This window comes from Gossypium hirsutum, chromosome A10 (assembly GCF_007990345.1).
Source record: "Gossypium hirsutum isolate 1008001.06 chromosome A10, Gossypium_hirsutum_v2.1, whole genome shotgun sequence".
Taxonomy (NCBI): Eukaryota; Viridiplantae; Streptophyta; class Magnoliopsida; order Malvales; family Malvaceae; genus Gossypium; species Gossypium hirsutum.
Genome location: NC_053433.1, coordinates 99,842,002 through 99,914,090, shown reverse-complemented (window position 1 = coordinate 99,914,090; position 72,089 = coordinate 99,842,002). Strand labels below are relative to the sequence as shown.

Sequence of the window (72,089 nt, the reverse complement as noted above, 5' to 3'; positions counted from 1 at the left end):
ACGATAGTAGAAATCTTACTAAGATCAACCCGGATACCATCACCTAAAACAATGTGGCCCAAGAATCCAACCTCTCGAAGCCAAAACTCATTTTTACTGAACTTAGCAGACAACTGTTTGTCTCTTAAAGTCTACAAAGCAGTCCTCAAGTGTTCGGCATGCTCTGTCTCATCTCTCAAATATATCAGAATATCATCAATAAACACAACAACAAACTTGTCCAAATATGGCTGAAATATTCGATTTCATTAAATCCATAAACACAGCAGGAGCATTCGTTAACCCAAAGGGCATAACAAGAAATTCAAAATGGCCATACCTCGTCCTAAAAATAGTTTTAGGCACATCCGACTCTTTAACACGCAACTGATAGTAACCAGACCTCAAGTCTATCTTAGAAAACCAAGTCTCTCCTTTCAATTGATCAAACAAGTCATCAATCCTTGGTAAAGGATACTTGTTCTTGATTGTTACCTTATTGAGCTGTCGATAATCTATACACAACCTCATAGATCTATCTTTCTTTTTCACAAATAATACCGGAGCACCTTACAGTGAAAAGCTCGATCTCACAAAACCCTTATCGGTCAATTCTTGCAACCGTGACTTTAGTTCTTTCAACTCAGTCGGGGCCATCCTATATGGACCAATCGAGATAAGTGCTACCCCTGGCGTTATATCAATACCAAACTCCACTTCTCTAATTGGAGGTAAACCTGACAATTCTTCTGGGAATACATTCGAATACTCACATACAACAAGCATTGATTCAATCTTCAATTCAGACTCTTTTGTATTCAACACATAAGCCAAATAAGCTTCACATCCTCTTCTCATACATTTCTGGGCAGACATCAAATAAATTACGATTGGCAACCTATCTGACTCATTTGATTCAACCTGAAGAGTTTCACCATTTTCACATTTCAATTCAATGACTTTCTGTCTACAATTTACTATAGCATCATGAAATTTCAACCAATCCATACCCAATATAACATCAAATTCATCAAACGGCAACAATATCAAGTCAGCCGGAAAAAAATAACCTCTAATCATCAAAGGACATTTCTTACATACTTTATCAACTAAAACATGCTTGCCTAATGGGTTTGACACCTTAATCGTAAATTTCTTAGACTCAAAAAGCATATTCATGCTATATACCAATTTCATGCACACATATGAATGAGTAGAACCAGGGTCAATCAAGGCAATAACAGTAGTATTATAAAGAGAAAAAGTACCTGTGATCACATCGAGAGAAGATGCGTCCTCACGCGCACGTATGGCATAGGCTCTAGCGAGAGCTCTAGCTTCAGATTTCACCACTATATCCCTCGTTACATTTTTACTACTAGCCTAATTACAGACATTTCTCGAGGGTCTCCCTTTTGTAGCTGTACTACCCAGCCTTATACTCTGAAATTTTTCTTTCTTGACCATATCAGGATATTCTTTGATATAGTGGTCTTGAGAACCACATCGAAAACAAGATCCATCGTTTATCCTACACTTACCAAAATAACTTCTACCACACTATTGACCCTCAGGTTTGGAAGGTCTATCATTACCCACACTAGCCACAGATGTAGCTTGAGATTTAAAACTCAAATTTTGCTTCTTACAGTTTCAGTACAAATGCCCAACTAAAACATGAAAATGAGAATACATATCTCTGGAGTTCTTAGACTGAGATGGAAGTGAATTGCTCATTAGCCTCTTCCTTACATCTCTAGCCTAAGGCTTGACTTTTCTCTTTTCCTTGGTCAGTTCCTCAGTTTTACAAGCCCGATCAATAAACACTGCAAATTCCTTCAGCTCAAAAATACCCATTAACACTCTTATAACCTTATTAAGTTCGTCTTCAAATCTTCTACACATTTTAGCCTCAGAAGATACACACTCCTAAGCATATTTGCTGAGCCGAACAAACTCTCTTTCGTACTCAGTAACTGACATGTGGCCTTGTTTCAAATCAAGAAATTCCTTACGCTTTTGATCAATGAATCGCTCACTGATGTATTTCTTTCAGAACTCCTCTTAAAAGAATTCCCATGTGACCCTTTCTTTTAGAACCATCGAAACTAGTGTCTTCCATCAATGATATGTTGCGTCTCTCAATAAGGAAATAGTACACTTCAAACACTCTTTGGGTGTGCATGATAGCTTATCAAATACCCGAATAGAATTCTCAAGCCAAAATTTCGCTTTCTCTGGGTCATCATCAGCATTAGCCCTAAATTCCTCAACTCTTTGCTTTCGAATTTTATCAATCGGGGCTCTATGAAATCTCATAAATTCCATACCTTGAGGCACTTGGGGTGCTGGTTGAGGATTTGGAGGGGGTTGAGCATTCAGGTTCACTCGAACGAACTCCGTGTACCAGATATCCATCATATGGAGAAAGGTTTCCCTGCCTCCTTCTCCTCTACTAGCAGTTGTGGGTCTACTATCAGACGGCACTGCTCCTTCAGTGGGAACAGGAGTATTACTTTCAACATCATCCACCTCTGCTCTATAGGGGTCCATTTACGATATGAAAACGCATTTTTAAATCGTCAAGAGTCGTCACACTATCATAATATATGTATGGCATGTATAGCTAGACTCATACACATCCTACGTTAGTCTGAGAACCAACTAAATCGTAGCTCTAATACCACTAAATTTAACACCCCTTACCCATATTCGATGTTGGGACAGGGTTTGAGGAATTATCGGACATAAACGTAAACAAACATACAAAATCGAGCCATAAAATTTCATCCAAATTTATATATTTTCAATCACATGCAAATTGTCCCTTAAAAGGGCCTACGAAGCCCAAAACATACACCGGGAGCGATTTAGGACTAAACCGAGAACTTTCAGAACCTTCTTTGACACTTAGAAAATTTTCTTTTTTTCGAGAGTCACATGCCCGTGTGGGTACGCCGTGTGGTTACACATGCCCGTGTGGGTAGGCCGTGTGGTCACACACGCCTGAGTGGCTTGGGACATGCCTGTGCCCTCAACCCGTATACCTCTCTGACTATGATGTCATCAGCAAAAAGAGGTCACACAGCCATAGCACACGCTCGTGTGCTTAGGGCGTGTACTGAATTAAATTATTGAATTTAAGTGTAGACCTCACACGACCTAGGTACAAGCCCATGCCCTAAGGCTGTGTCCTCCACACGGTTGTGTCTCTGCTCATGTGTTTACTACTGGGCATTCTGTTTGCATTAACTAGGGTATAGGGGACACACCGCCGGATTACACGCCCATAGGGCAAGCCATGTGTCACAAACGGCCTAGACACATCCCCTTGTGTCTAACCGCGTGGACAATTTCTAGGCTATTTTCCAAGCCATTTGCCACCCTCAAACACTCACCTACCTACACTATCTTTATGGCATGCAACTTAGCACCTTTAGTTACTCAATCATTCACAAACATGGTTAATTTATAACTTGGTAGTGTCAACATATCACATACTTAAACCATTAGGCTTTCATATGGTATTCCACACCAATTTCATATCTATTCATCATTATACCACATTTATTGTCATACTCATTAACCATATTCCATACATTAAATATACATGCCATCTATCACACTCATTAACATAATCAACCACAAGCAACCACATCAAGCATAACATATTTGCATGCATGTAAAAATGATTAGGGTTACAACCCAAATAATAAATATGAGCCACCTCTCATGGCCATATAAAAAATGAATCACAATACCATCATGAGCCAACACATTTGGCTAATCAATATGACACATAACAAAAAGACAAAGTCTCTATACATGCCATATTCAAAATATTAAATCTAACTATACCAAATTTTCCAATTGATAGTGTGATCGTAAACTCTGATGTCCTCTAATCCTCGAGCTAGCTTGGCGATACTATAAAAAGAAAGGAAAGGGGGTAAGCTTTAAAGCTTAGTAAGTTCACATACAAATAATAAGCAACATAATCTTACAATTAACATAAGGAAAAGTTTCATAAATGTCATCAAGTCTCATAAGCATAACTTTCTCATATGCATTCTTGCCACATGTTTATAGCATCCGAGATCTTTAATCATGAGTTTATGTACATACCGATACCAACTTGCGCATAATACCCACTTTTTCATCTTTGACGTGTTTATTAAGATTACCCATGGAACTTCTCTTTGAACTACCTATTGAACACTTGGAATACTATTAGATACATTGGAATCTCGCACTTAAGTGCCCCATATGTAGCCAACGCTACCTTATATCACATATCACATGTTGCTCGCTTTCGAGCTACTCACAGGTCTGCTCTCACAAGCTAACGGTCATGATGTAGCTACACGGGCTACTCATACAAGTTTTCAGGTATCCGCAACACATGTCGGACTACCCAGCTGCCGGTAGAACATACAAGACCAGTACCAGGAACGCCAAAACATGTGTAACATGTATCATGAACTCAGACAACAACTCATAAGCTCAAATCACATAGTTCTTAGTGACATATCACTTGTATCCTAAACTATTCCTAAGGTTCAAACGGGATTCTTCAATACCATATTTCTGTTGAGCTTACTCGTAATGTCGATTTAAATATCCATAGCACCAATCACATACTCATGGAATAATCAAAGCATAATTCGCAGTAGAATTTAAGCATTAACACATGGTACAACATCACATTAATTATAAATATACTTACCATACATGTAATATTAAAGCATTTAAAGTATGGTACATGTTGCATAATTTGCAAATGAACTTACCTCGGTACAAAATGATAAAAACGAGCCTAATCCTCGTAAACTTTGTTTTTCTCCCGATCAAGACCCTAATCACGTTTTTCTTGATCTATAATGCCAAATTTAACTTATTCAATACATACATTGTTTGAATTAACCCATAATTCATACTTTGGTAAAATTACCTTTTCACCATTAACTTTTCACTTATTTACACTTTAGTTCCTAGGCTCGTAAAATGAAATGCATGCATTTTCTTGGTTACCCAAGCATAGCCGAACCTATCTCATGCTCCCATCAGCCCACATTTTCCTTTATTTCAAATTTTTACTTCTCATTTTTACACCTTTTACAAACAAGTTCTTTTTAGGTGTTTTCACTAAAAATCACTTAGTAAATGATGATCATCACACATCAAACTTTCATAATCTTCCATTAATCATCAAATTACAAACATGTCACACATGGTTCAAATCTCATACATGAACCCTAGCTCAAAATATGGATAGAAATGGATATATCATGCTTCAAGAACTTCAAAAATGCAAAGAATATAAAAAACGGGGCTTGAAAGCACTTACAATCAAGCTTGAAAAGTTGAAAACCCTAGCTATGGAACCCTTGCAAATTTCGGCACACTAGGAGGAAGATGGACTCAATTTTTTATTCGGTACACTAGGAGGAAGATGGACACAATTTTTTACTTGATTTTTCCCTTTTTATTCTTTTATTTACCAAATAACAAAAATGCCCTTAAGGCCTTTCTTTATAATATTTCCTATTCATGCCCATTTTTGTCCAAAATTTTAGAACTTGGTCAAATTGCTATTTAAGGACCTCTAATTAATGATCCAATGCAATTTCATGCTTGAAGCCTTTGTAACACAAGTTTTACAACTTATTTAATTTACTCCATAAATTTAAATTGGACACCCTAAGCATTGAATTCCTTCATGAAAATTTCACACAAACATGCAATCATATCATAGACCATCAGATAATCATAAAATAATTATTTCTATTTTGGATTTTTGGTTCTGACTAGACCCTCATTCGGGATGTTACACCTTGTATGGTAAATAGACCATTAATTAGATAGTGGATTATAATGGCTTGACATAATTGAAATTTTGAATTACTAATAAGGTTATTTTAGTAATTTGGTTAATTAAAGTAAAAATAATAAAACAAAAAGATATCTATTTCATTCTTCATCATCTTGGCTGAATTTAGGGTTGGAAAAAGCCATTTTTATGCTTTTAATTTCAAAAACTTCAAACTTGGCAATTTGGCATGTATTTTGTCCCGTTTTTAATGATTTCTATGTTTTTGAGATCGTTGTAACTAGGTCTAGCTAGCCTAGGGACTATTTTGCAAAACTGTTAAAGATTGTGAATGTTGCCATTGATGAATAAGTATGAGTTTTGAAGTTTCTTGATAGATTATGAATTCTTATTGATAGATATACAAGTTTTGTTAAGTATTTTTTAGTGAAAATGCAAATTAGGGATTAAATTGTGAAATATGAAAACTTTATGGTTAAAATATGAAATAAATGAAAAATATGGCCTTCTAGTGACGTATTTGTAATTTGGCTAGCATGGGTTATTATCAAATTTCATGAGTTTTTGATTCTATGAAATAAGGACTAAATTGTAAAAGTTGTGAAACATCAGGGGCAAATGTGTAAAAATGGCTTAAAGTGAATTTTGGACTAAATTGAATAGAGTGATGATTAAATAAGTTAATTTTGATTATATTTAAATTAAGAAAGGCAAAATGCAGACTTAGATCGGGGAAAGAGCAAAGTTACGAAATAGTTGACTCGTTTCGCTGTTTTAGCATCCGAGGTAAGTTCGTATATAATAAGAATTGGTATAATTATGCTTTAAATGCTTGAATATTGCATAAATTGTGTATACAATGCTATAGTCATGTTCAACGACGATTCGGCTAATTATGGGCACTTAGCATGCGAAATCGAGATAGTTTCAGTTATATATTTGCACTTAGTATACGAGATCGAGATAGCTTCAGCTATAGATATATACATTGGCACCTAGTGAGTGAGATTGATACAGCTTCAACTATTTATTTGGCACTAAGTGTGCAAGTTTTCCTGAGTATCCAAAAATATTCTGAATGGTTTAACGGATATGTCAAAGATGTGAATGAGTATGAGGTAAATACGTGAAGGTACAAGTATGTACATGAATTGAGTAATACGCTGAAATGATGAAAATTATGGAAATTATATCTAATTTGGTGGATGCAAATGTGGTAGGTTGGTGATTCATTATGAGATATGCTATGTTATGTTATGTTTTTGGGTTTAATCTGAGTTTATATGATGAGTTGATTTAAATGCTATACGAACTTACTAAGCTATAAAGCTTACTTTGTGTATATCTCTGTGTTTGATAGTGAATTCAAAGCTAGCTCGGATTTGGGGATCGTCGGAGACCCCATCACGTTATTCAACTATCACTTTGGTACTTTTGACTTATGTTTTGGTTATATGGCATGTATAAGGACTTTTGGTTATTTTGGTATATTTGGTAATGTGTTGATATCCTGAATTAGGGCTTAATCGAAATAGTGGTTTTGTGACCACAAATCCGAGATAGAAATAATTATTTTATAATTATTTTGATGAATATGATATGATTGCATGATTGTGTGAAAATTTCGTGATGAAATTCTATGCCTAAAGTACTTAAATTGAAAGTAGGGACTAAATCGAACAAGTTGCAAAATTTGCATTCTAGAAATTTTTAGTATGAAATTGTTTTGGAATATTAATGAGGAGGTCTTAAATAGCAATTTGACAAATTTTAAGTTCATGGATAAATTTAGGACATGGAAGGAATTTTTGGAAAGTTTAGTAGTAAGGGTATTTTGGTCATTTAGTTATTAAAATGAATTAAAAACAAAATTAAAAGCCAATTTTTGTCCATCTTCTTCATTAGGCCAAAATTTCAAGGGTTCTCCATAGCTAGGGTTTGTTTCAAGCTTCCAAGCTCCATAGTAAGTGATTCTAAGCCCCGTTTTTAATGATTTTTACGTTTTTGAGATCCCGGTAACTCGATAAAGCTTATGTTAGCAATAATTTAACCTAGGGTTTATATTTGGAAAAATACCCATAGGTGAAATTTGTGTATTTTGATGTTTTATGATAGAATGTGAAGTTTTAAATTATGTTAGACAACTTGTACTACTCGATTTTAAGCAAAAACGAGAAAAAGGGCTTAATCGATAAAAATACCTAATAGTCACAAGTACATGTTAGAGTGAGAATTTGATGTTGCCATAGAAGAAAAAAGTGATCAGCATGTTGTAAAACATAAGAATAAGGAATAAAATTTAATCCCGAGCCTAGGGGCAAAAATGTAAATATGCAAAAGTTTAGGGGTAAAATTGTAATTTTGCCAAAATTTAAGTTAAGGATTAATTTGATAATGTGAGTATTAAATAAGCTAAATGTGTTATTTTAGATCAGGAAAGACGTGGAATCGACCTCAATCGAGGAAAAGAAAAGATTGTGGACTAAATTGCAAAATCTTTGTATTTTGGTACCAAGGTAAGTTCATGTGAAAATAAAGTAGCATAATTGTTATTTTTAAGTTATTGATGTTAATTATATGTTATGCTGAATTTTATTATGAAATGTATACTTTGTGGTTAACTTCAAATAATATGTAAATTATGTGAGCTACTTGTTAAATATAATTGTTATCGAGTATTGATTTCGGCATTCTACGGAAGACGGCAAGGATAAGTGTTCGAGGAAAAAGCCCGTTTGAACCTTAGGAATAGATTAGGATACAAGTGACATGTCACTAGGATGGTTGAGCATCCGAACTCGTTGAGTTGAGTCCGAGTTCACTTATGGATGCGAATGTCCGAACTCGTTGAGTTGAGTCCGAGTTCGTGAGATGTAACTAGGCATCCGAACTCGTTGAGTTGAGTCCGAGTTCACTTATGGATGCGAACGCCCGAGCTCATTGAGTTGAGTCCGAGTTTGCTTATGGGCGGGTTACATGATTGCTTGATTGCATATATGGCACTTATGTGCAAGTTATCCATGTATCCGAATTATCCGATGTGTTCAACGGGTAAAGTTCTACTCAAATGGAGGAATACTCGAGATGTAAAGAGACGTATTAGTAAGTGATATGAAATGGATATTTTGGACAGGTATGTATTTAACCCTCGGGTTGAGTATTGATACAACCACGATAAGGTAATAAGATGATGAAAAATGATTAAAAATGTGATATGTGTTTTAGTGATGCATGCTAATGTTGATTGGTATGACTGTTTGTTATGTTACTTATTGTTTGCATATGAACTTACTAAGCATTTATGCTTACTCCCTCCTTCTTACTCATTGTAGTTTTGGACAAGCCAGCTCAGGAGTCGGGATAGGTCGAAGGCTCAGTCACACTATCCGGAAGACTTTTGGTAATGGCTTGAAAATTTAAGTATGGCATGTATAGCAATATACCTTTTTTGTGTAAATGATCTTATGGTATGGTGATGGAATGGTTGAGGAAATGCTTGATAATGATAAATTATGAAAATGGTTAGTTTAGATTATGTTTGATGTAAGGAAAATTAATAAGATACTTAGTGCATAAAAACTCATAAAAGGGATGAAATTTGCCATAAACAGGATACTGCAGCAACACTGACGCGAGTTTGAAAATTTACTAAACATCATAGAAATTGAATCTTATTATGTCTAGTTTCACATGAAACAAATGAAACAAGTAAAGGAATTATATGTTAGAAGATATTTGAATTTTAGTGAAACAGATTCATAGCAGTTTCTGAATCCCCTGTTCCAACTTTAGAAATTCACCATAAATTGTAAAGATATAATTAGGTGGTGTATTTTATATTCTCAGAATCCTTATTGAGTCTAGTTTGAGGAGAAATAAACCTCATAGTCATATGAATGTTTTACAGAGAGAAATATGGTTCGTAGTAAACAGAGGTCAGACCAGTCAAGTCCTGAAACTGGGGTAATTTTAACTAATAAACTGTACTAATTGGACCAACCAAAAATTCTAGAAAAAAATTAGTAGATAGGTATATGAGTCTAGATCCAGGAAAAATTTACGGATCTTGATTTCGAGTTTCGTAACTCGAGATTTGATTTTTCTTGTGACTGTGATGCAAGTAGCTTAAAAGCTGTGATGTAGAAATAAATAATCCAAAGTTCTAAATATGTTAAATTAAGCTTAGTAACACCTCATACTCGACTCCGGCGGCGGTCTCGGGCGTGGGGGCGTTACATTTGGTGGTATCAGAGTAGGTTTAGTCGGTTCTCAGACTACATGTTGTATGTACGGATTTTGCTATACATGCCATATGTATGAATTGTGATAGTGTGACGACTTCTGACCTTTTTAAATGATTTTTATATAGTAAATGGATCCCGATCCAGCTGTGGCAGATGAAGTAGAGAGTAATACGCCAGCTCCGGCTGAAGGGGCAGCGCCGACTGAAAACCCACCCCCTACTGTTGGTCAGGGAGGAGGAGAAAGGGATCGGGAAGCCTTTCTCCAAATGATGAGTGCATGGTACACTGAGTTCGTTCGTACGAACCCAAATGTACGACCTCCCCCACCTCCCCCAATTCCTCAACCTATGCCTCCGGTGCCTCAGGGAGTGGATGTGATAAAATTTCACAGAACCCCCGTTGACAGAATTCGTAAACAAGGGGCTGAAGAATTTAGAGCAAATATTGATGATGATGCAGAGAAAGCAGAGTTCTGGCTTGAAAATTCTATCCGGGTATTTGATGAATTATCTTGTACACCTGAAGAATGTTTGAAATGTGCTACATCTTTGTTGAGAGATTCAGCCTATAATTGGTGGAAGACTTTGATTTCGGTAGTACCGAAAGAGAGGGTAACCTGAGAATTCTTTCAAGAAGAGTTTCGGAAGAAATATATTAGTGAAAGATTTATTGATCAGAAATGTAAAGAGTTTCTTGAGCTGAAGCAAGGTAATATGACAGTCTCAGAATATGAAAGAGAGTTTCTACGATTGAGTAAGTATGCCAGGGAATATGTTCCTACAGAAACCAAGATGTGCCGACGATTTGAAGACGGGCTTAACGAAGACATTAAGGTATTTGTTGGATCCTTGAACTAAAAGAAATGGTGGTACTTGTCGATCAAGCTTGCAAGGCTGAAGAATTACTGAAGAAAAAGAAAAAGGTAGAATCTGAAACACGAAATTAGAAGAAAAGACCAATGAGTAATGCACCCTCACAGCAAACCGGAAAGTCAAGAAATATGAATCCTCGTTCCCAAGTTTCAGCTGGGCAACCATATGGAAATTTTAAGAAGCGAAATGTGGGTCCTAAATCTCAGACTACTTCTGCGGCTAGTGTGGGAAATACGAGATTTGTTAAACCCGAGTGCCAGCGGTGTGGTAGAAATCATTTTGGTCCGTGCAGAGCAAATGAATGTTTTCGATGTGGTTCTCCAGATCATTTTATTAGAGACTGCCCAGAGAGAGCTGAGAAAGAAAAATTTCAGAATGTAAAAGCTAGTGGTGCAGATTCGAGGGGAAGGTATCCGAGAAAAGCTGGAAGTGAAACAAGCAGTAAGAATGTAGCCAGAGATGCAACAGTTAGATCTGAAGGAAGAGCTCCGGTTAGAACTTATGCTATTAAAGCGCGTGAAGATGATTCCTCACCTGATGTGATTACCGATACATTTTCTCTCTATAATGTTAATGTTATTGCTTTGATTGATCCCGGTTTTACTCATTCATATGTATGCATGAAATTGGTGTCTAGTATGAATATACCTGTTGAGAACACAGAATTTATGATTAGAGTGTCGAACCCGTTAGGCAAATGCGTGATAGTTGATAAAGTAAGCAAGAAATGCCCTTTAATGATTCGGGGTCATTACTTTCCGGCCGACTTGATGTTGTTGCCGTTTGATGAATTTGATGTTATTTTGGGTATGGATTGGTTGACATTGCATGATGCTATAGTAAATGGCAAAGAAAAGGTTATAGAATTAAAATGTGAAAGTGGTGAAATCTTGCGAGTTGAACCAGACAAATCAAAGGCAATATTTAGTATGATTTCTTCGATGTCGGCTCAGAGATATTTGAGAAAGGGTTATGAAGCTTATTTGGCGTATGTAATTAATACAAAAGAAGTTGAAAAGAAAGTTGAATCAGTGCCGGTTGTGTGTGAATTTGCGAACGTATTTCCAGAAGAATTGCCGGGTTTGCCTCCAGTCAGGGAAGTAGAATTTGGTATTGATTTGATACCGGGAATAGCTCCGATCTCGATTGCTCCGTATAGAATGGCACCAACAGAGTTGAAAGAATTAAAGTCGCAGTTGCAAGAGTTGACTGATAAAGGCTTTGTGAGACCAAGTTTTTCACCTTGGGGTGCTCCCGTGTTATTTGTGAAAAGAAGGATGGTTCTATGAGATTGTGTGTTGATTATCACCAGTTAAACAAGGTGACAATTAAAAACAAGTATTCGTTGCCAAGAATTGATGATTTGTTTGATCAGCTAAAAGGAGCGACATGGTTTTCAAAGATTGACTTGAGATCTGGGTATTACCAACTGCGGGTAAAGGAGTCGAATGTGCCTAAAACTGATTTTAGAACAAGGTATGGTCATTATGAATTTTTAGTTATGCCATTTGGGTTGACAAATGCTCCTGCTGTGTTTATGGACTTAATGAATCGCATATTTCGGCCATACCTGGACAGATTTTTTGTGGTGTTTATAGATGATATTTTAATTTATTCAAAGGATGAGACAGAGCATGTTGAACATTTGAGGATAGTTTTGCAAACTTTGAGAGATAAGCAGCTGTATGCTAAGTTTAGTAAAAGTGAATTTTGGCTCCAGGAAGTTGGATTTTTGGGTCATATTGTTTCAGGTGATGGTATACAGGTTGATCCTAGTAAAATTTCAGCCATTGTTGTTTGGAAACCACCGAAAAATGTAACTGAAGTTAGGAGTTTCTTGGGGCTAGCTGGGTATTATCGGCGGTTTGTAAATGGATTTTCTATAATTGCGGCTCCTATGACTAGACTACTCTGAAAGGATGTTAAATTTGAATGGACGGAAGAATGTCAACAGAGTTTCGAAGAATTGAAAAAGTTATTAACTGAAGCACTAGTGTTGATACAACCCGAATCAGGTAAAGAATTTGTGGTGTATAGTGATGCTTCTCTAAATGGTTTGGGGTGTGTACTCATGCAAGAAGGAAAAGTGGTGGCTTATGCTTCGAGGCAGTTAAAACCTCATGAGAGGAATTATCCTACTCACGATTTGGAATTGGCTGCAGTGGTGTTTGCTTTGAAGATTTGGCGACATTATTTGTATGGTGAAAAGTGCCGAGTATATACCGATCACAAAAGTCTTAAATACTTGATGTCACAAAAAGACTTGAATTTGAGACAGCGAAGATGGTTAGAGTTATTGAAAGATTACGAGCTTGTTATTGATTATCATCCGGGAAAAGTGAATGTGGTTGCCGATGCTTTAAGCAGAAAGTTGTTGTTTTCTTTGAGAGTTATGAACACTCAGTTGAAAATGTCAGATGACGGTTCGATTCTAGCAGAGTTAAGAGTAAGACCGATGTTTTTACAAGAGATTTTTGAAGCTCAGAAAGATGATCAAGATTTGCAAGCCAAGAGAAAGAAGTGTGAAGTTGATACAGAGTCAGATTTCAAAATTGGTTCTGATGGGTGCTTAATGTTTAAAGATCGAATTTGTGTACCGAAGAATGAGGAATTGATTCAAAAGATCCTACAAGAAGCACATAGTGGTTATTTCTCGATTCATCCGGGCAGTACGAAGATGTATAATGACTTGAAGAAAATGTACTGGTGGAGTAGAATAAAAAGAGATATTTCCAAGTTTGTATCAAAGTGCTTAGTTTGTCAACAAGTGAAAGCTGAACACCAAGTACCTTCAGGATTACTCCAGCCTATTATGGTTCTTGAATGGAAATGGGATCGGATTACTATGGATTTTGTTTCAGGATTGCCATTGACTCCGGGAAAGAAAGATGCCATCTGGGCAATAGTTGACAGACTGACTAAATCGGCTCATTTTATTCCGGTACGTACAGATTATTCTCTTAATAAGTTGGCTGAATTGTATATCCAAGAGATTGTTAGACTTCATGGGATACCATTGTCAATCATTTTGGATAGAGATCCAAGGTTTACCTCACGGTTTTGGCTAAAGTTGCAAGAGGCATTGGGTACAAAGTTAAATTTCAGCACTGCCTTTCATCCACAAACTGATGGACAATCAGAGAGAGTAATTCAGATTCTTGAAGACATGCTCAGATGTTGCGTATTGGAATTTCAAGATAATTGGGAAAGGTACTTACCATTGGTAGAATTTGCTTATAATAATAGTTATCAGACAAGTTTGAAGATGGCACCTTATGAAGCATTATATGGTCGTAAATGTCGGACGCCATTGTATTGGACTGAACTCAAGGAAAATCAGATTTATGGAGTTGATTTAATAAAAGAAACCGAAGAAAAGGTGAAAGTGATTAGAGATTGTTTGAAAGCTGCTTCAGATAGACAGAAATCTTATGCGGATTTGAAACGAAAAGAAATGGAGTTTCAAGTTGGTGATAAGGTATTTTTGAAAGTGTCTCCATGGAAGAAAGTCCTTAGATTTGGACGAAAGGGCAAGTTAAGTCCGCGTTTTATTGGACCGTATGAAATAATTGAAAAAGTTGGACCAGTAGCATATCGGCTAGCGCTACCACCTGAATTACAGAAGATTCATGATGTGTTTCACGTATCTATGTTACGTCGGTATCGTTCGAATCCTTCACATATAATTTCACCGACAGAAGTTGAACTACGACCGGATATGACTTATGCAGAAGAACCGATTAAGATTTTAGCTCGAGAAGTCAAACAATTAAGAAATAAAAGTGTTGCACTTGTGAAAGTGTTGTGGCAAAAGCATGGGGTAGAAGAGACTACATGGGAACCTGAAGAAACTATGAGAAACCAATACCCACACCTATTTACCGGTAAGATTTTCGAGGACGAAAATCTTTAAAAGGGGGGGAGAGTTGTAATATCCTGAATTAGGGCTTAATCGGAATGGTGGTTTTGTGACCACAAATCCGAGATAGAAATAATTATTTTATAATTATTTTGATGAATATGATATGATTGCATGATTGTGTGAAAATTTCGTGATGAAATTCTATGCCTAAAGTACTTAAATTGAAAGTAGGGACTAAATCGAAAAAGCTGCAAAATTTGCATTCTAGAAATTTTTAGTATGAAATTGTTTTGGAATATTAATGAGGAGGTCTTAAATAGAAATTTGACAAATTTTAAGTTCATGGACAAATTTAGGACATGGAAGGAATTTTTGGAAAGTTTAGTAGTAAGGGTATTTTGGTCATTTAGTTATTAAAATGAATTAAAAACAAAATTAAAAGCCAATTTTTGTCCATCTTCTTCATTAGGCCGAAATTTCAAGGGTTCTCCATAGCTAGGGTTTGTTTCAAGCTTCCAAGCTCCATAATAAGTGATTCTAAGCCCCGTTTTTAATGATTTTTACGTTTTTGAGATCCCGGTAACTCGATAAAGCTTATGTTAGCAATAATTTAACCTAGGGTTTATATTTGGAAAAATACCCATAGGTGAAATTTGTGTATTTTGATGTTTTATGATAGAATATGAAGTTTTAAATTATGTTAGACAACTTGCACTACTCGATTTTAAGCAAAAACGAGAAAAAGGGCTTAATCGGTAAAAATACCTAATAGTCACAAGTACATGTTAGAGTGAGAATTTGATGTTGCCATAGAAGAGAAAAGTGATCAGCATGTTGTAAAACATAAGAATAAGGAATAAAATTTAATCCCGAGCCTAGGGGCAAAAATGTAAATATGCAAAAGTTTAGGGGTAAAATTGTAATTTTGCCAAAATTTGAGTTAAGGATTAATTTGATAATGTGAGTATTAAATAAGCTAAATGTGTTATTTTAGATCAAGAAAGACGTGGAATCGACCTCAATCGAGGAAAAGAAAAGATTGTGGACTAAATTGCAAAATCTTTGTATTTTGGTACCAAGGTAAGTTCATGTGAAAATAAAGTAGCATAATTGTTATTTTTAAGTTTTTGATGTTAATTATATGTTATGCTGAATTTTATTATGAAATGTATACTTTGTGGTTAACTTCAAATAATATGTAAATTATGTGAGCTACTTGTTAAATATAATTGTTATCGAGTATTGATTTCGGCATTCTACGGAAGACGGCAAGGATAAGTGTTCGAGGAAAAAGCCCGTTTGAACCTTAGGAATAGATTAGGATACAAGTGACATGTCACTAGGATGGTTGAGCATCCGAACTCGTTGAGTTGAGTCCGAGTTCACTTATAGATGCGAATGTCCGAACTCGTTGAGTTGAGTCCGAGTTCGTGAGATGTAACTAGGCATCCGAACTCGTTGAGTTGAGTCCGAGTTCACTTATGGATGCGAACGCCCGAGCTCGTTCAGTTGAGTCCGAGTTCGCTTATGGGCGAGTTACATGATTGCTTGATTGCATATATGGCACTTACGTACAAGTTATCCATGTATCCGAATTATATTCCGATGTGTTCAACGGGTAAAGTTCTACTCAAATGGAGGAATATTCGAGATGTAAAGAGACGTATTAGTAAGTGATATGAAATGGATATTTTGGACAGGTATGTATTTAACCCTCGGGTTGAGTATTGATACAACCACGATAAGGAAATAAGATGATGAAAAATGATTAAAAATGTGATATGTGTTTTAGTGATGCATGCTAATGTTGATTGGTATGACTGTTTGTTATGTTACTTATTATTTGCATATGAACTTACTAAGCATTTATGCTTACTCCCTCCTTCTTACTCATTTTAGTTTTGGACAAGCCAGCTCAGGAGTCGGGATAGGTCGAAGGCTCAGTCACACTATCCGGAAGACTTTTGGTAATGGCTTGAAAATTTAAGTATGGCATGTATAGCAATGTACCTTTTTTGTGTAAATGATCTTATGGTATGGTGATGGAATGGTTAAGGAAATGCTTGATAATGATAAATTATGAAAATGGTTAGTTTAGATTATGTTTGATGTAAGGAAAATTAATAAGATACTTAGTGCATAAAAACTCATAAAAGGGATGAAATTTGCCATAAACAGGATACTGCAGCAACACTTATGCGAGTTTGAAAATTTACTAAAAATCATAGAAATTGAATTTGGTGATGGACTACATATCAAATTGAAGCTTATTATGTCTAGTTTCACATACATATCAAATTGAAGCTTATTATGTCTAGTTTCACATGAAACAAATGAAACAAGTAAAGGAATTATATGTTAGAAGATATTTGAATTTTAGTGAAACAGATTCATAGCAGTTTCTGAATCCCTTGTTCCAACTTTAGAAATTCACCATAAATTGTAAAGATATAATTAGGTGGTGTATTTTATATTCTCAGAATCCTTATTGAGTCTAGTTTTAGGAGAAATAAACCTCATAGTCATATGAATTTTTTACAGAGATAAATATGGTTCGTAGTAAAAAGATGTCAGACCAGTCAAGTCCTGAAACAGGGGTAATTTTAACTAATAAACTGTACTAATTGGCCCAACCAAAAATTCTAGAAAAAAAATTAGTAGATAGGTATATGAGTCTAGATCCAGGAAAAATTTACGGATCTTGATTTCGAGTTTCGTAACTCGAGATATAATTTTTCTTGTGACTGTGAGCAAGTAGCTTAAAAGCTGTGAATGTAGAAATAAATAATCCAAAGTTCTAAATATGTTAAATTAAGCTTAGTAACACCTCATACTCGACTCCGGCGACAGTCTCGGGCGTGGGGGCGTTACATGTTGTGCCATTTTAAATGGCTTGTAAATACTTATGCTTTGGTTTGTATATATATAGCCATGTGAATTGGCTTATTTTGGTTGGGTTGAATATGTATATAAATGTATATATGTAGCTTATGTTATGAACTTGAGGTTGGTTTTGAAATGTTTATGGATAGTAGGTATTGTGGTAGTCATATGATAGAAATTTGAGATGATATATGCTTGTGAAATTGAGCATAAAGATGCATGTGTAGAAATGTTTACATAGTTGAATTGTATAAGTGAAGTTTAGTATGAATTGAATGTTATATTGTGGTATTAATATGTTTTTGTATTGGTTGGTGTTTTGAAATGGTTTAAATGATGTTTGATTGAGAGTAATTGAATGCCTATTTGTGCCAAGTTTTGTGCCAATTGGGTTATTGTAGGTATAAGATGATTTGGGTGGAAAATGGCTTGGTAAATAGTCTATTTTTGTCTACACGGCTAGAGACACGGGCGTGTGTCTCAGCCGTGTGTGACACACGGTTACTTTACACGGCCATGTGTCCCTTCGTGTTGAAATTAAAAACAAGTCAGTATGCTCCACACGGCCTCACACACGCGCGTGTGGCTTGGCTGTGTGGCATAAGTCAGTATACCCTACAGGTTTGGCACGGCCCAACACACGGCCTGGTATACGGGCGTGTATGGAAAAGTTTAGGGCATACGGGCTAGCCATAGGGGCATGTTTGTTGGCCGTGTGACCTAAGTCAGAGAGTTACACGAAGTCAGACATGGGCTGTGTAACACCCCTCGCCCGTATCCCTCGCCGGAACAGGGTTCGAGGTGTTGCCCGACTTAAACTCAGTCAATCACACAAAAACAGTGCCGAAAAATTTCAATCAATTTAAAACTTTTCTTTTCACTTGCAATCTGTCCCATATATGGGCTTACGAGGCCCAAAACATCACTAGCCAACACCTTTGGCTAAATTATAATATCACATACTCAACATTAAAACCCTATACATGCCATAGACTCGAAATACTAGGATTTACTTACACCAATAGCGTGAGCTGACAGTGTGATAATATCTCCGGCGAACTCCAACCCGGGCAGGTAACCGAAGTCAACAATCTATAAAACAGAGGAATGTAACAACGGAGTAATCTTTCATAAGCTTAGTAAGTCTTAAGCAATACAAAAAATTAAACGCAATTATACTTCGATTATTCAATTTATTAAGTGGCCATATTCTAGGTATATTGCCATCTGGCCGAATACATACAAACACATAATGCACGTTCAGCATTCTTATCACACTTAATCTGAATTCGTATAACATAATTAAATTGAATACTTTCACATACTTTCACACCCTGACTCGGTGTATCATGATCATAGATATAGTTATAACATTTATTCACGCATGTATCACAATGCACGCTTATGATTCATTGCAGATCAAACTCACATATGAGTACATAATGCGCACCTGGCCCACTTAACGTACTGAATGTATTCATTTGTCAACCTAACACAAGGTACCTTAGTCATGGACTTTTCTCAAATCACCGGCATTTCGCCTATTAGGCTCGAGGCCCAATATCAGTTCACCGGTATTATAGCCTGCTAGGCTCGAAGGCCCGAATAGTATCTCACTGGCATTATAGTTTGCTAAGGTCAAAGGCCCAAATAATCAAGTCAACAAGTTCCATATAACATATTCATATCAATTAAGTACTAACATCATTCTAACGTATATAATTATACATCTCAAACACTTTTCTTTCATCTCATTTTCACACTTAGCATTTGATAACTTATGCATAACATTTCACTCATGTTCATTTCAAACTTATCATTTGATAACTTAGGCACGAAGGCCCGAATACACATCACCGACACGAAGCCTGCTAGGCACGAAGGCCCAAATACACATCACCGGCACTAAGCCTGCTAGGCACGAAGGCCCAAATACACATCACCGGCACTAAGCCTATTAGGCACGAAGGCCCGAATATAATACCAGCACTAGGCCTGCAGGATTTATCCTGGATATAATATCAGCACGAAGCCTGCGGGATTTAACCCGAATACACATCAAATATCATGCATATTTAATCATATATTAATACATCTCATTCAACATATCACATTCGTAGTCATTTGCAACATTCGGGTATAAGCTCCATATAAACACCATCGTTTACATTTTGGTTCAAAAGTCATTCATAAATATCACATATCCATTTCACCATTCAAACTTAACCCATAGTGACCATTCGACCATAAGTCATATACATAAATTATTTATCGCAAAACTTAATTCAAGTAGAACCAAAAGGTCACGATTCATCTAATATATACATATTGCTCACTGATTCACACACAACCTTTCAAATTAGCAATTATAAGATGGTTCCGCACATAGCCCATCCTTATCGATAATTTACGATGGTTTTACCCTTACTCACATATATGTCATAGGCATTTTTACCTATGCTTCGCAATTCACATTCATGATTCAATTCCAATCGATTTAACATGCATAAGTACATATCACATACCTTAATAATTTACTTTACGGAACGAATCCACATATCGTATTAGCCCATAGTCTTATAGCACCACACTTTTAATAGTTTACCTCATCGAAGTTCACATTTAATCACTTTAGTGCCAAGCCATATTCGGCTACCACAAAGGACTAATAATAATAATTTTATACACATCATGGTTTCCTTTAGGTATTTAATAATCACAAATCGTGATATCTCCACCAGCACATATACGGCACAGTTTATTCATTGTAACACTCATTTAGTGCATCAAATTTCCAAATCCAATTCAACTTAAGCATAATAGCCATAACCGGCTTATAGCCTTAAATCATTACATATTCGGCACATTAACTAAATAAAATTTACATTCCCTTTTCCATATTAATTAAACTCTTTGGCATATAAAAAGGAATCAAGCTTAAACACTTAAGAACTTACCTTGAAGGTTGCCGAACGATTACAACGGCTATTCGATTACTTTCTCTTTTCCCTTCCGAATTTGCCCCTCTATGCTCTTGAGCTTAAATTCAACAATTTTAAACTTAGTCATTATTCGACTTTCACACATACATATCATAGTAAGCTTAAAAGAAATCAATAAGCAACTCATTAAAAAATTTTTGTTAATGTTTACCACATAATTATAATTTCACTGCAAGTTGTCTTCCAGAGCAGTAGTCACTAAATCATTTATAACTGGAGCTACGAAACTCAAAATCAATTGTCATTAATTTTCCCTGAAAATAGACTCATATATATTATATCCATAAAATTTTCAGAATTTTTCGTTTGGCCAATCAATACCAGATTTTTCTTAAAGTTTCCCTTCTTTCACTGTTTGACTAATCTGACCACTCTACACTACGAATCAAATTTCTCATTGTACAGAATTCAAAATATGTTCTTGTTTATTTGATTTGAAACTAGACTCATTAAGGAGTCTAAGCATGTAAACTTCATCTTATAACCATTTTTGTACAATTTATAATGATTCTGTAAAAACAGAACAGAGGATCTAGAAGTTGTTTTGACCCTGTCCCACATCACTTCAAATATCTCATTATCGGAAATTTTTTTGCTTACACGGTTTATTTTATAAGAAACTAGACTCATTAAAATTTAATTACATAATTTATTCAGCTTCTAACTCATTTCCCTCAATTTATGGTGATTTTCCAAAATCACATTACAGCTGCTGTCTCAAGCAGATTTATTACAATATACTAATTCACAACTCTTTACATTCATATTATTAACCAAACATAGTTATGCAACCAAACCACAAATCATATATACCTTGTAATATGCATATCAAGATAATTAGGTTACTTAACACCTAACTCACATAGCCAAAGTACATATAACACTTAATGTCCAAATATTAATACCACCCAAAATTCTTATGACTTAACCCTTAACCCCATTTTGCCGAATATTCATTAAATATTTAGTTCACATACACATACATAAACGATTTAAAAATTTCCTTTAACCAAACATACATTCGGCAATGGTCACAATGACTTAACAAGTCTTAGAAACATTCTTTAACATTTTAACTTCATCTTATTACCCCCAAAGACCGAATGTACATATATATAAAATAATAATAATAATAATGCCGAATGCCATTAACTAATAAAGCCACACACACAACTTATATACAAAATTCATCCTTACATAGCCTATAGCTCATTCGGCCATTCATCACTCAAACCTAACAAAGCTTCATATCAAACTCCTATGACCGAGCACACATATACTTACATTCCAATACTCATAACATTCAAAATCACATTCTAAATAAAAGAATCATGAACAATGTCGAATCCTTAGGTGTTCAATCATCTAATTTACTCAATTCAACACATCGAAACAACATTTGTTCAAGACATCAAGCATTTTTTTTATTTTCAGCTATTACATATATGAGCATTAAAAATTCATATTTTTAGCAAGATCAATTTCTTTCCTCAACACATTCTTCATCAAAACTTAAAGGAAATAATCAAATTCCTTCTTTGATAACCATAGCCGAATGCTCATCCATCCATCAAAATTTAAAATTTAGCATGGGCTAAGTAAGAACCATGATGATTAACCTAAAACAAGCTAAAATTTCACAACTTTAACACAATATACTAACCTTCTTAAGCCTTCAAATGACCGAAAGTCTTCCCCCTTTTCTTTCTTCAATATTTTCTTTCCCCAATTTCGGCAATCAAGATAAAAGATGAACATCCATTTTTTTGTCATCTTTTATTGTTTTACTAGTTAATTTATTTCAAAAATAAAGCCATCACTTATTATAATACTAAAATAAAACATATATTATACATCAACCATCATTTATGGCAGGCCACTAAACAAAATTGGTCCATTTGACATGCAAATCCCTCATGTCATCATTTCATGCATTATTTGGTACTTTAAAATTTACCTATCACACTTTCAAGTTTTATCACATGAGTCCTATCTTATAAATTTCACATACAAATGACCAGATTAAAGCATGAAACTTTCACACATGCATTTACACATATAATAAACATAGAATTTAACAGTTAATTATTTTTATGACTCGGTTTTGTGGTCCCAAAACCACTTTCCGACTAGGGTCAAATTAAGGTTGTCACAGGCTGGGACACAGCCATGTGCTCCCATTTCGAATGTCCACACGACCTGTGGCACGCCCGTGTCTGTTGGCCGTGTGAGAGACACGGTCAGGTCGTACGGGCGTGTGTCCCTTGTTTTAAGAAAAATTTTCTAAATGTTCTAAGTGTTTTCAAAGTTATCGGTTTAGTCCTAAACCACTCCTAATGCATGTTTAGTGCCTCGTAGGCTCATATTAGGGACATATCGATTGTGATTGAATGATAATTGTATGAAATGTGAAAATGTATGCAAAGTGAATGTTTAATTGTTTCATAAGTCTAATAATGATCCGTAACCCTATTCCAGTGTTAAATACGGGTGAGGGCTGCTACATTTGCAGAATTACTTGCAAACATACTAACGTCTCTATCTAGGTATTCTTTATCATACATCATTAAGAACTCATTAATAAAATGTTACATAGTAAAGTCTACACCAACAGGATTTGACGGATGTGTTCTTCACAAGGAAAGTGATGTGGTTTCCAAATGTTCAAATAGTTGTTCATTTGTGTTATGCTGATGCCAAGTATAGACAACTCACTAGGTTCAATCAAACTTATCGTTGTGTTTCTATGAATTGCAAGTTTAGTAGTTGTTTCTAGAAATCAAGGAGTGACCAAGCCAGAATTTACCAAGCTTAGGCCACTTATTTTATGGTCATAGCAATGTGCATACAACGAGGTGACCCAAGGCAGAGTCTTAGGGTCTGAGTCAAGTTGTAACCAAGACTAAAAATTGATTTCAAATTTTCAAGTCACTAAATTAGTTCAATATAGTGGAACTTCCGGTGAAATTGTTCCTTATGTGTCTTAACATGGTAGTAAATCCCTTATTTATCTAGGTTGCAAATGTCTATTTGTCTTCACTCAGTGTGCGAAGAGTATTAAATTAAAGATTTGTATGTAAGAGTTAGCATTATGAATTTGAGTTATTGTATTACTAAAAAGGAGTGTTTTAAGTAATAGTTAATGAAGTGTAGCACCATGTAGTTTGAATCTGACGATCGGGTCGGGTATGGGGTGTTACAAACTCAATATCAATTGAACTTTTACAATTTATTGAACTTTTACAATTTAGTCAACCAATTTATCGGTTAAAATACTTAACAGAATTTCAATCTATTTTCATATTAACTTCCTAAATCTTTATTTTTTTCCCTTACAGACCCAGTTTACGGAAATGATGTTTCAAAATCATATTTTTTGACGCCTGATGGTCGTAAAACTAACTAAAAATTTGACTTAAGGCAAGCGCACCTATCGAACAGTAGTATAGTTATGGTGAGACCGGAAATATCGTATCCACAAGGACTAAAAGTACTAGTAATTAATATCTTTTTATTATCTAGCCTAAGAATTAAAGAATGATTTTAGACTGAAACTAATTATCTAATTAACTAAGGTTATGACAGAGACTAAAATTGGAAAATACTTTTTGGAAAACCGATGGAGAAGACAATACAAGAAAGAATCCACCTAGAATTCAGTTATTACCTTTGAGTCGACGATTTATTCACTTGGCTTAATCTATAGAAATCCCATATTTATGTTAATATCTCTCTTGAGAATAAAAACAACTGACTCTAGGTTGATTAATTGAAATCTCTTTCTAATTAAAACCCCTATTGTCGCATTAACTCGATCTATGGATTCCCCTATTAGATTTGACTCTAATCTGGCAGATTTATGTCATCCTATCTCTAGGATTGCATGCAACTCCACTTAATTATGAATGATCTACTCTTAAACAGGGACTTTTTCTCCACTGAATAAACTCATCAAAAACCTGAATTAATATCCTGGAATATTAAAATAAGGGTTAAATTCACAATTAAGAATAAGAACAAGTATTTATCATATAACTCAAATAATAATAAGATTTGTCTTAGGTTTTATGTCCTTTAGGTATTTAGGGAGTTTAGTTCATAATAATAATGGAAAACATCTCAAAATTTGGAACACAACAAAATATAAAGAAACCCAAAGAACTTCTAGAAAATTAGATGGAAATCTTCAGTCTTGATGTAGATCCTCCTCCCGAGCTGATTCCGATGGCTGTCCTTGAGTATTTTCTGCCTTGTACTCTACGTGTGTCCTCTAATCTTCTTCTAGGGTGTTTATATAGACTTTTGAATTCCCAAAATAGCCCAAAATTAGCCATTTCTGAGTAGAACTAGACTTGGGCTCGACAAGGACACGGTCGTGTGCCACGCCCGTGTGAAGGTGCTTAGGCCGTGTGCAATTCTGACTTGGATTAATATCGACACGGCCATGACACACGGGAGTGTGGTCTACCCGTGTGTCACACACGGACGTGTGGATCACTTGCGTGAAACTGCCTAGGCTGTGTGCAACACTGATTTAGGCCCAATTTGTCCATTTTTGGCCCGTTTCTCACTCTTTTTGCTATCATAGGCTTTCCTGAGTATAAAACATGAAATCAAAGGGTTAGGAACATCAAATTCACTAAATCTTATAATCAATCATCCATAATTATGCCAAGCATTGGGGTAAAATATGCATAAATTATGGTTTATGAAATATCCTCACACTTAAGCATTTGCTTATCCTCAAGCAAAATCCTCAACTCAAAATTAAAATAAATTCTTATTCAAAATAATTCACAAGTAATCAAACATTAAGAGCTTAACTAAAAGAACATTAAAGTTTCAAACAATCCAAATTGAACATTTCAATCATAAAATCATAGGTATCCCCCTTTATCTAAGTAATTACCTTCCATTCCAAATCGACAAGGGTTGAAATCCTCACTAAAGATTCACTCTAATCACTCAAGATGTTTAGGGTTCAATAATTAAGTACTCAATATTCAAACATGAAAAGCTATTGCCATAGGCTTGCATGAAAATCAAATCTCCTCCACTATAAATAAAATGATACACAAATCAAAAGGTCTTTAACAGGTTTGTAATGGGGCATTGGTTAAAGGTGTGGATAAAGGCTGAAAGAGAGGGTTAGAATCAAGATTAATTTAATAGGTTACCAAACTTAGAAAAAATAAAGCTAATCACTGAATTACAAACAAGTTCCAGAATTAACACTAACCAAAACTAATGAATGGAGCTTTTCTCTCAATATGATAACTTCTCCAAGCTTTTTAGAACAATATGTAATTCGAATGAATATACGGGTTTTTTTTAAGAATAACAACAATAATGGAAAATCATAATAAGAAATAATTCAGCAACTGGAATGAACGAACATAATTAGGTAATTAATCAAATTAAATCTCGATAAAAAGGGAGTTAATAAAAAGGGAGAAATTCTTAATGAATCAGAAAGGGTTAAGTTGTGGGTTAGTATTAAGGGGAATAATCGAGAAATAATAGTTAAGGTTCAAAGGGGTTCACTAGGGCTCAATTATGTGGGTAGGCTTTTTATGGGGTAAATGGGTTAAGACCTAAGTGCCTTTATCATTTTAGTATATCAAATCAAAGGTGTGGTCTCGACATGTATAATCGATGCAAGTTCTAGAATAGCAAATCAATGTTGACATACTCATAAAAACAATCAGTGAGCAAGAAAGATATATGCTCTGAAGGCTCAAAATCTCACGAAATTTATGGGTATTTGATGTCAATCCTATAAATTCAAAACTTCAAGAGCATACCTCAATTCAGGGAAATAACCTAAAAATTTTAATTCTCTAAAGTCAACTTATCATGCTTGATCCTCTAGTGTCCTAAAGTTTAACAAATCAATGCACAATTACCTATGATTTAATTCAAAACATATCAATAAAAATCATAAGTCAATCAAGATTCATTCTAATAGTAATATGAGGAAATTATTTGAGAACAAGATAAAAATTCAGGTCTTTTTCTGATAATCATATAAATAACCTCCCCACACTTAAGATGTACATTGTCCTCAATGTACAAAGGTAGATAATAGCAATAAAAGCATAATATCAGAAGAGAGGGAGAGAAGCGAAACTGCCCTGAATTTGGATGTAATCCTTGAAAGAGCAGAAACAAGTTAACAGGCATTGAAAGTGATGTGTATGTGACATGTAGATAGAGGTGAAAGTGGTGATAGAGGTTGGGTTCCACAATCACAATGCCCAGGGAAGAGGTTATTGTGGTGGTCAGTGTCATGGTGGCTATGGTTGTGGTCGAGCAGGACATGGCAGTCGTGGAGGATTGTTTGTTTATTCCTTAGTAGTACCCATCGACTAAACCTTTTGAAACTATGATTCCATCAATAATATTTAATGGATTTATATGTAAAGGGTTGTTATGGTTATTAATAATGAAATAACTAGATAAAAGAAAATTCAAATTATACTAAAAAATTTATTGTAGGAAAATGATAACGAAAGTGCAAAAGAAACGCAAACATAAAAATAAAAGAGAAAGAAAAACAATTTAAAAATTAGATGGACTTAATAGTCCTCGTTGACAGTTGGATCATGAGGTGGTGCTGTTGGAGGCGATATGTGAAAATGTTGGCAAATTTGTTGTAGCGTCGCCTCGATACTGTCGAATCGCTGAGTGCAATATTGCCCAAAGCAATGAAGGTGGTTAGAAACTTCAGACAATGAAGCCACCGCATGAACTGGTCGGTGACTCGGTGGCAGCTGTGAAAGTGGGTCCTCCTGAAACGCAGGGATATCATCAAGAATATCCTCGGTGTCATCCTCATCAGTAGCTCGTGCAAGTCGATACAGGGGAGGGTCGAACCCAAAACGATGCTCAATCATTTGCATATGGAGCATACTTTGGATGCCCTGTGGGGACATCTAGCCGATGAGAGTGAACGTTGAAGACTGCGCCACTGTATTCAAGAGCCCAAAATATCGCACTAGACGAGTCACATATGGGCCTCTACTGATGACTCATTTTTGGTGTTATTCTGTCTGATGTCGAAAGGGAAGGGTGACAAAGTATGCGAGATCAAAAATATGCCCTTGCCTCATGCTCCACAGGAAGTATGCATTGTGAGTGTTGACAACGCCAGTGCTCTCTCGCTGCCCCGTTAATGTGTGTGCCAAAAGGGCATGGAGATAGCGTAGAGCTGGAGCTAGAGCCGATGCTTTCGAATGGCTAGGATCATAAATGCCTGTAGTAGACTGGAGGTCTACCCAACATGATAAAGGTGAACGATGTATGTGGCGGTGGAGGTGGGGGAAATGGTCGACCTCCATAAACTCGTTGGTATAGAGTCCCAAGACAGCTCCAAATTCAGGGACACTCAACTGATGTACTAGACTGCCAAGGCAGAATTGAACTATTCCTAGGTCGTCGTACTCCGCCATCACTGTCTGTAACTGGAAGGTCGAGCCAAGCTCCAAGGTGAACTCCAAATACGTTGGTTCGATGATATCAAAGAAGCGGTCCTACGGAGCAGTGGTAAGGAGGGCCCAAACTGAATCAGCTAGGTGGACCTGTTCTAGTGTAGCCCAATAGACACAACGCCCCACACCAAGGGGTCAGGCATGTAGAACCTGAAATAGTTCTTCTTGGGGCCCTGGTGGGAATTGGAGGAATGGGTTTCATATCTCAGTGGTGAGACCCGAAGAGGATGCTGCTCTTTTTCGCTTTTTAGAGGCGGGGACGGAAGTTTTCTATCCTCAAGTGTTTGTCATGATTTACCTGAAAGAGACATAATTAGCACCTAATCAATGACAAAAAGCTTAGACGACTTTGTTGTGATAACAAGATAGAAATTTAGTCCTATATACACTGTTACCCTAACATGCAAAAATTAATAGAATGTGAAGCTAACTAATAGTATACTAATCTAATTAGAACTAGAAACAAACCAAACAGTAGTAACGATTAACTAAATCCACAACTTATATCAAAATAGCCTATGATTAAACATTGAGCAAGGCAAATGAATAGAAATCAAGAGAAGTAAATCCCAAATCTACTGTTAATACGAGGAAACAAAGTTCTAAATGAATATGAAACATACTAATGAGATAAAATAAAATGAAATAATAAAAATGAGGAAAGTTAAGAATATGAAGAACCGATGGTTGAGTGAACGGCGGCTAGGTTGTCAACTTGGTCAGTAGTGGCAAGAGGTGATCAGACTTGAGGCAGGGTGTGAGCGGCGGTTGAGGTTTGTATGAGGGAAAAAAAAAAGAAAAAGTTATGGGGTTAAGCAAGGATAGGAAAAAGAGGGAGAGGAAGAAATAAAGGGAAGGGGAGTAGAGTGTTGGTCGTCGGAGGTTCGTCGGAGTATGGTGGCCGGAGTGGAGAGGGTGAGTAGTGGGGAAGATGATGAATAGTGATTAGGAGGGTTTAAATAGGAAAGGGGGAAATTAGGGTTAGGGGGTTAAATTGGGGGCCACGATCATGTAAGCCTCGTTTTAGGCCACACGACCGTGGTACACGCCCGTGTGGTGCGTTCCTAGCTCGTGTCTTTCGTGAAATCATAGTCAGTGTTGCACACCGTTCGTTGGCCACGCCCATGTGCTCAGGTCGTGTGGTGCACACGGCCGCATCGCACGGCCGTGTGTATGTTCAATCACTTCTCCCACGCTCATGTTAGGTTCTCCACGCTCGTGCTCATGGCTTATGCTTATGGGTTGACGTTTTAAGTCAGTATCGTACACGGCATTTGGACACGCACGTGTGTCTAGGTCGTGTGACCCATATGGCCACACCGCATGGCCATGTGGTACTCATTTTCATTTTTCCCACGCCCTTGTTCAGTCCAACAAGCCTACGTCCGTGGTCTATTCTGCTTCGTTTATCGTTTCAATTTTTGGGCAAGTTCTCACACAACCTCAAGCATGCCCATGTGACAGGCCATGGTGACTTATCGTAGGCCGTGTCTCTACTGATCCTTTTGGAAATTAAGGTGCAGTTTTACCATGGTCTGGAACACGCTCGTGTCCCTTCACCGTGTGGTGCACACAACTGCCTCGCAATGCCGTGGCTATTTATCTAGCCCGTATGTCATCCTGTCTTGGGAAAAAATGTTTGTCCTATTTTAGCAAGGACAAGGCCACACCCGTGTCTACTGCCCGTGGGGAGCCCACGGCCAAAGCACGCCCATGTGACAGACCGTGTGTGCCGAAAATACCTGCAGTCAGATTATAAAGCAAAAGGAAAAACAACTAGGTTATTTAGTGGGGTTAGTGTTCGGGTTGCCTCCCGAGAAGCACTTATTTGGAGTCTAAGCTCGACTTTACCTGGTAGGTATGTTTATTCAGTTTCGCAGAGCCGTAGCTCCTCTCTTTTATCTTTGAAATCCTCACTGTTATAAAGTTTAAGCCGATGTCCATTTACCTTGAAAGTGCATTGGGTTGGGTGACTTACCTCTACTGTGCCATATGGAAAGACAGTTTAGACTACTTATGGACCTGACCATCGTGATTTAAGCTTCCCAGGGAATAATTTGAGCCTTGCATTGTATAATAGGACAAGATCTCCAGCTTCAAATTGCTTGTTTTGCTTTAAACGAGCATCATAGCGGTGCTTTGTTACTTCCTTGTATATTCGTGAATTCTCATAGGCATTAGCTTGCCATTCATCTAACTTGTTCAGCTCAATCAATCTCTTTTCACCTGCGAGTTTGGGATCAAAGTTTAGAAATTTTATAGCCTAGAATGTTTTATGCTCCAATTCAAATGGTAAATGACAACTCTTCCCATAAATAAGTCTGTAAGGAGATGTTCCTATGGGGTCTTAAAAGCGGTTCTATAGGCCCATAAAGCATCATCTATTTTCTTTTCCCAATCCTTCCTATTTGACTCTTAGTCTTTTCTAGAATGCATTTAAGTTCTCGGTTCACGACATCGACTTGTTCACTAGTTTGAGGATGGTAAGGGGTAGCTGTTCTATGGTAAACTCCATATTTCTTAAGGGTTTTATCAAATTGAATATTATAGAAGTGAGTGCCCCTATCACTGATGATTACTCTAGGTGCTCCAAATCGGGAGAAAAGTTTCTTAAGGAACTTCACCATACTCTAGCATCATTAGTAGGTAAGGCTTAGGCTTCCACCCATTTAGACATATAATCAACGGCTACTAATATGTAATTATTTCCAAATGAGCTAGGGAATGGACCCATGAAATCAAAACCCCATACATCAAATATTTCACATGAGAGCTTGTACATTTGGGGTATTTGTCAGGTTTAGATATATTTATGGCATTTATCGCAAGTAGCAACATACCTGTTGGCGTCTTTGAATAGTGTGGGCTAGTAAAAACCTGATTCGAGTGTTTTATGTGCGGTTCTGGTTCCACTGTAATGTCCCCTAGTTGGTCCTGAGTGAAAATGCTCCAAAATTTTAATCACCTCTATCTTTGTAACGTATCTTTGAATTACTTGATCTGCACATATACAAAAAAGAAAAGGTTCTTCCCAAAAATAGTTTTTCACATCAGTGAAGAATCGCTTCTTTTGCTAATGTGTCAACCCTTTTGGTATAATATTAGCGGCTAAATAATTCGCAATGTCTACAAACCAAGGTTCCTCAAAGTCAGAGATAGCAAAAAGTTATTCTTCATGGAATGAGTCATTTATCTCCTGTTCGTTCAGTTCATTGAGATGTGGGTTTTCTAATCTGGAATATGATCTGCTACACGATTTTCTGCTCCTTTCTTATCTTAAATTTTTAAATCAAATTCCTGCAACAATAAAATTCATCTTATTAGTCGAGGTTTTGCATCTGTTTTAGTAAGGAGGTATCAAAGAGCTGAATGGTCAGTGTAAACGTTAACTTTAGATAATATTAAATATTATCTAAATTTATCGAATGTAAAAACCACAGCCAACAATTCTTTTTCAGTCGTCGCATAGTTTTTTTGTGCAGCTGTCAATATTTTGCTAGCATAATAAATTGATTGAAAGTGCTTGTCTTTCCGCTATCCAAGAACTGCTCCTACTACAAAATCACTCGCATCACACATTAGTTCAAAAGGTAAATTCCAATAAGGTGCAACTACAACTGGAGCATTAATTAATTTATCCTTAAGAGTATTGAACGCTTCTAAACAATCCTGACTGAAATTGAAAGGTATGTCTGTCTCTAGCAAATTTGTTAAAGGCTTAGCTATTTTAGAAAAGTCTTTAAGAAATCTTCTATAAAATCTAGCATGACCTAAAAAACTATGAATAGCCTTAACTGAATTAGGGGGAGGTAGTTTCTCAATAGTTCCAACTTTTACTTTATCAATCTCGATTCTCTTACTAGAAATTTTATGGCCTAACACAATTCCTTCACGAACCATGAAGTGACATTTTTCCCAATTCAGTACAAGATTTGTTTCCTCACATCTAATTAAAACTTGTTTTAAATTTTAAAGGCAAAGATGGAAAGAGTTACCGAATACTGAGAAGTCATCCATAAATACCTCTATAATGTCTTCCACGAGTTCATCAAAAATGGCCAACATGCATCGCTGAAAAGTAGCAGGAGCATTACATAATCCAAAAGGCATTTGTCGATAAGCAAACATACTGTATGGACATGTAAATGTCATTTTCTCTTGGTCCTCAAGAGCCATTGGGATTTGGAAATAAACGGAGAGTCCATCTAGGAAGCAATAATACATATGTCCAGATAATCTTTCCAACATCTTATCAATGAATGCTAGGGGAAAATGATCTTTTCTTATGGCATCGTTCAATTTCCTATAGTCAATGCAGACTCTCCAACCCGTGACTATTCGTGTTGGAAATAATCCGTTCTTCTCATTGACCATGACAATCATGCCTCCTTTCTTAGGAACAACCTGCACAGGACTCACCCAGGAACTATCAGAAAGAGGATAAATAATTCCAGTATCTAGAAGTTTAATTACCTTAGCTTTTACGACTTCTTTCATGTTAGGATTCAACCGTCTTTGAGCTTGCACACAGGGTTTGAATTCATCTTCTATTTAAATTTTATGTGTCCAAAAAGAAGGGTTAATCCCTCTTATGTCAGAAATCTTCCAAGATATGCCTCTTTTATGCTCCTTTAATACTTTGAGTAACTCATCTTTTTCAGTTGGCTGTAAATCTGAAGCAATAGTTACTGGTAATGTGGAATTGTCTCTAAGAAACGCGTATTCTAAGTGATCTGGTAACTACTTTTGATCGCGTGATTTCATGATAGGTCTTAAAGATTTATAATTACTCATTCTTGAACTAACTATTATTGTGATGTAGGCAAGTGTACCTATCGAACAGTAGTATAGTTTTAGCAAGACCAGATTGTCGAACCCAAAGGAACTAAAAGTACTAGTAATGACTGTCTTTTTATTATCTAGCCTAAGAATAAAAGGGTTTTGTTTTAATTAACTAATTATCTAAACTAAGAACTCACAAAGAAAAGAATTGGGGAATTGCTTTTGGGGAAAAACGATTGACGAAGACAATACCTAAGGAAAAATCCACCTAGACCTTACTTGTTATTCTGGCTCCGAATCGGACAATTTATTCATTCAACTTGTTCCGTAGAGATCCCTAAGTTATGTTATTATCCCTATTCAATATTAACAACGTCTAATCCCTAGATTGAATAATTGAGACTTTTCTCTAATTATCACCCTAGAGTTGCATTAACTCGATCTATGGATCCCCTTATTAGGTTTCACCCCAATCCGGCAAAATCTTGTCACCCTATGTCTAGGCACGCAATCAACTCTACTTAATTATGACAAACGTACTCTTAGACAGGGTCTATTCCTCCTCTGAATAAGAGCTTATCTTGAATTAGTATCCTGGGATATCAAAACAAGAACTAAGAACACATAATTAAGAACAAGTTAAATATTTATCATACGATTCAGAAAATAATAACAAGATTCGTCTGAGGTTTCATTCCCCTTAGGTATTTAGGGGTTTTAGTTCATAACTAAATAAGAAAACATCTCAGAAGAATAAAGAATACAAAACATAAAGAAAACCCAAAACTCTTGAAGGGAAATTGAGGAGAGATCTTCAGTCTTGATGATAAGTCCAGCTTCTGAGATGGATCAATCAGCTTCCTTGGAGTAATTCCTTACTCCCTATCCTCTGTCTTTTTCTTCCTCCTCTAGGGTGTATTTATAGACTTTGGAATGCCTAAAAGCCCTCAAAATTAGCCTTTTCAGAACTAGACTCAGATTGGGCTCTGCAGGGACACGCTCGTGGTACACGCTCGTGTTCGATTACTTCAAGCCGTGTTCGAGCCTACCAAATTGACACGACCGTCCGGTCTGTCCGTGTGAGGAGGTCCAGGCCGAGTTGATTTCGTACTTTGGCCCATTTTCTTCGTTTTTGGCCTGTTTCTTGTTCCTTTCACTCTCCTATGCTCTCTTAAGTATAAAACATGAAATTAAAGCATTAGGAGCATTGAATTCACCAATTCTAATAGGAAATCATCCAAAAAATGCATTAAACACAGGGTAAAAATATGTATAGTTTACGATTTATCAAATACCCCCACACTTAAGTAGTTGCTTGTACTCAAGCAAAATTCTCAACTCATAATCAAAATAAATTCTTCTCAACTTATAATTTCTACCGATAATATCTCACATTAATCCATAAGTAATCATACATTGAGAATTCAACTAAAAGAACATGAAAGTTCCAAACATTCCAAGTTGAGCATTTTATTCATGCAAACATAGATGTCTCCCCTCATTTAAGTAATTACCTTTGATTCAGAATATCACAGAGTTTTACATCCTCACTAAAGATTCACTCAAATCACTCGAGGTGTTTAAGGATAATAAATGAAGCACTCAATAGTCAATAATGAAAAGTCATTACCATGGGCTTGCATGAAAATCAAATCTCCACCACTATAATTTAAGATGATACATCAATCAAAAAGTCTTTAGAGGGTTGTAATGAGGCTTGGTTAGAGGGTGTGGTCACAAGCTGAAAGAAAGGGTTAGAATTGAGTTTGAATTGAAAAATTTCCTAACTAAAAATAGAGTTAATCTTCACTTGCGTACAACAGAGCTTCTTCTCAGAATATGGAATTACTAATAAACATAGATAAATTTTTTTTAAGAACAAGTTAAATAACCTAGACTAACTATTAAGAACAAAACATAGCTAAGCAATCCATTCAACTCAAATCTCGACAAAAATAGGGATTAATTTAGGGGATTTCAACAATAATGGGTTAAGGGTTAATATTAAGGGTAATACAAAGAATGGTTTGTTAGGCTCAAGGGGGTTTACTAGGGGTTAATCGTAGAGGTAGGCTTTTCATGGCATGAGTGGGTTAATCCTAAGTGCCTTAATCATTTTGACATATCAAATCAAATGGCGTGGCCTCGACATGCATAATCAAGCAAGTTCTAGAATAACAGTTCAATACTGACGCACTCAAAGCAATAATAAAAGTGAGCATGAAAGAATTAATATATGCTCAAAAGGCTCAAAAATCTCACAAAAATTATGGCTTTTTGATGTTAAAAACTTGTGAATTCCAATTCAAAGTAATACCTAAACTTTAGGGAAACAACCTAAGATTTTGCATTCTTAAAAATCAACTCATCATGCTTGATTCTCTAATGTCTTAAATTTTAAACAATCAATGCATAATTGCCTATGTTTTGATTCAAAATGTATCAATAAAATAATAAATCAATTAAAATTTATCCTAGATATGGTATGAAAGCTTTTCAAGAGAACAAGGCAATCATTCAGGGATTTTTCTGATAATGAAATAAATATCCCCCCACACTTAAGACGTACATTGCCCTCAATGTACAAAGATAGATATTAGAGTATAAAAATAAGATAGGGAGAGAAGTGAAACTTCCTGAGTTAAAAATGGATGGAATCCTGGATTAGCGAGAGCGAGTTGCTGGAAATAAAGCTAGAGAACAAATATGATTCTGAAGAACAATAGGAGAATTGGGGAAATAATTTGGTAGCAATTATAAAGATAAGTCGTGTTTAAAAATAGAAGAATCTTCAAAAATTAATAAAATAAAATAGGATATATAATCTAATTTTTTTAAGTGGCACGGCCGGTTCACACGCCCGTGTGGATCGTGTCCCGCCCGTGTTTGTCGCGAAGTGAGATGTCGTCACACGGCCTTCAGGCACGCCTGTGTGTATAGGGTGTGTCTTCATGATCATGTTATACGACCTTGTGTGATGTGGTTCGATTCTCTCACAGTCGTGTAGGTCTTCGCACGCCCGTGTCATTTTGATAGTGTCATCCACGGGTGCTAGACACGGGCGTGTTGCACGCCCGTGCTAGTTTCTCAGTTTCAACCACGGGTGTTCCACACAGGCATGTCAAACGCCCCTGTTGTTTTGACAGGCTTGACCACGGCCATGTCACACGGCCGTGGCATTTTATCGTAGCCCATGTTGGGGAAATCCTTGACCTGTTTTCACACGGCCATAAGCACGCCCATGTGCTTGGCCGTGTCTCTGTGGAAAACCTATATTAAAGAGCTCCGTTAGTAAGTTAAATGTTGAAGACTAAATTTTAAAAGAAGTTAATACAGTTAGTGCTTGGGTTGCCTCCCGAGAGGCGCTTATTTATAGTCTAAGCTCGACTAACCTCTCCGTTGAATGATCATGGTGGTTCGAGGAGTTTATACTCCTCATTCCTACTATCAATCTTAAAATAAGGTTTTAAATGGGTATTGTTTACCTTAAAAGTGCTGAACTTGGGATGACTCACCTCCACTGTACCGAATGGAAAAATACTGAGTACCGTAAGAGGGATTTCCTCATTCGGTGTGGTAGTGACAATGTGGGGGTCTGCAGCATCTAATAAGACTTTATCACCAACCTTAAGTTGATTTGGAGAGGTATCGGACTCGTTCTGGCGTAGTTTCGGTTTATCGTGTGTTATCAATTTATGTGTTCGCCATTCATCTAGCTCCTCTATTTGCAGCCTTCGTTCTTCATGAATAGATCCTCTACTATTGTTTGAGAGTGGCTCATGTACTTCCTTCAGACTTATTTCCTACAAAGTGGGTTGTATCATGTGATCAGTTTTAATAGAATACGTTAGACGATCACCTTCAATTTCTGATGTGTTGTCAGAATTGTGAGCTTGAAGGGTGAGTGTTTCGTCTCCTACGCGAAGCGTGAGCTCACCTGTGCCAACATCAATAATTGTTTTAGCAGTTGCTAAAAAGGGCCTTCCTAGGATTAAATGAGTATTGATATCCTCCTCTATGTCTAAAACAATGAAGTCAACAAGAAATATAAATTTATCGATTTTGATTAGCCCATCTTCAATAATACCCCTAGGAAATCTTATAGTTTTATCTGCTAATTGAATGCTTCTCCTAGTCTGTTTGGGTTTCCCAAGACATAGTTGTTTGAACATTTTAAAAGTCACGACGTTGATACTAGCCCCTAAATCAGCTAATGCATTATTAACATCTAAACTACCAATTAAGCAAGGAATCGTAAAACTCCCTGGATCTTTTAGTTTGTTCGATAGCTTATTTTTCAGAATAGCTGAGCACATTGCGTTTAGCTCCACATGCGACACCTCGTCCAACTTCTGCTTATTTGCTAAAAGCTCTTTTAAAAATTTCATTGCGTTTGGCATTTGCTATAGCGCTTCAATAAGCGGTAAGTTAATATGTAATTTTTTAAGAGTTTAAGGAATTTACCAAATTGTTCATCTGAGCGGTCTTTCCTTGTCGTGTTGGGGTATGGTACACGAGGTTTATATTCGACATTCACTGATTTGTTTGTATTTTGATCTACCTCACCTTGACCTTTGCTTATCACAGTTTCTTGTCGCGGTTCTGGTTTAGGCTCCACAAATCCTTCTTCATCTTGAACATTAATCGCGTTGAGCTGTTCCCTTGGGTTGGGTTCAGTATTACTTGGCAAACTACCTTGTGGTCGTTCGGAGATTAGTTTGGAAAGCTGGCCTATCTGAGCCCTTGGATCGACCCTTGTTGATTCTTAAGTGTTGTCTCGGTGTTCTGGAAATGAGTTTCTGACACTGATATAACTTTGAGAGCATCTCTTCAAGGTTCGGTTTCTTTTCCTATTGTTAGGGTGGTTGTTGGTAGCCTGGAGGTGGTTGTGGTCTTTGATTTCCTTGACCGGCCCACGAGAAATTGAGATGGTTCCTCCAACCTGCATTGTAAGTGTTACTATATGGATTGTTTTGAGGTCGAGGATTATTACCCATGTAATTTAATTGCTCATTATCCATGTTGTGGCCATAAGGTTGGTATTTCGAATGGCTTGTTCCACCTCCACTTGCTTCGTACTGCATCACTAGGTGAACCTATGAAGAACTAAGAAAACCATCAATTTTCTTATTCAAGAGTTCTACCTGATTAGAGAGCATAGTGACCGAATCGACGTTATAAACGCCGGCTGTTTTCGTTGGCTTTGTCCTAATGACTTGCCATTGATAGTTATTCAATGGCATCTCTTCTATGAACTCATAAGCATCTTCAGGTGTTTTATTTTTTATGGTTCCGCCAGCAGCTGCGTCAACCATTTGCCGAGTCGAAGGATTCAGACCATTATGGAATGTTTGAACTTGGAGCCAAAGCGGTAACCCATGGTGAGGGCACCTTCTCAGTAAGTCCTTGTATCTCTCCCATGCATCGTAGAGTGTTTCTAAATCCATCTGTACAAAAGAAGAGATATCATTACGTAATTTAGTCTTTTAGCCGGCAGAAAATATTTTAGTAAAAATTTTTCGGTCATTTGTTCCAAAGTAGTAATTGACCCTTGTGGTAACGAATTCAACCACTGTTTAACTTTGTTCCTTAATGAAAAGGGGAATAACCGAAGACGAATGGCATCATCAATCATTGATTTTAAATGTATCGCAGAATTCCAGAAAGTTTGCTAAGTGAGCGTTAGGATCTTCATCCTGCAAACCATGAAACTGAACAAATTGTTGTATCATTTGAATAGTGTTAGGTTTTAATTCAAAAGTATTTGCAGCTATAGCAGGTCTAACTGTGCTAGATTCAGTTCCTATTAAAGAAAGTTTAGCATAATCATTCATAGTGCGTGGAGCATGATTTTGATTAGCCGCAATTGCAGGAGGTAGCTGATTGTTTTGGTTTTCAGCCATCTCTTCGATTGGGGGATGAGTATTGTCTTCTTCCTCGTTCTCTATGTATCGTAAGCTTTGCCTTATTTCTCTTTGATGTCTGCGAACTGTATGATCGATTTCTTCATTAAAAAGTAATGGTCCTGAAGGGTTTCTTCTAGTCATAAACTATAAAAACCTGCCAAGAGAAGGAAAAAAAGTAAATTAATAAGTAATAATAATAAAAAAATTAAATTGCAAGGAAAATAAATGGCTAAATTAATAAAAATTGAGCGTTCCAAATATCTAAGTTCCTAAGTAACGACGCCAAAAACATGATCGCGTGATTTCGTGGTAGGTTTTAAAGATTTATAATTACTCGTTCTTGAACTAACTATTATTGTGATGTAGGCAAGTGTACCTATCGAACAGTAGTATAGTTTTAGCAAGACCAGATTGTCGAACCCAAAGGAACTAAAAGTACTAGTAATGACTGTCTTTTTATTATCTAACCTAAGAATAAAGAGGTTTTGTTTTAATTAACTAATTATCTAAACTAAGAACTCACAAAGAAAAGAATTGGGGAATTTCTTTTGGGGAAAATCGATTGACTAAGACAATACCTAAAGAAAAATACACCTAGACCTTACTTGTTATTCTGGCTCCAAATCGGACGATTTATTCATTCAACTTGTTCCGTAGAGATCCTTAAGTTATGTTATTATCCCTGTTCAAGATTAACAATGTCTAATCCCTAGATTGAATAATTGAGACTTTTCTCTAATTAGCACCCTAGAGTTGCATTAACTCGATCTATGGATCCCCTTATTAGGTTTCACCCTAATCCGGCAAAATCTTGTCACTCTATGTCTAGGCACGCAATCAACTCTGCTTAATTATGACAAACGTACTCTTAGACAGGGTCTATTCCTCCTCTGAATAAGAGCTTATCTTGAATTAGTATCCTGGGATATCAAAACAAGAACTAAGAACACATAACTAAGAACAAGTTAAATATTTATCATATGATTCAGAAAATAATAACAAGATTCGTCTTAGGTTTCATTCCCCTTAGGTATTTAGGGGTTTTAGTTCATAACTAAATAAGAAAACATCTCAGAAGAATAAAGAATACAAAACATAAAGAAAACCCAAAACTCCTGAAGGGAAATTGAGGAGAGATCTTCAATCTTGATGATGAATCCGGCTTCTAAGATGGATCAATCGGCTTCCTTGGAGTAATTCCTTACTCCCTGTTCTTCGTGTCTTTTTCTTCCTCCTCTAGGGTGTATTTATAGGCTTTGGAATGCCTAAAAGCCCTTAAAATTATCCTTTTTTGAATTCGACTTAGCTTGGGCTCGGCAGGGACACGCCCGTGGCACACGCCTGTGTTCGATTACTTCAGGCCATGTTCAAGCCTGCCAAATTGACACGGCCGTGTGGTCTGCCCATGTGAAGAGGTCCAAGCCATGTTGATTTCGTAGTTTGGACCATTTTCTCCATTTTTGGCCCGTTTCTCATTCATTTCGTTCTCCTATGCTCTCTTAACTATAAAATATGAAATTAAAGCATTAGGAGCATCGAATTCACCAATTCTAATGGGAAATCATCCATAAAATGTATTAAACACGGGGTAAAAATATGTATAATTTACGATTTATCAGCTTTAATTCCAATTTAGGTGATTCTTCAACAGAGGGTTTTAATTTTAATTCATTGTTTACCTCAATACCCTTGTAGCTCTTCTGTCTCAGTGAAGGCTCATTGGAATTTAGTTCAGCTTTTATCTTACCTATCTCAGAGTCATTATCATTTGCCTTCTCTCCTTGGGTAAGACACAGTTCTAACTTGTCATTATGTATGATTTCCTGTAAAGAGTCTTGAGTAGCATGATCAATAGAGTCAATAAAATAACATGAGTCATCCTGTTCCCTAGAAAATCTCATGGCATCATAAATTTTAAAAATAATCTCTTTGTCACCTACTCTAAGCACAAGTTTACCATCACCCACATCAATAACAGCCCTAGCAGTGGATAAAAATGGATGACCTAAAATTAAGGGCACCTCAACATCCTCATTCATGTCAAGTACAACAAAATTCACAGGGAATATAAATTTATCTATTTTTACAAGTACGTCCTCTATAATACCCCTAGGATATTTAACAGATCTATCAGCTAGTTGAATACTCATCCTAATAGGTTTTGGTTCCCCAAGACCAAGTTGCTTGAACATTTTATATGGCATCAAATTAATGCTAGCGCCTAAATCAGCTAGTGCCTTATCAACATTCAAACTACCAATTAAGTAGGGAATAGTAAAACTTTCTGGATCTTTCAGTTTGGTTGGCAGTTAATTTTAGAGTATGGCCGAGCTTTCCTCATTGAGTTCCACTATAGACAAGTCTTCAAACTTCCTTTTATTTGTTAGAAGCTCCTTTAAAAATTTTGCATATGTAGGCATCTGCGAGATAACTTCAACAAAAGGTAAATTAATATGTAATTGTTTAAAAAGTTCGAGAAATTTACCGGATTGTGTATCCATGCGGTCTTTCTTCAACCTTGCTGGGAATGGGAGTGGTGGTTTATATTCCCTCAGCACCGGTTTTTCATTATTTTCGGGTTCTTCCTCCTCACCTTCTTTTATATCAGGTTCTGGTTGCAGCTTCTTTTTAGATTCAGCTAACACCTTCCCACTCCTTAATATAACTGCTTTCACATGCTCCTTTGGATTGGGTTTGGTATTGCTAGGTAGGCTCCCTGGTGGCCTTTCTAAAATCATCTTAGCCAGCTATCCTATTTAATTCTCGAGCCCGTGAATTGATGCTAGCTAATTTTTAAGGGCAGTTTCAGTATTCTGAAAATGAGTTTCTGCTATTGAGATAAATTTTGTCATCATCTCCTCAAGGTTCGATTTTTTCTCTGGGTGGTAAGGTCGTTGTTGGAAGCCTAGAGGGGGTGGTAGTCTTTGATTTCCTTGGCCTCCCTATGAGAAATTTGGCTGGTTACTCCAACCTACATTGTAAGTGTTACTATAAGGATTATTTTGAGGTCGAGGATTATTACCCATATAGTTCAATTGCTTGTTCTCCATGTTAGGGCCATAGGGTGGATATTCTGAATTGTTTAATCCACCTCCACTTGTATCGCACTGCATTACTGGACGTACCTACGTAGAACCAATTAAACCATCAATTTTTCTATTCAAAATTTCTACCTGATTAAAAAGCATAGTAATCGAATCGACGTTAAAAATGTCAGCTACTTTTGTCAGCTTTGTCTTCATGACTTGCCACTGATAATTATTCAGTGACATCTCTTTTATGAACTCATAAGCCTCTTCAGGTGTTTTGTTATTGATAGTTCCACCAGCAGTTGCATCGATCATTTGTCTAGTCAAGGGATTTAACCTGTTGTGGAAAGTTTGAACTTGTAGCCAAAGGGTTAATCCATGGGGAGGGCACCTTCTCAATAGATCTTTGTATCTCTCCCATGCATCATACAGTGTTTCTAAATCCATCTGCACAAAAGAAGATATATCATTCCGTAATTTAGCCATTTTAGCCAACGGAAAATATTAAAGCAAAAATTTTTCGATCATTTGTTCCCAAGTGATGATTGACCCTCGAGGTAACGAGTTCGACCACTTTTTAGGTTTATGCCTTAATGAAAAGGGAAACAACCGAAGGCGAATGGCATCGTCAGAAATGCCATTGATCTTAAAGGTGTCGCAGAATTCCAGAAAATTTGCTAAATGAGTGTTTAGATCCTCGTCCTGCAAACCATCAAACTGAACAAACTATTGTATCATTTGGATCGTGTTAGGCTTCAGTTCAAAATTATTTGCAGCAACAGCAGGCCTAACTATACTCGATTCAGTTCCTATTAAAGTTGGTTTAGCATAATCATACATAGTACGAGGAGCAGGATTCTGGTTTACTGGATTTGCAGCAGCCACATGAGGTAGCGGATTATTCTGATTTTCAACCATCTCTCGATTGTGGTGTGAATATCATCCTCTTGCCCTTCCTCTATGTATTGTAGGCTTTGCCTTATTTCACTTTGATTTCTGTAAGCTATGCTTTCGATCTCACTGTCGAAAAGTAGAGGTCCTAACGGGTTTCTTCTAGTTATAAACTATAAAAACCTCCCAGAAGTAAAGAAAATAAAATTTAGTAAATAAAAACAAAATTAAATTGCAATAAAAATAAAAAATTGCTAAAGTAATAAAAATTAAGCGTTCCTAATATCTTAGTCCCCAGCAATGGTGCCAAAAACTTGATGGTCGTAAAACTAACAAAAAAATTGACTTAAGGCAAGCGCACCTATCGAACAGTAGTATAGTTATAGTGAGACCGGAAATATCGTATCCACAAGGACTAAAAGTACTAGTGATTACTATCTTTTTATTATCTAGCCTAAGAATTAAAGAATGATTTTAGACTAAAACTAATTATCTAATTAACTAAGATTACGACCGATATTAAAATTGGAAAATACTTTTTGGAGAACTTATGGAGAAGACAATACCCAAGGAAGAATCCACTTAGACTTCACTTATTACCTTTGAGTTAGACGATTTATTCACTTGACTTAATCCGTAGAAATCCCTTATTTATGTTAATATCTCTCTCGAGACTAAAAACAACTGACTCTAGGTTGATTAATTGAAATCTCTTTCTAATTAAAACCCCTATTGTCACATTAACTCGATCTATGGATTCCCTTATTAGATTTGACTCTAATCCGACAGATTTATGTCATCCTATCTCTAGGATTGCATGCAACTCCGCTTAATTATGAATGATCAACTCTTAAACAAGGACTTTTTCTCCATTGAATAAGCACATAAAAAACCTGAATTAATATCCTGGAATATTAAAACAATGGTTAAATTCACAATTAAGAATAAGAACAAGTATTTATCATATAACTCAATTAGTAATAAGATCCGTCTTAGGCTTTATCTCTATTAGGTATTTAGGGAGTTTAGTTCATAATAATAATGGAAAACATCTCAAAATTTGGAAAACAACGAAACATAAAGAAACCCAAAGAACTTCTAGGAAATTGGATGGAAATCTTAAGTCTTGATGTAGATCCTCCTCCCGAGCTGATCCTAATGGTTGTCCTTGAGTATTTTCTACCTTCTACTCTGCGTGTGTCCTCTAACCCTCTTCTAGGGTGTTTATATAGACTTTTGAATGTCCAAAATTGCCCAAAATTAGCCTTTTTCGAGTAGAACTAGACTTGGGCTCGACAGGGACACGGTCGTGTGCCACGCCCGTGTGAAGGTGCTTAGGCCGTGTGCAATTCTGACTTGGATTAATTTCGACACGGCCATGACACACGGGTGTGTGGTCTACCCGTGTGTCACACATGGACGTGTAGATCACTTGCGTGGAACTGCCTAGGCTGTGTGCAACACTGATTTAGGCCCAATTTGTCCATTTTTGGCCTGTTTCTCACTCTTTTTGCTATCATAGGCTTTCCTGAGTATAAAACATGAAATCAAAGGGTTAGGAGCATCAAATTCACTAAATCTTATAATCAATCATCCATAATTATGCCAAGCATTGGGGTAAAAATATGTATAAATTATAGTTTATTAACACCACTGAAATTCGAGTCATTACAAAGGTGAAACACAAGGTCAAGGGAACGACTGTGGGCTACAACAAAGGTAAGGTTTTTCTTTTTTAGTTTTGGGAAATTAGGTTTTAGGGTTAGAAAGTTAGAAATATTAGTTTTTATGGTTTAATGTTTTTTTAATTTTTATTACATTTTTAGTTTTTATTAAATTTTTTAATTTTTAATTATTATTTTATTTTTATTGAGTTTGGGTATTTGGAATTTTGGGTTTAATTTTGGCTTGGATTGAGATTGGGTTGGTAAATGACAAATTGGGTTTGAGTTCAATTAAATATATATTATATTATTACATGTAAAGTTAGTTTCATTGATTAAAACAGTTTTGAATTTCAAAACTGAAATCGAGTCGACATCACCCGAGTTAATCACCTAATGTAACCTAGCTAAACTCGAAACCAACCAAATTAATTCAGAAAAATGAATTTTGGTTGGTTCGATCAATTTTTACTGATTTTTTCTCATCCCCTAAACATAATAGATTAACTCGATAAATTACTATTGAATATCAAATACGATAAGAAAAATCAATAAATGTAAATAAGATAATAGATAAGAGAACACACCAATTCAACAAATTATTTACATCCTCAAAATCCAATATCTAATGATAACTTCACTAATACTAAAAAGATTACAAACTAATGAAATCCTTAATTAAAAGAATTAAGCAAATGTATACTAGAGTATACAGGCTTTCTTGGAGAAATTGGGATGATTTTGAAAGCTAAGGCTAAAATCCTTTTTATAGCAAAAGGTAGGCGGCTACTGTTTGCTCCCATTCTGTGAGGAACAAGCATGCCGACACGAACAGTGAAGAATTTTTGGATCGGTAGAATTCAACTAAGTTAGAAAACAAAAAAAGCAAAAATCGATAAACTAAATCTAATCGAATTGACTAAATTCAGTTCGGTCGTTTCATTTTTACCTTTTTAAGTTTGGTTCGATTAATTCAATTACAGTAAAAATTTTTATTTATTCGATTATTGTTATAAAATAATCAAATCGTTCCAACCACCGAATGCACATCTCTAATATGGATTGTGAATTTTCACTCCTCAATATTCCAGGTAAATTTTTTTTTTTGAGTTTATTTGTTTATTTTATTTCTATATATGTCAAAGACAACCCAAATTCTTTGACTGTAATGAAAATAAAGATGACAAAAGCTCGATCACCACCACTCTTATGTAAATAATTAGAAGACAATTTAGGTTTTAAAAGGAAAAAGAAAATATAAAAAACACACCATTAAAAGAAATGACCACTCTTTAAAAGCAAGAATCAGAATTCAAAGCAACCTATATCCTAGTTGCAGGATTCAGGATTAGCCAAGAGGTAAGCTTCAACAGGCTTGTAAACTCCCTCACTTCCCTTAATGAGAGCCTTGATTTCATCTTCAGTGATTACATTGTCGCCAACAGTGTAGAATTTCATTGAGCTCTTGCAAATACTTCCTCCACCTGCAGCTGCCTCAAACTTGTTCTCATAGCTTATTTTTTCAAGTTTGTCCCCCAAAGGCCCACCTTCGATTAAATCGTAACTGTATGAAAAATTATTTTCATCATGTCCTCCTATCTGGTGCTTCATATATTGGAATGGAAGGCCTAAACAAATAAATGCTTGTTATCCAACATACTCGTGTAAAACATACTACAAAAAGGCCAATGCAAGTGAAAATGAAAGAACTAACCTTCAACAAAGTTGATTTTTACGATACTTCCAGAGCTAGGATTAGCTTCAACCTCAATACTCTTGACTGCATTAGGTGCAGCCGTGGGCCAAACTTTCGGAGCTTCAACAGTAAAGGCCTTGAAAAGCCTGGCAGGGGCGACTGGGGAGGTATTCTCATAGTCATAAGTGACAACACCCATGATTCTAATATTAGTTGGGACTTTGAGTTCAAAGAAGAGAAGAAATGGAAGGTTGAGTGTTTGAGGTGTGAGATTATAGAGAACTAAGATGCTATTTATAGACTGAACTTGAAGCGTAAGAACTTTATTGTTCTCATTCTTTAATTGGATTTATATCCAACATTGTTATTAATTTTCATTGAATTGGTACTAGTCAAAATAGGCAGCCAGAACTTTCTTATTAAATCGCAAATTGGTGAGTTCGAATATTGTATCAGTTTGTCTTCTACTTATTTACTTATTTGCTTAATTTATTGTTTTCAATAATGCTTATTTAAATATATAGAGGGAATAATGAATTGTGCTGACAGAGACTTATGGTTCAATTAATTTAATGTGCTGACGGTTTTTATAAGCATTAATTAAAAATTGTCTAAAATTATTATTTTAAGAAATTATTTTTATTAAATTCAAAGTAGAGTTTTTTTTTTAATAAAAAGATATAACAACATCAAATTAAATGAACAAAAGCACCAGCAACTTTATCTTGTTTAAGGAGATCAATGAACTTTTTATTGCGCCTGTTAATCTTTGCATACCATTAATTTAAACAGAAAACATTTTAACTAAACGATTAGCAACTTGATTTCTCTCCCTAGGGACATGCCTAACTACCCAATGCTCCTTGCACTATAAGATCTGCTTAATTCATCAAACCAAGGCTTAAATTGATACCCTCAAATAGTCATCTTGAATAGCACTGACAGCCTCCAAGCAATTTGCTTGAATTAAGACTTTAACATACCCCTTTTCTTGTAACAATAGTAAACCATCCCAGGTACTCAAGAGTTCAGCATCAAAGACTAAACAAACACCTAAATTATGATTGAACCTGACAATCCAATCACCAAACTAACCTCTCACTACACCACCAGCGGATGTGCATCCTGTACTCACGTTCACTGCCCCATCAGTATATAGAAAAACACAGATATCCGACAAAGATTAAACTTGAGCTCCAATGCATCTACTATACATCACAGTCAAATGAACATTTAAAAATTGTCGAGCCCAACATATTGAAACTTTAATTATCTCTTAAGCATTCCAAGTCAAACACTAAAAAATGAATAAATTCTTGTTCTTCCAAAGACACCATGATATTAAACCAAATAAGCAAGACCAAAAAACTTCCTCAGAGTGCACCCTTAAATGTGAGGATAAGTTAGAAACTAACCAGTCTGCAAAGTTTTTAACAGAGAAAAAATTATCACTCTGATTTACAGGCACTATGCTCAGCCATACATGTTTCACCGTAGAGCAATCTCTAAGGACATGAAGAAGGTCTTCAGAGGCATGGCCGCAAACTGGGCAAGAAGGATCCTGACTAATTCTTCTCCTAACATATTTCATGTTTGTGAGCAATCTTTGCTTTAAAGCAAGCCACATAAAGAAGCCAACTCTTTGTGCCCCTTAAAATTTCCATGCCGTCTTACAAGTCTCATTTCTAGGCCTCCTAAATTCTCCTGAATCATGTGATACGCTCTTTTAACCAAAAACGATCCAGCAGGTTGATGGATCCAAACAATCCTGTTCAGACCCGCGGAAGAATGGGGTGTTGAAATACTGACTATGCATCAAACAATGTCTTGAAACAAACACACTCAAAATAAATCAATATTTCACACCCCATCCACCATTACCATGACGTCAAGCATATAGTCAAGATCCAAGTTAGCATGCAAAGAGATTAGCCGCGTCAAAGGTCATACACTCGCAATCCAATGATCTTTCCAGAAATAAATCGAACTTCCATCTCCCATAGACCATATTAGATTATCTTTAAGCAAAGACCAAACCTTGAATAGAGCCCTCCAAAGGAACAAACTTGAACTTCTCAAAATGCTCTCTAGCAACCTCTCATTCATACCATACTTCGAACTGAGAATCCTAACCCATAAAGTATTGTTGTTCAAAACAAGATTAAACCTCAATTTCAACAAAAAAGACTTGTTCTGATCCTTAAAACGATGAAACCAAAATCTTACAAAAGAACGAAGCTGACAGACTGAATCCCAACCAACTAACTGATGATTGTTTTATGATTCACTGAACTAGACTATGATCACGACTAAGGCAAGTGCACCTATCGAATGGTAGTATAGTTATGGTGAGTCCAGAATATTGTATTTACAAAGACTACAAGTACTAGTATTAATTATCTTTTTATTATTTAGCTTAAAAAAGGGATTTGTTTTAATCTCAAATTAACTTAACTAATTAACTACTTAATACGACAGAGAGTGAATTGGGAAAAAATACTTGAAGAAAACTTATAAAGAAGATAATACCCAGGAAAGAATCCATCTAAACTTCACTTATTATTCTGACTCTGAATCAAACGATTTATTCACTTGCCTTGATCCGTAGAAATCCCTAAATTATGTTAATATCTCTTTCGAGACTAAGAACAATTGACTCTAGGTTGATTAATTGAAATCTCTTTCTAATTAAAACCCCTATCGTCGCATTAACTCGATCTATGGATTCCCCTATTAGATTTGACTCTAATCTGGTAGATTTATGTCATCCTATTTCTAGGATTGTATGCAACTCTGCTTAATTATGCTAGATCTACTCTTAAACAGGGACTTTTGCTCCACTGAATAAGCACATCAGACTTGGAATAATATCCTAAAAATATTAAAACAAGGATTAAAAACACATAATTAAGAACAAGAACAAGTATTTATCGTGTAATTTAGATAATTAAATAATAAGATCCATCTTAGGTTTCATCCTCCCTAGGTATTTAGGGAGTTCAGTTCATAATGTAAAAGGAAAACATCTCAAATTTAGAAAAACTACAAGACATAAAAAAAATCCAAATAAACTTAGAGAGAATTTTGAATGGAGATCTTCAATCTTGAGGTGGATCTTCTTCTGAGATGATTCCAACGGCTTCCTTCGAGTAATTTCTGCTTTCTGCTCTCTGTGTCCCCTTTAGGTCTTCTGGTAAGTTCATGTGACCCAATGTTATGAATGTCTATTTTAAGATAAGGTGAGTTGGTAATTATGTATGCATGAAATGGTATGCCTTGTTTAAATGATGAAATTGCTTACCTTAAATACTTGAATTGGTTACAATTGGTTGAGTGTTTTATGTATAGGTTTTTGGGTGATTTTGGCTGAGAAATAAAGCTAGGAAATGGCTTCATTTTGTCCACACGGGCGTGTGTCTAGACCGTGTGTGACACACGGTCTGGTAACACAGGCATGTGGTTAGGCCATATGTCCCCTACACCTAAATTTTGTGAAATAGAATGCTCAGATTTGGGCACACGGGTAGAGACACGGATGTGTATCTCAGCTATGTGTGTCACACGGCCTAGAACACGGGCGTGTGTCCTAGCCATGTGAAACCTATACCTAATTCGAATTAAATTAACTAACCACATGGCCTAGCACACGGATGTGTGGCATGGCCGTGTGTGCAAGTCAGAGAGTTACACGGGGTTGAACACAGCCTCTAGCATGGGCGTGTCCCTTGGACCACACGGGCATGTGAGCCCTGCACCTTGAAAAAAAAATTTGTAATTTCATGAAAAATACTTAGAGGTCTAGATTAAGTCCTGACTCGATTATAATGCTCGTATTGAACCTCGAGGGTCCAATTAAGGGACATTATGACTAATCTCGATTAATGAATAGTTATTTGCAAGAAAGAATTGAAAAATGTTCTGATGTTTTGGTAATGCTTCAAAACTTTATTTTGACAACGGATACGGGTTAGAGGTGTTACATTTAGTGGTATCAGAGCTACAGTTTAGTCGATTTTCAAATTTGACGTAGGAAACACGAGTTTAGCTATAAATGCCATTATATAAATTGTGGTAGTGTGATGACTCCTAATCATTTTTAAATGTGCTTTTCATATAGTAATGTCATCCAACTGAGCTAGAGTGTTTGTATAGACTTTAGAATGCTCAGAAACCCTAAAAATTGGATTTTTCTGTGTGTTTGGGAAACAGGGAACGATATCAACACGGGCAGGCACATGGGCGTGTGGCCTGCCCGTGTGGATCACATAAGTATGTGCCCAGTCCGTGTGGATCCTAAAAACTCTAGTTTTGGCCCCTTTTTTGCTCTTTTTGCTCTCAAATGCTCTCCTAAGTATAGAAACATGAATTTAAGGGATTAGGAGCATCAAGTTCACTAATTCTCATCATAAAACATCCAAAAATATGCCAAGAATGGAATTAAAATATGTTACATTTATGGTTTATCAAATATCCCCATACTTAAACATTTGCTTGTCCTCAAGCAAAATCCTTAACTCACAATTAAAATTAAACTTTCTCAATTCATAATTCTCATCAATAATGTTTTATCATAATTCACAAATAATTACACATTGATAATTCAACTAAAAGACCACTAAAGATTCAAACAATCCAAGTCAAACATTTTTTTAAAGCATGAAAACATAGGTATTTCCCCTAATCTAAGTAATTACCTTTAATTCAAAACCAACAAGAATTGACATCCTCACTAAAGATTAACTCAAATCACTCAAAGTGTTTAAGGTTTAAAAATTAAGCACTCAAAAGTCAAACATGAAAAGTTATTACCATAGGCTTGCACAAAAATCAAATTTCCACCACTATAAAATGAGATGATACATAAATCAAAAGGTCTTTACAGGGTTGTAAAGGGGCTTGGGTCAAAGGTGTGGATAAAGGCTGAAAAAGAAGGTTAGAATTGAGGTCGAATTGATCAATTATCTAACTAGAAAGATAAGCTAATGCTGAAAAATTACATCAACCGAAACTATTAAAGAATAACACGAGCTTCTTCACAGAATATGAAATTAACTACTTAAGCTCAAAACAAAGAAATAATAATAATCAACATATATGTTTTTTTTTTCTTTTTTTGACTTTTTTTAACTTTTTTTGAATGAATAATAAGATAAAATTAAACAACTAAAATAACAGAACATAGTTAGGCAACTAACCAAGTCAAATCTCGACAAAAAGGGAGTCAATAAAAAGGGAATAGCAAATCAAAAAAATGAGTCACGGATTAATATTGATGGGTGAATCAAGAAACGGTTTGTTAGGCTCAAAGGAGTTCACTAAAGGTTAATTATGAAGGTAGGCTTTTTATAGGATAAGTGGGTTAAAACCTAGGTGCCTTTATCATCTCAGTATATCAAATCAAATGTGTGGTCTTGACATGTATAATCGAAGCAAGTTCTAGAATAACAAATCAATATTGACACACTCATAACCAATAATAAAGTGAGCAAGAAATGTGTATGTTCTAAAGGCTCAAAGTCTCACAAAAATTATGGTTTTTGATGTTAATCTTACAAATTTTAAACTTCAAGGTAATACCTCAATTTAGGGAAACAACCTAGAAAATTTTAATTCTGAAAATAGATTTATTATGCTTGATTCTCTAATGTCTTAAAGTTTAAACAACCTATGAATTTAATCTAGAACATATGAGTAAGAATCATAAATCGAAGAAAAATTCACTCTAACAGTGATATGAGAAAATTACTTAAATACAAGACATAAATTAGAGATTTTCTAATAATCACATAAATAACCTCGCCACACTTAAGATATACATTGTCCTCAATGTATGAATATATATAATGACAATATAAGTAGAATATCATAAGAGAGTGAGAGAAGTGAAACTGCCCTAAATTTTGGATGAAGTCCTCAAATTAGTGACTAGCGGAATTGTAGAGAAAGCTAAATGTAACTCATGATTCTGAGCAAACTAACAAGAAAATAAACACAAATAATAAAGAAGATTAAGGGGTTATAACTCGATTAGAAACAATCATAAATCTTTCAAAAGATAATAATGAAAATAAGTTGAAGAGAAAAAAAAACTAAAACAAAATTTAAAAAAATAATAATAAAATAATAATAATAATAAACTCATTGATATTAATAAACTTAAAAGGTAATTGTAATGATAATAGTAAAAAAATACGAAAGAAAAAAGAAGAAAAAATAGAAATAGAAAAATAATAATAGTAATAAAAGCTTATAAAAAATTAAAAAATATATAAAAAATATAAAAAATATAAGTATAAGAATAATAAATTAATTAATTAATTAGTAAAATAAATATAACAATTGAAAAGGAATAAAATAAAATAAAATTGGGGTAATTAACCCTGTTTACACATGGTCATGGACATGCCCGTGTGTCCAGGCCGTGTAGGTCACATGGCCATGTCGTCAGGCCGTGTGTGTTTTCCTTCACTTCTCCCACGCCCATGTGAGATCCTACACGCCCGTGTGGCCAGGCCATTTAACTCTCTGACTTTGAAAAAAAATTAGCTCCAGATTTCACACGGCCTAGGATACGCCCGTTTGTCCAAGCTGTGTGGGTCACATGGCCATGTCGCCAAGTCGTGTGTGTTTTCCTTCGCTTCTCCCACACCCATGTGAGATCCCACACGCCCGTGTGGCTAGGCCGTGTGCTCCACACACCCGTGTGGCCAGGCCGTGTAACTCTCTAACTTTGAAAAAAAATTAGCTCCAGATTTCACACGGCCTAGGACACGCCCATGTGTCCAAGCCGTGTGGGTCACATGGCCATGTCGCCAGGCCGTATGTGTTTTCCTTCGCTTCTCCCACACCCATGTGAGATCCTACACGCCCGTGTGGCTAGGCCGTGTGCTCCACACACCCGTGTGGCCAGGTCATGTAGGTCAAAAACACACTTTTTTTTAGATTTTGAAAATTAATTAATTTAAAAAATTCATGAAATAATGTTAAGAAAATTAGCAATGTTAACACTCAGGCTGCCTCCCAAGAAGTGCTTATTTAAAGTCTAAGCTTGACTTACCTCGTATTCACACAGTTACGGTGGTTCACAGAGTCGAGACTCCTCTTTCTCACTGTCAATTCTATTATCAACATAAGGTTTTGGCCGAGTAATATTTACCTTAAAAGTGCCAAATTTAGAATGATTTACCTCGACTGTACCATATGGGAAAATATTCAGTACCGTAAAAGGAGTTGCTCCGTTTGCATTATGCTCTAAAGTGGTGATTTGAGGGTCCGTTTTATCCAACAATACCTGATCGCCAATCTTAAATTGGTTCATCTCATCCTTAAGCTTGTGATGGAGTCGCTTTGGTTCATCCTGTATTCTAGGTTTCTCCTTGACGTGTGTCTAGCATTCATCTAGTTCATTAATTTGTAATTTTCTTTCTTCATGATTTGCTCTGTTTTTGTTATGTAAACTGGACTGCAGCTATGTCACGTTTTTCCGAGGTGTTTCCTACAAAGAGTGTTGAGCCACAAGGTTATTAACATTAACAGAGCTCGTAATATCATCTCGATCACTAGATATCCTACCAGAATCACGAGCTTGGATTTTAACCATGTCATCACCTACACGAAGTATTAACTCACCTGTACCAACATCTATGATAGTTCTAGCAGTTGCTAAAAAGGGTCGTCCTAAAATCAATGGTACGTTACTATCCTCATCCATGTCTAGAAAAACAAAATCAACTGGGAACATAAATTTATCAATTTTGACAAATACGTCTTCAACAATACCCCTAGGAAATCTAATTGTTCTATCTGCCAATTGAATGCTCATCCTAGTTTGTTTGGGTTTCCCAACACCTAGTTGCTTAAACATTTTGTAAGGCATGACTTTAATACTAGCCCCTAAATTAGCCAAAACATTATTAACACTTAAACTACCAATTAAACAAAGAATAGTAAAACTCCCTAGATCTTTTAATTTGTTAGGTAGTTTATTCTGCAAAATGGCTGAGCATACTGCATTTAGCTCCATATACGACGAATCATCTAACTTTTGCTTATTTTTTAAAGCTCCTTTAAAAATTTAACGGAATTTGGCATCTGCGAAAGAGCTTCAATAAACGGTAAGTTAATATGTAATTTTTTCAACAGTTTAAGGAATTTACCGAATTGTTCGTTTGTGTGGTCTTTCTTTGTCGCATTTGGATATGGCACATGAGGTTTATATTCCTTAATGATCGGTTTTTGCTTGTTGTGGCTCACCTCAACCTTACCTTTACCTACCATATCTTCTTGTCTCGGTTTTGGTTCATCTTCAACTAACCCTTCTTCATCTCGAACAGTAATCACATGAAGTTGCTCCCTTGGGTTAATTTTGGTATTACTCGGTAAGCTACCTTGTGGTTAGTTTGAAATCATCTTGGCAAGTTGACCAATTTAATTTTTGAGCCCTTGAATCAACACTTGTTGATTTTTTAATGCGGTTTCGGAGTTTTGGAAGCGAATTTCTGACACCGAGATGAATTTTGTTAGCATCTCCTCAAGGTTTGACTTCTTTTCCTGCTGGTAAGGTGGTTGTTGGAAACCTAGAAGGGGCTGCGGTTTTTGATGTCCTTGACCATCCCACGAGAAATTGGGATGGTTCTTCCAACTTGCATTATAAGTGTTACTATATGGATTATTCTAAGGTCTAGAATTATTACCCATATAGTGGATCTGTTCGTTCTTTGTGCTAGGGTTGTAGAATGGATATTCTATGTAGTACATTCTTCCTCCATTCGCATCGCACTGCATCACCGGATATACCTGCGTAGAAACACATAAACCATCAATCTTTTTATTTAAGAGCTCTACCTGGTTTGATAACATGGTGACCGCATCGAGGTTGAAAACACCGGCTGCTTTATTAGGCTTTCTCCTCATGACTTGCCACTGAAAGTTATTCAGTGACATCTCCTCTATAAACTCATAAGCCTCCTCAGGTTTTTTATTATTTATGGTACCACCGGCAGCTGCATCGATCATCTACCTAGTTGAGGGGTTCAAACCATTATGAAAAGTCTGAACCTGTAACCATAGAGGTAACCCATGGTGAGGGCACCTTCTCAATAAGTCTTTATACCTCTCTCATGCATCATACAAAGTCTCTAAATTCATTTGCACGAAGGAGGAGATATCGTTCCTCAACTTAGTTGTCTTAACTAGTAGGAAATATTTCAATAAAAACTTCTTGATCATTTGATCCCAAGTAGTGATGGAACCTCGTGGTAAGGAGTTCAACCACTACTTAGCCTTATTTCTCAATGAGAAAGGGAATAATTGTAGGTGAATGGCATCGTCAGAAACGCCATTTATCTTGAAAGTATCACAGAACTCTAAAAAATTAGCCAAATGAGCATCTAGGTCTTCATCCTGCAAACCATCAAACTGAACAAACTGTTGAATCATTTGTATAGTGTTAGGTATCAATTCAAAATTATTTGCAGCAATGACAGGTCTGACAATACTCGAATCAGCCCCAGTGAGAGTGGGCTTAGCATAATCGTACATAGTACGAGGAGCAGGATTATAATTTACAAGATTCGCGGCAACCACAGGAGGTAGCGGATTATTTCAATTTTCAGCCATCTCCTCGGTAGTATTGGTATCGTCCTTGTGCTCTTCCTCTATATACTGTAAACTCTGCCTTATTTCTCTATGATTTCTGTGAATTGTGCTTTCAATTTTGTACAAGCCCAATTTTGGGTCCAAAACCCCTAAACCTACTAAACCCAAACCTACCCATGCCCACACACACAACAAAAGAAAAAGCTAAGGAAACCCTAGCCGTTCAGCACATGCTCCCCATCCCATCCACCGTCTTTGCTGCAGCACCGCCCCATCAAGTCCACCGCCACAAGCACCTGCAATGCATTAACAAGACAAGAAAGAAATCAAGAAGCAAGTTGTAGAAAAAACGCCTATAAAAGGCTGAATCCATTACCATTTGTAACATTCGGCATTAGTGAAATAAGAACAACATTTTGGTTTTAAATACAGAACACAAAAATAGATCCAAAGATAAGCATAAAGTCGCAGCGAAAAACAGAGAAGGCAGTCCAAAGATTTCGAGCCGAAGGTTTATCCATCTTCTTTTTATTTTTCCTTATTTCGGACCCATTCATACATATCTTTCTCTATTTTATATTTTAAAAAAAACAGCATACACGAATATATAAAAAAATAAAAAAATATACCCTTTTTTTGGATTTTCGGCCACCGTGCATGGTGGCCGGCGTGGCAGACGGGGATGATCCGGTGACCGGACCAGAGGGGAAGGAGAGAGGGCCAAAGGATGCTCTCAGGTTTTTTGAAGAAAAGAGAAGGAAAATGAAGTTTTTTGCAAAAACTTGGCCTTTTATAATACTACCAAAACGACGCCGTTTCATTTAGCTGCAAAACACCCCAAAACGACGTCGTTTTGAAGTGACCCGACCCGATCCGACCTGCTCCACTCAAGATCCGCGCGTTTTTGTTTAAAAAGGGTTATTTATCCTTTTGATCCCTCCGCATTTTGAGTTGCTTTAATCTAGCCTTTTTGTCTTCTTAAATTCACCCCGTGTTTTTAATTGTGTTTCATTTTGGTCCATTGCAAACATTGCGCACATAGGGACCAGGGATATTTACCCGATTAGTCCCCATTATTTTCAGAGCATGGTATTATGGTCTTTATCAGCCTATTTCCTTTTATTGCTTGCAATTTATACCTTTTTAATTCACTTTAATTTCAATTAAATCTTTTATTCATTTAGTTTCAGCCTTTTAATTAGTTTTATCATTATTATTATCATATTATTAGACAAATTAATTCTATATTATTATTATTACATCATATATTTTCTTTTCGTATCTACTCACATTATTATTATTATTATTATTATTATTATTATTATATCTTCTTTTTACTTAGGTGGTATTGTTATTATTGTATTAACTAATTTAATATTATTATTGCCACTATTATTTTCCTTTTTTATTCACTTACTGATTATTATTATTAGACTAATCTGATATATTATTACTACATTCCTATTTATATTTATTTTCTTATTCTAAAACTACTATTATTTATCTAATCTTTTTTATCTATTCCTATTGTTGTTATATTTCCATTTATTATATTATTTTCATTATCTTTCTTTATATAATCGTATTTTTTTTTTACTCTCGTTATTATTTTATTTATTTATATACTTTTATATAGTTTTTAAACTTTAGTTTTTTATTATCAACATCATTTTTATTTTTATTACTATTATCACTTTTTTAAATTATTGTTACTATTATATTATTTGTTATTTAATATATCATTATTATTATTATATTTTTACTACTATTACAACTATTATTATTATTATCTTATTTTATCATTTTTGTAATTACTATTACTATTGTATTATGACTATTATATTTTCATCTATGTTTATTTTCCTATTACTCATCTATTTATATTTCTTATGTATTTATATTTTCATTATTATATTTTAGATATTATGTCTATATTTATATTTAGGTATTAATATCATTATTTTACTATTGCTATATTTTTCATACTATTATTATTATCACTATTATTACTATTAGCACTATTTTATTTGCTATTATTTAATATATTATTTTTTATTACTATCATTGCTATTTTTATATTGTTATTATTACTATTATATTATTGTATTATCCTTACCTATTACTCTTCAAATTATCTCATTTTATTTTTATTCCTCGTTCATGGCATATCATTTTTTTTTACATCATTTCAAATTTAAAGATTTTATTCCTTGCATTATAACCATTAATATTATTATCATTACTATCACTCCTTAAATAGTTCTACATAATATTTATTTTTTTACTACTAGTTCTTTCTTAATTTCAAATATTTTTTTAGCTTATTTACTATTTCATTTACTTATTATTCGTTTGACGCATTTATTTTATCTTTGTTTTTATCGTTGTCGTTCACCTTTGTGTTCATGTTTATCTTTTATGATTATCGATTTTTATTTGTTATGCATTTTTTTCTCGTTCCATCACGAATTTAGGTTTTATCCAACCCAATAAAAATTCTTCCGTAAAAGTAAATATTTCGTATTTGGTAATTCGAGACAATCGTGCCCTAACTTACTGGGTTTCGACTTCTCTCATTTAACCTAACTACGAAACACTCTTTTAAATCGCAATACGAGTTTTGAAAAATACTTATCCTCGGGGATACGAGGTGTCGTGCCCTAACTTACCGGGTATGACATTTTGTTAGCTCGAAATAAGATTTTCACAAGTAAAGGCAATATTCGGTGTTTGGAAATTCGAGGAAACGCGCCCTAACTTACTGGGTTTCGATTTTCCTCGTTTACCCTAACCAACCGAATAACATTTTAAAAAGGGGTTAAAATATACGATTTTTTTTAAATAAAGGCAAGCTCGTTCTCAAAGTTCGATATGTCGTGTCCTAACTTACTGGACATGGTATTTATTACTTCGAGACGAGAAGGTCTTTAACATTTGAGCCTTTTTTACAAAGAGGGATCGTATTTTAAATTCTTTCAAGTTTTCAAATTTTCAACACTAAGACATTAATTAATCAACTAGGTACCAATTTTGGGCGTATCGAGGGTGCTAATCCTTCTTCGTGCGTAACCGACTCCCGAACTTGTTTCCTGATTTTTCGTAGACCAACAATTATCGTTTTAGTAAATCTTGACTTTTATTAAAATGATTAATTTAAGGTGATCCGATCACATCTCATCAAAAAGATTGGTGGCGACTCCCTATTTTTCATTTTCATTTTTTAAAATTCAAGTCGATTCTCGTTTTTCAAAAAAATGGTTACGACAAATTTCATTGTCAAAAAGTAGAGGTCTTGAAGGGTTTTTTCTAGTCATAAACTACAAAAACCTACCATAAGCAAACAAAAGAAAAATTAGTAATTAAAAATAAAAATAAAACAAAAATAAAATGCAATAAAATAAAAATGGCTAAATTAATAAAAATCAAGCGTTCCTAATATCTTAGTCCCCGGCAACGGTGCCAAAAACTTGATGATCATTTTATGATTCACTAAACTAGACTACGATCACGACTAAGGCAAGTGCACCTATTGAATGGTAGTATAGTTATGGTGAATCCAGAATATTGTATCCACAAGGACTACAAGTACTAGTATTAACTATCTTTTTAATATTTAGCCTAAAATATAAGGGATTTGTTTTAATCTAAAATTAACTTAACTAATTAACTACCTAATGCGACAAAGAGTGAATTGGGAAAAATACTTGAAGAAAACTTATAAAGAAGATAATACCCAGGAAAGAATCCACCTAGACTTCAATTATTATTCTGACTCTGAATCAAACGATTTATTCACTTGCCTTGATCAGTAGAAATCCCTAAATTATGTTAATATCTCTTTCGAGACTAAAGACAACAGACTCTAGGCTGATTAATTAAAATCTCTTTCTAATTAAAACACCTATCGTCGCATTAACTCAATCTATGGATTCCCCTATTAGATTTGACTCTAATTCAGCAGATTTATGTCGTCCTATTTCTAGAATTGCATGCAACCCTGCTTAATTATGCTAGATCTACTCTTAAATAGGGACTTTTGCTCCACTGAATAAGCACATCAAACTTGGAATAATATCCTAAAAATATTAAAACAAGAATTAAAACACATAATTAAGAACAAGAACAAGTATTTATCGTGTAATTCAGATAATTAAATAATAAGATCCATCTTAGGTTTCATCCTCCCTGGGTATTTAGGGAGTTTAGTTCATAATGTAAAAGGAAAACATCTCAAATTTAGAAAACCTACAAAACATAAAAAAAAATCAAATAAACTTCGAGAGAAATTTGAATGGAGATCTTCAATCTTGAGGTGGATCTTCTTCTGAAATGATTCCAACAGCTTCCTTCGAGTAATTTCTGCTTCTGCTCTCTATGTCCCCATTAGGTCTTATTCTAGTGTGTTTATATAGACTTTAGAATGCTCAAAAACCCTAAAATTTAGTTTTTTCTGTGTGTTTGGGAACAAGGAGCGATATCGACACGGGCTGGCACATGAGCATGTGGCCTGCCCGTGTGGATCACATGGGCATGTGCCCAGCCTGAGTGGATCCTGAAAACTCTGATTTTGGCCCCTTTTTTGCTCTTTTTACTCTCAAATGCTCTCCTAAGTATAGAAACATGAATTTAAGGGATTAGGAGCATCAAATTCACTAATTCTCATCATAAATCATCCAAAAATATGCCAAGCATAGAATTAAAATTTGTTACATTTATGGTATATCATTAACATCATCTTCTTGTTCCCACTCAACCAACCCTAGATAAACTATCTGACCAAGCGGTCAATCTCATCACATACTCATTTAGAATCATTAAAGACTACATGAAATAATTTGCAATGGATAAATGTAAATATTGTGCTAAAGTAGCTCTCACAGCTAAAGATAACTTCATGGCGTCCCAATTATACAGCTTACTTTGAAACTTATCCACCATAAATCTAAGAGTACTTTTGGTGACCATTCCATAAAAAAGAGGAACACCCAAATACGAACTGGGATTATCCACTTTTTGGAAACAAAGCAAACTACTAATTCCACTACCCACCACCTCGTTAACCCCTTTTGAGAAAAAAATATTAGTCTTCCAAGCCTTAATACAATGACCAGAGATATTATAGAAATTATCCAAAATCTCTTTTAGGAGTTGTGTATGACCCAAGTCAAACTCTGCTAAAAATTACCAAATCATTAATAAAGAATATATGTGATAAATCCGACTCAGCTCTAGACAATCTAATTGGATGCCACTGACCATTAGAAATAGCCAAACGAAAACTATACCCAAGCCACTCCATACATAGAACAAAAAAATACAGAGATTAAATGTTAGCCCTGACAAATCCCTTTCGTCGGCTTAAATTTCAAAGTTGGAATCTCATTCCAAAGAACTTGCATGGAGAACCTGATATTCCATCCATAATGACCTTTATAAAAAAACCAGAATATCTGCAACTCTAAGCAAAGCCTCGATAAAATTTCACCACACTCGATCATATGCTTTTTCTAGAACAATTTTAATAGCCATTCCAGACTTCTTGTGGCATTTCCCTCTCATAGAATGAATGACTTCCTGTGCAATGAGGATATTATTCATAATATTCCTCATTGAAATAAAACTTGTCTACTCTTGCGCAATTAATTTAAGGAAGATGCACCTAAATCGATTAGCAGTGACTTTCATGACTAGCTTGTACAAGATTGAACACAAACTGATAGGCCTAAACTATTGGAAAATTTCTAGATGTGCAATCTTAGGAATGAGGACAATGACCGTGTTATTCAACTCTGGTTCAATTGACCCACCATTAAACACCCTTTTAACCCACTTACAAACATCAATTCCTACAACATTCCACTGACTCTGAAAAATAAAGCATGAAAACCATCGCTACCGGAGCTTTCAAAGGAGTCATGTAGAATAAAGGTTTTTTTATTTCCTCATCTGAAATTACCTTCCACATATATGTGGAAAATGGAAAATAGTAGAGTAATTTACTATAATTATCAGTGATTGATATATTAGTTACAAGTTTAAATATCCAACCTTGAAGCATCTCTCAAAGATAATATAATGATTCCATGAGGATTTATAGGTGATTTTCTAATGCCTTCATTCCTTTTGTGGGGCTCAGGAGTTTTGGTTGACCTGTTCTCCCAATACAAACGTTAGAAAGGGGAGATGGTTTACAACACTATGAATTGAAGTAATTCATGTTTATTTTATTAAAGTTTTTTACAGGTAACTCCCTATGATAAAGAAAATAGAATATAATATAATTATTGTCAAATTATTGTGCTAAGGATAATAATTAAGATCAATCTCTAAGGCAACCAAACTAGTTAGTTTGTCTATTCCCATCGTGGTAAGCATGAAAAGCACAAGGTTTTTTTTTTTTCTTTTTTTACAATCTCATTACATGTTTTGATTATATATACTCTTTTAAACATAATATTTAGAATTATTTATAATCCCTCTCTAACTCATTAATAGGAGGATAATGCGCTTCAGCGCATTCGAACTCACATCCTCTTGTATTGATAATAATACCCATTATCTAAACACAATTTTTTTTTTTAGAATATAGAATATCTTACACCTTAACATCTTGTATTGAGAAAGGAGGTGAATGAACATTTAATTCTTATTTAACATATAAATTTTCTTTGTTTTAGTTTAATAAAGTCTTCTTAATTAACTTAGTTTAATTTTAATAATAATTAAAGTTTATTTTATAGATTTGGATTGAATAAAAATTAAATAGTTATTACTAAATAATTTAAAATTTAATCCTTATAACATTAGTCTTATAAATTTTCACTCAATGTACTAGGTAAAATCTTTTTTTTGTTTGTGAATTGATGTTTATTTTATTTCACTATATGTCAAAGATGATACAACCCAAATTATTTGATAGTAATGAAAATAAAGATGATCAAAGCTCGATCACCACCACCGCTCTTATTAAAATAATCATAAGAAAGTTAAGGTTTTTAGTGGAAAAAAGAAAATATCAAAAACACACCATTGAAAATAATGGCCACTCTTTAAAAGCAGCATGAGAATTCAAAGCAATATATATCTTAGTTGCAGGCTTCGGGATTAGCCAAGAGGTAAGCTTCAACAGGCTTGTAAACTCCCTCACTCCCTTTAATGAGAGCCTCGATTTCATCTTCAGTGATTACATTGTCGCCAACAGTGTAAAATTTCATCGAGCTCTTGCAAATGCTTCCTCCACTTGCAGCTGCCTCAAACTTGTTCTCATAGCTGATTTTTTCAAGCTTGTACCCCAAGGGCCCACCTTCGATTAAACTGTAGCTATATGAAAATTTATTTTCGTCATGTCCTCCTATCTGGTGCTTCATATATTGGAATGGAAGGCCTAAACAAACAAGTACTTGTTATCCAATATACTCGTGTAAAACACGTTAAAAAATGCCAATGCCAATGAAAATGAAATATCTAACCTTCAACAAAATTGATCTTTACGATGTTTCCTGAGCTAGGATTAGCTTCAACCTCAACACTCTTGACAGCATTAGGGGCAGCTGTGGGCCAAACCTTGGCGGCTTCAATAGTAAAGGCCTTGAAAAGCCTGACAGGGGCGACTGGAGAGGTAGATTCATAGTCATAAGTGAAAACACCCATGATTCTAATATTACTTTAAATTCAAAGAAGAGAAGAAATGGATGATCGAGTATTTGAGGTGTGGGATGATAGAGATCTGAGATGCTATTTATAGACTGAACTTGAAGCGGAAGAAATTCATTATTCTCATTTTTTAATTGGATTTATATTCAACATCGTTATTAATTTTCACTGAATTGGTACCAGTCAAAATGGATAAAAATCTTCTGCTGTCCCACCTCCCTGCCCCAACACTTACTTTCCTTTTTTTTAAAAAAATTGCCCAACGTGTACCTTATACTTTATTTGGCTAATCTTAAATAATCATAATAAATATTACATCAGTATATGAACCTGCGAAGTTAATTAAGGCGTAAAAATTCATATAAAAGTCTTTAAATAATCATATAAGAGAGCACATGAACACAAATATTTTCTCTTAATGAAATTCATCTATGTAAAAAAATATAAACCCAAATATATGATTGGTCCTACACCTTAAATTATATGAAAAAATATAAACACAAATATATTATTCGTCCTACTCCTTAAATAATATAGACTAATCCCATGAATTAATAGAAAACTGTAGATGAACCTCTAAATTATTTTTCATTTTATATTATAATTTTTAATCTTATTTTGCTCCTATTATGCATTAATTTATCGAGTTTTTTATATATAGCAAGCATTTTGCTTGAGTTTATTTTCTGCTTTTGATTGATGCAAAAGAAATTTTATCACACGTATATGTGTGAAAATTATATATCCAGAATATATATATGTGTTTAAAAATAATATACAATAAATAAAAATATATGGTTTAAAACTAATAATTTCAACAACATATATGCAATATGTACGAAGTTAAAATGAAAAAAATAAATTTAAATAAATTTATAAATCCATTAACCATGTATTCCATCTTTGTATATGTTAATTTTAGATTTTTTATTTAAATATTATCTAAAAGTATATAGCCTTTTTTTATAAAAAAACATGCAGATAATCATTTAATAGAAAAGGTATATAGTTTTTTTTCCAACTGAGTAGCTACTCGATTAACCCGTGACATCAATTCAATTAGTGGTTTAAATAATAGTATAGATACACAATGTGGGTGGGAGAAAACATTTTATTTGAAGAAATATTTTTTAAAATTTATTCAATAATGATTATAGGTGTAGTGGTAAACAACTTGTTTATAAATCTATTAAACATGTATTCAATTCTTGGATATGTTAGTTTTAGATATATTTAAATATTAGATAAAGTATAAAAAGACAAATAGGCCATCAAAATAGTAATAGTAATCATTTAATAAATAATAATATAGAAATTTTATATAATTTATAATATTTATTCATCACAATTATTTAAGGTGTTGTTTGATAAACTAAAAAAAAAGTACTGAAAAATAAGTCTTGAAAAATTAAGTATTAAAAATTTTAAGTTATAAAATTTATTTGATATATTATTTAAAGTTAATTACGAAATATAGTTAAACTATTTATTAAATATATTTTAAATTATAAATAATTATATTCTACATTTTATAATTATTTTTTAAACATTTCACCTTATTGTAAGTAAATTTTTTATAGTAAAATATAATATTAAAATAAATAATTTAAAATTTAATTAATTAAATGATAAATAGCTTTTATCTATTTATCATTTTCCATACTTTTTATGGAAAAAATTTATTGGATTGTTTTTAGTTTGAATTGTTAAATATGTGAAAATATTAAATCGTTGAAAATATTAATTTTCAATTAATTTATTTTTTAATGGTTTACCAAACAAGGTTAAATTTATTTGCATAAAATATTTACATATTTAATTAATAATTATTTAATATAATTAAAGTTTAATTTTAGACATTAATAATGAATTTTCAACCCAATTTATTTAGTGCAAAATGCTAATATTGAGCAACATTTTTAAAAAAAAAAAAAAGAGAAGGAAAATTAGTTCTGGGACTTTGGACAGGTAGACGCCATATTTGGCAGATGATTTTTATTCGTCAAATCCGTGGGAAGACTTGGACTATCTAGAAAGCAAGTTGCCTGCGGAAAACACAGGGTTGAATATGGTAATAATGTTAAAATAGAATAAAAATAGTCTTCTTTTGATCACCTGCTATGAGTTTACTTTTGGCCAAGTGTTTTCATTTGGATGCTCTCCAAATCTGGAAAAAGAAAACAAGAAAATATAATTTTTTATTAACATATATTTGTAATAATACATGTTTTTTATTTGAATGTGCAGGAGATGCAGATTGGGAAGTTGGAACTCTTGGCATTAAGTATTTATTTTTGCATCTCCATAAATATTATAATGTATTATTTGTTTATTGTAATAATTTGGACATGTAAACTTACATGATATTTGCATTTAATAATATTTTTTATTTATTATTATATCCTATTTAAAAATCATTATTAATGGAATTTTTTTTTACTTCACAATATATGTGAAAAATCGAGACGGGAATAATTATGACAAATTTTAGTGATGAAAATGTAATAGAAATGATAGGAGATAAAAAATTAGACGGAGTTTTTATAGCAAAAAATTGAAATGTGACAAAATTTAGTGACGCAAATAGTGACAGAAAAAGCATTATATGGTAACGGCAGCTGCCCGATTTGACAACTAGTGAGTCAAAACGCAGGAAATTGTGACGACTTTTCGTCACAAATTTAATGACCAAGTCTATCAACATTGTGAAAAACCTTATTACTGAGCGGGAAACTGTAACAGAATTTTTCCGTCACTGAATTTGACACAAAATGGATTTACTTCTATGACAGATTTTGTTAGTCACTCTCCTCAAATTCTGGTTGTAACTGTACAACTAAAGTGAATAAAATATTTTAAAATGTATTGCTGGAGAGTTTGTGATCAAAAGGTTGAGATCGAGTCATGGTAATTTAATGGCATCACGTGTAGTAAGGAATAATTTTACACCGACAAATAGAATAGGTCATAAGCTTGGTTTTAAAACAAATATTATTGGATAATACAAAATATTACTTTAAATAAGAGTGAAAAATACATCAACATATCACTTAAATCCACAATATATATATATAAACTCACTCAAAATTTGACAAATTATGCAACTTAAAAGTACCTAAAATGCTAATGTTCTCATTGTAAAAAATAGTGCGATGAAACCCAAAATATAATTAAAATTGAAAAAGTATAAAATAAAGAAAGAAAGAAAGAAGAAACAGAATTTTTATTTCAAGGACTGCTACAAGAGAAGTTATGCACATAACAAACCAAAAAGCAACATTTTATACCAACTGTAATTTGTAACTTTAAAAACAACTTAAATACAAAAAAAAAATATCATCTTAAATAATTTAAGAGAAAATTAAAAGACATGACCTAAAAACAAATTAAAAGACGCAACTTAAAAACATAAATTTGTAACCTCTAGAAAGAGAAAATTAAACACAAAGTTATAACCTAAAAGAATTAAAAACATGCAATTAAAAGAAAGAATTAGTAACCTTCAAAGAATTTGATATACAAATTTAAATACAATAAAAAAAGTATTACACCTTGTGACCCCTATTAATTTAATTATTAATAAAAAGGGTACAATTTGACCCTATTTATTTCATAAAACTCCTTTGAAAAGGAAAACATATGGCCTTATTTATTTCGTAAGATATTTTCAACAACTATATAGTATACAGCATATAGATTACTGAATTAAAAGTAAAAAACACTTTCCTTTGCGTAGTTGAAAACAAAATTTAATGGAAAATAAAAAAAACCAAAAAAAAAAGGTAAAATTTTCTCTCATAGTGTTTACGAATTGGATTTTGAAAACTTAGACTATTTCTGACAATTATCAAATTAATAGTATATGAACAAATTTAAATAATTTATTCAACGGAAAGATATAATAAAAATTATAAAATTTTACAAATCTAATTAACAATTAGTTGAAAATATAATAGAAAATATTGATAATAAATTTTGTAAATTTAAAGATTAATAGTTCTAGAATGATAATTTATCATGAATAATAGTAGTATAAATAATTGATAAATTAGTTGGACAATTGATAACAAAAATGAAAAATACAAGTGCGATAATTTAATTGTTTATGAGATTCAATTTCTCCATTCAACTATCAAATGATCAATTTAAATATCAAAATTAAGGATATTGATTTTTGTAGACTAAAATACTAAAATCCCTTAAAAATATTTAAAAATAAATTAAATTCCTAATTAAAATGTGTAATCAATTAAACTCTCGTAATTGTCTAAAGTTGGTCGCAACCCATTAACTCCTTGTTGATGACTAAATTTAATAAATCAAGTGGTGAAACATGATTAAATTTAATAAATCAAGTGGTGAAACATGATTTGCTAGAAACCCTTTCAATGTAAAACCATCTACTCACATTATCATCACTTTTATCCACATGGATTTAATGTAAAGTGAAGACATGGATTTATAAAATAAAAGTAAATAATTAATTGAAAGTAGAATATATCAGTAAAACTTATAATTACTTTAAGAACCTCGGTTGGATCTATGTCCAACTTGATTTTTAAACAATATGTTTAGATAGATGTTTGAACACAAGTTCAAACAAAAACACTAGCAGTAAGCAAATAAGAGAATGAAAGAAATAAACATAAGAGATTTGTTAGTGTAGTTCGGATTCACCAATCTTACTCTACAGAGTCTCGCTCAGTAAATTATTGTATTTAACAATTGATCCAACCCCATATTGATTAAATCTCAATCTACCCTTACACAAGAAGCAATTGTAGCACTAATAGAAAATCCTAACTTATTACAAATCACTCACCTAAAACCTCACTATACAATCAATAAAACTCTACCAAATAATGCCTATGAAATGAGTGCGATAATACGAAGAAAAATCGCCAAATAACAAAACAAGTCATCACAACACTCTTCAAAAAGTTGCATCCATTCATATGAATAAGCTGCCTATTTATAGGCCAAATAAGGCAGCCTTCCACCTTAGTTTATGTAAAGATAAAATTAGCCTTAACAACATAATAATCTTGGATAAATAAGGTCCAAAACTTATTCCATGATAGAGCCTGAAAAAACCAAGAACATAAACACATAAATCACCAAGGATAAAGGCCAAAATAATAAGTATAAGCCTCATTCGATAAAGCATGTCAATCTCAAACTTCCTTCAGCAGTCATACTCAGTCACTAAGGTTTGATGTCACGCCCGAAATATAATGGGTTAATTGAAGTGATTAATTAAGAAATGAGATGTAGACTGAATGGTTAAGAGTTAGTCCCACATGTTAGAGATCCTAGGTTCAAGTTTCCTCCCTCTTATATTTTTCTTATTTGTGTTAGTATGTTTCCCCCTATTGACCCTAGTTCGAGTCGCCCATCTCCCTTCTACTTCCTTTTAAATTCAGCCAAGAATTGGGATATTTACCCTTGTCACCCCTAGGGTTTACAAACCCTAGCTCTTTAGTCATTCATTTTCCTATTTTGATTAGGATTATCTCTTTACAAAATTTTAGTAAAATCCTTCTAAATCCTATATTTTTGTTCTTACTCTTTTCTTTTCCTCTCCTTTTCTCTCATATTTTCATAATAATTTCATTCTAATCTTTGATAAATATTTTTCTACCCGAATCAAGTCAACCTCCATTCTATCATTCTTTTTATCGGGTTTGTAATTGTCATCAATAGTATCTCTTTTCTTGCTAAGAATCGGTAAGTACATCTCATTTCTGATGTTTAGATCCTAAATTTTGTAATATTTCTATCTGGTGATAATATCATGTTCGATTAATCATTCTTTTATGGTTTTTATCAAATCTTTTGTTAATCTTGTCAAATCTTGAAATCAACTGTTAACCCGTGAGAATTTTTGGTTTGAAGGACATAACTTAGGTGAATCAAATCAGATTTGATTGTGAAGAACGTCGATCGAACTCTCGATGAAAGGTGTGTGTTCCTTGAGTAGTGAATTGAGGCAAACCATATGTAGGATTAGGGCCACACGGTGTTCTACAAAGGCGTGTGAACCACACGGGTTGACCACACGACCATGTGCCTCTGTAAACCCTAGGCTAGTTTGTGAACCACAAAGCCACAACTCTTCCACACGGCCGAATCTCTCATGTAGGGTAATATTTACGTTTGCCACATGACCACAATCTATTATACGATTATGTAACCCTTCCACACAACTTATAGCTTCTCACACGATTATGTGACCCATGTTTTACAATTTTGCCCAAAATTTTTTAAATTGTTCATTTTAGTCCCTATATAATTCCTGATTTAATTTTAGAGATTTTATTCACTCGATTGAGTCCTTGATATTATGAACATGATAGAATCTATGAGTTAATGATTGAATTTCTACTGTATAATAATGATATGTGTATGTTACATGTCTACACTCACTATTTTTCTAATGAACTGATACTATTATTCTTACCACTGTATTACCGATTGCATGTTCAGCATGCTTACTATTATTGTTGAATCGAATACATGTTAAGCATGCCTACTTCTAATGTTGAACTGAATACATGTTAAGCATGTCTGTTGTTTCTACATAACACTGTTAGAAGCATGTCATACTGCATTGCATGGGGTGGGAATTGAAAGGAGGAAGTACTCGTAGTTTAATAATCTTCAACACTAGTAGTTCATCCACAAATTACTGGCAACTTGTCTACAAACTTTCTAAATTAAAAATACTGGTGGTTCAAACATAATTTTTACTACTAGCAATTTACTTGCAAATATTGGTGGTTCATCCACAAACTAGAGAATTATTGGTTGGAAGAGTTTTGGAAACTCTTACTGTGGAGTGTAGTGGGGTATAGGTAGAAACTTTCTTATTATTTATGCATTGCATTAACATTCATAAGCATGCTCAAAGGAACTGTCTAATTCTACTATGCTATACAATTGCAATTTTGCTAAGTGTAATAGCCCAAATTTGCCCGGGCCTTAAACCAAATAAAACAGCAATAAATAAGTGTTACAGTCCAGTTTACAAAAGCCCAAGTTCGGGTATCTTTGAAGCCTAAAATTCTTACACCTGGTTACAACCCAAATACAATCGTGGCCCAAATTTTAGCAGGCCCAACGAGTCCCAAACACACAAACCCCAAATCAGAAACTAGAATCTATAACTCTAAAAACAGTGGCTATAAAAAGCCCTTTGTAACCTGTAAACGATACGCATACAGAGACAGAAATAAAAGGCAAATATAAACAATTTTTTCAAAGAGGTGAATCTTCTATTTTATTTTTTATTTTTCGTGTTCAAAGCATATATACATACACAAACAGTTTGATAAATAGCTTTAAAGTGCAGAAAAAGGGTTTTACCTTTTCGGTTTTTTTTTTGCATCAAAAATCGAGGTTTCTAACCTCCGAAGGTTGTGTACGATGGCGTAAAGGACGACGCGTGGGCGCGTAAGACGCGTGAACTGCCTGATGATGGAGGCTTGGCCAGAGCTCCGAGGGCCCCTTCTCCTTCCTCTTTCATAGGATTTTTAATTTTTTTTAAAAAAACGCGGATAGAAATAAAATTTTAGAGTTTTTTTTGTATTTATAAGCTTCCCGAACGACGTCATTTTGGGGTGATCGTTTAGTGACTGAAACGGCATCGTTTCAAGGCCTCAAGATCCGCGTGTTGACCCGTAACCTGGGGAGGATCCGCGTGTTTTCGATATTTGGGTTAATTGCCCAATTGGTCCTTTAACAATTTTAATATTTATAATTTTATTTTATTTATTTTTTAATTTTAGTTCTAATGTTTTAATTTTGTTTCAATTTGGTCATCACAGTGCTTTAAAATTTAATTTGGGGAAACGGTGTTGTTTTGGGATTAGGGCAATTTTCCCAATGAGTCCCTCGATTTTAACACGCATTCCAGAAGGCCCAAATTTTTTATTATTATTTAAACTAGCCCTAAAACTTTAACTTTATTTCATTATAGTCCTTTTAAATATTTTTTTAAAGATCTATTAAATACTTTATATCTATAAATATTAATTATAAAAATAGTATATATTATTTTTATGTATTATTTATTATATTATTTTTTACTTATAAATTGTATTTGTTCATATATTATATATATATATTTTAAAAAATTATGTATTATTATTTATTAATTGTGTAAATTTTAATTTTTATTAAATAATTGTATATATATTATCCTTCATTATATTTACATATTATATTATTTTTATATTACTTATTATATGGTTTATATTATTATATATTTTGGTTATAAATTATATTATACACTAAATATTTACTATATATGTATTATCATTTACATTACTTTTATTTCATTATAAAATATATACTATTTTATCACCTATTAGTTACATTTTTATTACTAAATAAGTATGTGTAATATTAATAATTAGTACATTATTAAGGTATTATACCCTATAATATAACTTATATATATATATTTAAAAAATAATTACTCACTTTATTTTATATTTTAATACGAGTTAAATCTTTTATATATTGTTATATTTTATATCATTTATATATTAAATGCTAGCTTCATAATATTATTAAGTGTTGCTTGTTTGATATATATATGTTACTACATTATTATTATTTTTTATATATTATCACATTCGTTTTGTATATATATTTATATGTCTAATTGTATATCATGCATTGTTCTTTTTTAAATTAATTATTGCT

General features: G+C 34.4%; 2 protein-coding genes and 3 non-coding genes across 5 annotated transcripts; 3 read left to right on the top strand and 2 right to left on the bottom strand.

The window, feature by feature from the left end:
• The first annotated feature begins 38,317 nt into the window (after positions 1–38,317).
• On the top strand, positions 38,318–38,424 carry LOC121208968 (small nucleolar RNA R71). Its single transcript, XR_005904088.1, has one exon. It is a non-coding gene; the product is annotated as a small nucleolar RNA R71 (small nucleolar RNA).
• A 3,828-nt stretch (positions 38,425–42,252) lies between these two features.
• Positions 42,253–42,358, top strand: LOC121209297 (small nucleolar RNA R71). Its single transcript, XR_005904411.1, has one exon. It is a non-coding gene; the product is annotated as a small nucleolar RNA R71 (small nucleolar RNA).
• A 3,172-nt stretch (positions 42,359–45,530) lies between these two features.
• LOC107896606 (major strawberry allergen Fra a 1-3) lies at positions 45,531–46,407 on the bottom strand. The gene is made up of 2 exons (XM_016821808.2): positions 46,149–46,407; positions 45,531–46,062 (listed from the first exon to the last, which is right to left on the bottom strand). The coding sequence occupies exons 1-2, from the start codon at positions 46,327–46,329 to the stop codon at positions 45,764–45,766; spliced, it is 480 nt and encodes a 159-aa protein (XP_016677297.1). The 5' UTR covers positions 46,330–46,407; the 3' UTR covers positions 45,531–45,763.
• An 8,796-nt stretch (positions 46,408–55,203) lies between these two features.
• On the top strand, positions 55,204–55,310 carry LOC121209190 (small nucleolar RNA R71). The gene has a single exon (XR_005904307.1). It is a non-coding gene; the product is annotated as a small nucleolar RNA R71 (small nucleolar RNA).
• Positions 55,311–62,638: 7,328 nt separating this feature from the next.
• On the bottom strand, positions 62,639–63,439 carry LOC107895972 (major strawberry allergen Fra a 1.08). The gene is made up of 2 exons (XM_016821152.1): positions 63,197–63,439; positions 62,639–63,111 (listed from the first exon to the last, which is right to left on the bottom strand). The coding sequence occupies exons 1-2, from the start codon at positions 63,375–63,377 to the stop codon at positions 62,813–62,815; spliced, it is 480 nt and encodes a 159-aa protein (XP_016676641.1). The 5' UTR covers positions 63,378–63,439; the 3' UTR covers positions 62,639–62,812.
• Between the last annotated feature and the right edge of the window lie 8,650 nt (positions 63,440–72,089).

Excerpts from the sequence above, each read along its gene's own strand:
- LOC107895972 (XM_016821152.1), bottom strand. The coding sequence starts at position 63,377 with ATGGGTGTTTTCACTTATGACTATGAATCTACCTCTCCAGTCGCCCCT. Across the intron at positions 63,112-63,196 it reads AAAGATCAATTTTGTTGAAG|GCCTTCCATTCCAATATATG; the intron begins GTTAGATATTTC and ends TTGTTTGTTTAG.
- LOC107896606 (XM_016821808.2), bottom strand. The coding sequence starts at position 46,329 with ATGGGTGTTGTCACTTATGACTATGAGAATACCTCCCCAGTCGCCCCT. Across the intron at positions 46,063-46,148 it reads AAAAATCAACTTTGTTGAAG|GCCTTCCATTCCAATATATG; the intron begins GTTAGTTCTTTC and ends TTATTTGTTTAG.